The following is a 71,232-nucleotide window of genomic DNA, read 5'->3' as shown; positions in this document are numbered from 1 at the left end:
AGTGTTCCACACACTGCGCGGGGGCTGGGGTGGCCCTCCAGGCCGGTCCCGGCAACAAGGACGGTCTCTGATTCCTTGAGCACCCCCCCCCCAAAGTGCTCATGTGTCGAGGACGGAGAGCAGAGGAGGGGAGTGTCAGCTCTACGGGGACAGGGGCGTCTGTTTTGCTTTGTCACCCACAGTGCTCAGCATAGGGCTTGGCGCATGGTGGGTGCCCGACAGGTGTTTGTGGAATGAATGCTCGCACAGACGGGGTTTCTGCTGGCAAGGAAGGGTCTGCTGAGCGGGGGGGGGGGGGGGGGGTCCCAAAGTGAGTTCCCTGGACCTGCTGCATCAGCGTCACCTGGGAGCCTCGTAGAAGTGCTGGTTCTCGGGCCCCAGCCAGAGCTCTCGAGTTAGGCATCAGGTGGGCGGCAAGCTGTTGAAGCCCTTCAGGATTCAGAGCCCCCTCAGGTGTGAGACCTGCCATGAGGTGTGGTGGTATTCACCCCGGCTATGCATCAGAACCACCCGCGGAGCTTTGAGGGTAAAACCCAGCCCAACTTGACCCGTGCTCACCTCACACTGGATCTGAGTCCCTGAAGGGGCCAGGCATCTACCTGCTTCTGGTGATTCTCCTGGGCAGCTGGGCTGAGAACTGTGGTTTGGATGAAGGAGCACACTGGGCACGTGAAGTGACAGGTTGGGTTCAAATCCCGGCCCTGCCTCTTCATAGCTGGGAGAGTTTGGGCAAGTCACTTAAAAGCCCTGTGTCTCAGTTTCTTCGTCTGCAAACCGAGGATAGTAATCGCAGTAACTTCCTCACAGGTGTTGTGGGGATTAATGCGTTCATTTCTGTAAAGTGCCTACAACAGTGTTCAGGACACGGTGAATAATAAATAGGAGCTCTTATTGGTAACAGTAATATTACTATTACTATATATACTATTATATTACTACTACTACTATTACTACTATCTTTACTATTACTAATATCGTTACTACTACCACCACCATTACTACTATTGCTACCATCATTATACTGCTATTGCTATTATTATTACTGCTACAACTATTACTTCTATTAATACTATTACCATTATTACTATGATCACTATTGCTATTACTATTATTACCTCTCCTATTAATATTATTAGCATTATTACTATGGTTACTACTGCTGCTACTATTAATGCTACTATTATTACTACTACTATTAGTACTAATGCTATTATTGCTACTATTACTACTATATTACTATTACTACAATTTCTATTAGTATTACTATTATTGTTACTATTACTATCATTATCACTGTTAGTATTACTACTACTGTTACTACTACTACTATTTTGTCAAGGCAGAAGGACTCTGTCCCCCAAGTTTCTTCAAGGAGAGACAATCACCTCAGTGCCTGCTGACTAAGTTCTGGGCTACTGGAGCGGGAACTCAACTAAAGGTCCTACGCTTTGCAGAATGAAGACTCGAAGGGGTCAGAGTCTCCCCGCCCCCAGTGCTGCAGAACCCGGCTCAGAGGCAGAGGGAGGCCCGTTAGCAGTACTGGCTGGAGGCTGCAGTACTGGCGTGCCGCCCCCTTCCCCCACGGTTCAGGAGCAGCTGGTTTATCTCCCCTGGAAGGCAGCTGTGTCCTGCCTCGGATGGTTCCCGAATATCAGGGTACCACCATGCCACACCCCGTCTCCCAGGCTCACATTTTAAAAGGGTCTCAGCCAGGCTTTCGTCCTTCCCATGCAAACACACAGGATTTATGGCGGAGGTTCTTCCCTCCCCAAATCCTATCTTCTCGGGGCCAGAAGTGAAAAAAGCCAGAACACCTCTCCCGGCTGTCGAAGGCAGGGAAGGAACGCCTCTTGTTTTTGGAAAGGCCCAAGAGCTGCAGGAAGACGTCAGCCACGGCAAGCTGTGGTTTGCTGTGCACGTTTCTTTGGGAGAAAATATAATATTGAGTTTCAAAAAAGAAATGTGTAATGAACTTTTAAAATTAAGAACGGAATTCGCAAACCTGGATTTAATAATTGGAGCAAAAACCTCCTCCGGAGAGACGCCTGATGGTGAGGGCTGAGCCTCGCTGGCAACTCCTGGCACAAGCAAGCAATGTCAGGCAGAGGGCCATCGAGCCCCAGGACCAGTCCCTTGCCCTGCTCTGACCAGCCACAGTCACTCTTCAGAAAAACGGAAAAACAACCTCCAGGGGAGGCATGGATTTGATCAAACATACGTATATTTTCACATTTGGTTTTCCCTAATTATAGTATTAGTACATGACCATTAATGAACATGTGGGAAATGGAGAAAAGTAGAAAGAAGAAAATCCCCTGTTCAGAGAGAACTTCCTTTAACCTTTTGTGCATTTCCTTCCAGTCTTTCTTCTGTACATTTTAAAATGCAGAAAGTATTGCACTGTAGACTACATTTTGCATTTTTTTGACTTACTATGACAAAGATTTTTCTTTCTCTCTCCCTCCCCAACCTCAAGTTACCTGGACTGACAGAGACTGCTTGGGCCGGTTTCACTAAGCCAGACACCCGGGAGGCAACTTTGCCTTCTCCCTCTGCCCAAACCCCGTGTACCCCCGAGTCCTGTCAGTGTTGCCTCCTCAGTATCTTTCAACCCCTCTACTTCTCTGCAGGCCCACGGCCACTGCCCCAGCGGCCGCCCAGCTCAGAGAAGAGGGAAGTTCCTCAGAAATAACTGGCCACGGGCCTCTCACCAGGGCTGGACGGCGGCTTCCTACCTAGTTTCTGGCTTCCCTTCTGGACCCCTCCAAACCATTTTCCACGCTGTCACCAGAACACACTTTCAAAATGCACATCTGATCACATCCCCCCTCATTAAAACCGCCAGGGCTGTAGCCGTTGCTCCTGGGAGAGAGACCAGATTCCCCCTCCAGTGAGCCTCCTGATTGCACACGCGTGCCCAACCTCATGGCTCTACACGCCACGGACCTCCGTCCTCTCAGGCGTCTGCCCTCGTGGCTGAACATCCCACAAGAGCAGGAATCACGGCACCCCTGGGAACGCCTCTGTCCCCAGGACTCAACCGAGTTGCAGCCTGAAACCGTGTGTGTGGATGGAAGGAAGAGAAAGCTCTCACCGCCCGTCCATGAACAACACGTCAGAGCAGCATTATAATGCACATTGTGGAGGTGTCACCAGTTCTTAATCCTTGCCTTTTTGTTGGAATTTTGGATACATGGTCACCCAGCATGATGCGTAGCTATACACACACAAAATTTTGGCGTCCGCTGTCCTAAATGCTGAGGACGGCACAGTCACTCTGATTTTGTTATCAGGGAACCAGATCTGGTTCTTAGTCTAAAGAATTTCTGGGGAAATAGCTCAGCAAAAAGTGGACACTAGAAGGGTTGGCCTGGTGGTGCGGCGGTTAAGTGTGCACGCTCCACTTTGGCGGCCTGGGGTTCGCAGGTTCGGATCCCCTCGTGGACCTACACACTGCTTGTCAAGCCCTGCTGTGGCGGCGTCCCATATAAAGTAGAGGAACATGCGCACGGATGTTAGCCCAGGGCCAATCTTCCTCAGCAAAAAGAGGAGGATTGGCAACAGATGTTAGCTCAGGGCTAATCTTCTTCACAAAATAAAAAAAGTGGAGACTAGAGACAGTGGTCCCCTGAAATTCTGTTGGGTCGTCTGCACTCCTTGCTTCCTGGGAGTACTCGGAGGCTGTGCGGGCTGAGAAAGGCAGCCCGACCCCAGATGTTCTCTCCTTGCTCTCTGGAGTTTGGAGATGCAGTTGTCACATGGCCACTCTGACCACTGACTGCTGTTCTCAATGAGTGAGCCATCCGGGGCCGCTGACCAAGACAGCTGCGCCGTAAGCTGAGGCCACAGGTCCAGCCCAAATGAAGAAATTATTGGAATCTTCCAGGTACCAGCCTCTTAACTCCCTCTCCTCGACTATGCTTTGGGGATAGGTCACCGAGCCCCTGGGCCAATGCAGAAATGACACAGAAAGAGGCCACCAGGGCGTGAAACATGGAGAGTCTGAGGTCACCTCAAGCTGGGACCCGTTGCTGCTGACACCTCAGGGTTTTCCTGCTGCAATCTGTGTCCTTTTGGTTAAAATAATTCTCCTCTTACTAAGTGGCAGGTGGTGGGGTTTGTTACTCTTGCTTTTGGCAAAGCAACAAGAGGAAAAACAAACCCACACAGTCTGGAAGGAAAGGATTTGGCCAAATAGTAAGATTTGGACCCAGTTCCTTAGCATCTGGGCCACGAATGGAGAGAATGATGAAGTGTTTTAGCCTCGAAATGGTCGTCATTCGGATCAACGTCGCCGCCATCAGTGTAAAGTGAGTCCAGCCCCGAGCCAATGCTCTGGGCGCTGTTAGTGTCTGTGTTTAGGGACAAGAAGAAGGATGTTTAGACTCAGGATCCCAAAGCTTCTAAGCGGCAGAGCTGGGCCCGACCCACGCCTGGATTCCTTACCTGCGCGTTAACCCTGCAGTGCTCCCTGCTCCCGGGACATCAGACTGAGAAGCTGAGAGAGCAGGCTGAGTGCGGACCCTGGGCCCCACTCCCCCATTAGCACCCATGGGTTCCAGTCTCCCCATAGATGTTCCCCTCTTTCTCACAGGAGGGGTGTGGCTGCATTCCAGTGGGAGTCCCAGGGCTGCCATATCCTAACCACGGGACCACCGGTGTGCAGCCTGGCACCTCTCTTTCAGATTGACATTCCTCAACGTTGACACACACCTGTGCCCCTCAGCCCCCAGTGGCTGCTGGAGATGATCACACTCAGGTGGGCGGCCCCTCGCTCAGCTTGTCCGAGAGGCTACAGGTAGCCCGGACCTCCATTATGTGGAGCCTCTGTTTTCCCACCTATGGAATGGGCTGACAGTGCCCAACTCACAGATTGGCTGGAAAACATTTCCCCCTTTCCTCTTCCTCCAGCTTCCTTCTCTTCCTTCAGGCCTTGGCATAAACTATTTCTATCTGGAAGCCTTCCCCCTGCCCTAGACCGGGTGGGGTCCCTTACACCTTGCATCTCTCCTGAGGACCCTCCTCTGCTGTGATTCCTGTCCTATGTCTGTTGGTTCCCTGAGGGCAGGGGCGGGGTCTGGGTCTCATGACCATTGGGCCACTGGGGTCAGCTCCAGTGCCTGGCACACAGTAGGTGCTTTTGGTATAATGTCAAATGTACAGAAAAGTTGCAAAAGTAATATAAGGAGTTCCTGTACCCCCTTCCCCTAGACTCAGCAGTCATTCACATTTGCCCCATCCGCCCTGTCATTCTTTCTCTCTCTCTGTTTTCATATATATATGATGTATGTGTGTAAACTGCGGACAGCAGTCCCTGTCATCCCTGCGTATTTCTGTGTGTATTTCCTAAGAACAGGACTTTCTCTTTCTCTTTTTTTTTTTCAATTTTATTTATTTATTTATTTTCTCCCCAAAGCCCCAGTAGATAGTTGTATGTCATAGCTGCACATCTTTCTAGTTGCTGTATGTGGGATGCGGCCTCAGCATGACCGGAGAAGCGGTGCGTCGGTGCACGCCCGGGATCCAAATCCGGGCCGCCAGCATCAGAGTGCGACCGCTTAACCGATAAGCCACGGAGCCGGCCCAGAACAGGACTTTCTCTTACCTAGCTATAGGAGAATGATCCAAATCAGGAAATCTACCATCTCCCAGGGACGTACTACTACCCAAGTACAATGGCGCACCGTCACGCACTACGACGCACCGCCTCACCCACGTCTGTTCCGAGCTCCCTCCGTGCTCTGGGGAAGCGCTCTGGGGCTGCTCTCGCTCCTGGGCCTGGGATCCCGCTGCGCGTCGTGACCACGTGTTCCTGCATCTGTGTTCCTCAGCCTCTCTTGGTCTTTCTTGACTTGTTGTTTCTGAAGTGTGTGCTTCTTGTTTTGACCCAGGAATTGGGAACTATAAAGCCGTTCTGAGCCAAGTTGGGAGAATTAGGTGCGTTATGAAATTGATGCCCCCACATCTGATCACATCCTGTCACGTGGCCCCAAAGTGTGGCTGTGACCCACTCCAGGTCAGGGACTCCTCTGAGGGTGGCGTGGCCTGGCGGTCAGGACCGTGCAGTCTGACCCTCCTGCTTAGGCTCAAATCCCGGCTCTGTTCCTCCCAGCCTGTGTGACCTTGGGTAAGTTGCTTACTCTCTCTGAGCCGCAGCTTCTTCAACTGTGAAATGGGGTAATAATGGTACCTCCCTCATGGGGTTGTAATGAGGACTAACGAGCTAACATCGTAATGAGCTGAGAACAGTGTCTGGCACACGTCAAACAGGGAGCATATGGTGGCTGTCTGGTTTCGATCACACAATCTTAAAGACACAGATTGTGTCACACTCATTCTGGGTACAGTGGCTCAGTCACATGGAACTATTTGTGTTTCTGCCCCTGTTCCTTTCTCTTGGCCCGTGGGCGCTCCCTTCACACACACACACACACACACACACACACGTGTGCACACACACGGGAGGAAACACCAGAGCTCCTTTTCTCTGCTGATTTCTAAGCCCAGACACCAGGTAAGGGGGTCACCCAGGCAGGAAGGGCGTTTAAACTGTCGCCTGAGGCTCCTGGCCTCCCACGTCCTGTCACATGCCTTCCGAGACTCCGACCCGAAAGGGCTCGGTCCCCACTTCCCAGACACTCACCCCCATTTCCCTTCTCCCTATATTAGCCCCAACATTCAGCAAGTGGGGCGGGGGAGGGCAGGAAATCGGGGAGCGGGGAGTCTCAGAAATAAATCCTCTTCTTGCAGGGCTGAGAAAGCGGAGAGGCAGCCAGCTGCTCCGGCTCACCGGCGTCCTGCCCGGGGAGCTCAGTCCCCCTCCTCTGGTTTACAGCCCCACGCATCCCGCCCCGCCCCCGGAGCAGGCGTATGCACGAGTTTCTCCAGGGTTACTCTAGTCAGTCTTGTGTTCATTTGCTCACTCATGTACTCGTCAAGTGTGACTGGACGTAAGCATCATTGTTGCTCAGCTATTTTATAGCTATTCAGTTATTATTGCAATGTTAGCAAACACATTTGCAGGGCTTCCTTTGTTGCTACATTATTAATCAGTCTTTAGTAAACAGTCCAGGTGCTGTGTCAAGCACTTTACACCCACTGTCTCATTGACTCCTCATCACCTCTCTGTGAGATAGGTACTACTATCGTCCATCATGTACAGATAAGGAAGTGGGAGCACAGAAAGGTCGAGGAACTTGCCCAAGGTCACACAGCTAGAAGGGACCACACCAGGACTATAACCCGTGGACTCCTCACTCTTCCATTATATTCTCTGTCTAATGATGCTGGGGATGAAAAAGAGATTCTCGAGACGATGAGAGAAGCTGAGTCTCAAAGTGGTCACACTGTCTGAGGGTGAAGCCCGGCTGAGGTGCCTACCAGCCGTGTGATGAGTCTCCCAGTGGGGCTCTGAGAGGGAACTGGCGACTGAGGACACTTGGCAATCAGGGGGAGCTGGGAGGCAGCGCAGATTTTGGAGTTCTCGCTGTGCATCGGGATGTTGACCAAGCAGGGGCTGTGTCCCCGGCACATCGGCCAGGTTCACAAAGGGGCAGCTGGTCTGGGGGAAGCCTTGGCCAGGGTTTGGTTCTGCCTCTTGTCTACATGACCTTGGCCAAATGATTTCACTCAAGCCTCAGTTTCCTCATCTGACAAATGGGCATAATGATAGTTCTTAGGTCACGAGGCTGTTGTGAAGACAGGACACAGTGTTTCAGCAGACTTGACTCAACAAGGAGCAGCAAATAGGGCCTTCATTTTGACATCGCCCTGTCATCGTTACCTTCCCGAAACGAGCCAGGGGAAGGTCCAGAAAAGAGCGAGAGGAGGAGGGTGGCAGAGTGGTCTGAATTAAGCTGTTTATACGCATCCTCGTCCAGTGACAAATAGCTGTAGTGACGGGGAAGCATGGTTTCAATTTTCCATGTGGGATCAGACGTCTGGTGGCGCTGCCAGCCTCCTCCGGAAGCAGGCAGGCTGTCCCGGCAGCCTTGGGAGCCGGGGAAGGTGGTTCTCCACTGTCACGCCCGTTCCAGGCCTGGCCTGCTCGGGCCACCAGGCCAGCTGGGGAGGAAACAGTCCTCTCGGACCCCGGCCTGGGCCTCTCCGGGACATTCCCACTGTCCTCACACACTTGTGCCCTCACACCCAGCATGATGAGGCTACCTTAGTTTTTGGGTAAAACTGAGTTAACACATGTCCACTCCCATCAGCACAAGCTTCCATCTCAATCGACCCATTTGGCCAGAGTGGCTGTTTCTAGGCCAACCTGAACAGGGAGGGTGGGGCCGTGCAGGCAAATGGAAGGGCAGGCTGTGCTTCTGGTAATTTCCGGCTTGATTTTCAAAGTCCCACAGAATGCAAAGGCAAGCCAGAGGTGACTCAGGCTGGAGGGAAGCTCGCCGTGAAGGCGCTCCACGGGGAAGGCAGACCCGGGAGTCAGCTCAGGGCTCAGCCATGCCTGGGGGCGGCCGTGGCCGGCGGACCTGGGCAAGGTGCTCAGCCTCACTGGGCCTCAGTTTCCTCATCTGTAAATGGGGATAGGAATAAATAAGAGGATGCGTGTGAGGCCCCGGGAATTTTCAAGCCACATACTCAAGTGTGCAAGGAAAGGGCAACTTTATTTTTCTATAATGAAACTTGACTTTTAGATCTCAAGTCCTGCCCCAACCCCCTTCTCTAATGAACTTGGTAGAATAAAACTGGTCATTCAGGGGAGAGCATACTGGTTTTCCTTGTTATCTCAAGTTTAAATCAGTTAATTCAGAAGGCTCTCCTTCCCCGCTTCTCCTGGAGCTGGCATTTAATATCCTTTAAAGACGGAAGTCAGAGCCCAGCCCTCCTTGGCTCAGAACCCTCCTGTGGCTCCCCATTTCCCTGGAGTCGAAGCCCAAGTGCTTCACACAGCCTGATTGCTGTTCCTGACTTGCCCACCAGCTCTCTGCCCTCAGGTCTCCTCTCTCCCTCTGCTCCCCTCTCCCTCCATGCAGCCCTCCTGGAGTCCCTTGGGCCAGGCACATCCCCTTCTCAGCACCTTGGGGCTCACTGCTCCCTCTACCTGGAACTCTCCTCCCTCTGATACCCCCCCAGCTCCTTCCTCACCCCTGTCTCCCCCTTGTAAAACATCACCTTCTCAGTGACTTGTCCTCACCTTCCCTGACCACCCCCAGTTTAAAATACCAACAACGCCTGCCTCTGGCACTCCTCACCCCCTTTCCTGGTTCCTTTTCTCTCAAGAGCACTTCTCGCCACCTGATAATATGTGTAACTTGTTCTCTTGTTTACTGCCTGCCTCCCCCACACGAATGTAAGCTCCATGCGGGAGCAGACACATTTGTGTCTGTTTTTTTCATTTGTGGTATCTCTAGGACTTAGAACAGTGCCTAGCACACAGAAGGAGCTCAGTAAATGTCAGATGGGTGGATGGATGGGGGCTGGATGGGTGATGGAGGACTGGATGATTAGATGGGTGGATGGATGGGTGGATAGAGAATGAATGGATGGAGGATGAATGAGTGGATGAATGGAAGGATGGATGGGGATAGAGGACGGATGGATGGACAGATGGATGATGGATGGATGGATGGATGGATGACGGATGGATGGACGGATGGACGGATGGATGATGGATGGATGGATGGATGGATGGGCAGTTTGGTGGCTGGATGGATGGATGATGGATGGATGGATGGATGATGGATGGATGGATGGGCAGATGGGTGGATGGATGGATGCTTCAGTCTGCAGTCTGGGGAATTCTGCAAGTTCTGGAAGGAAGTGGGGAACAAGTCCATTCCACTCTCCAGTTTCCCAGAACTGATCTGGGGGCTTCCTCCCTTCATCCCCACCTGACTTCAGCTTGATGATAGGTGGGCACAGGCAGCCCTTCCCAGCACCCTATACTCATTTAGGCAGAAAAGGGATATGTTACAAGGACTTTGAAGAGCCCACAGAATCTCAGGGAGGGCTGGAGGACGAGGCGGAAAGATTCTACAGCAGAAACGACACCCAAGATCACACCACAGGATGGTCTGGTGGGACCCCCTGCTGGGTGGCTGAGCCCTGGGTGGTGCAGTCTGTGCCACACATCCCCGTGGGGTGGGAGTCTGGACTCTCCTGCTGGTCCCACACCCAGGGCTGCCAGGTAGAACGCAGGAGACCCAGTCCAATTTGAATTGCAGATAAACAATGAATAATATTTTAGTAAAAGTATGTTCCATACACTATTTTATTGTTATTATTATTATTTTATGTTGTCTAAATCTCACACCCCTACCCACTACCTCTGAAGCCCCCACTGCTCCCCTGAGAGAAGTATCTGGACACCAACCTCCTTTCGTCAGGGTCTCCCAATTCAAAGTCGTGGAAACATGTCCCATGTGTGCACCCTAGCTGCAAGGGAGTCTGAGAAAGTGAGCGTCAGACACTCGAAGCTTCACAGTGGAAGGGGGCTCCACCTCATGGACTGGGGAGCCCTCAGACTGCCGTCAGCACCTGGTTTTAGGCGTGTTCTCTTCATTATCTGGAGAGTCTGGGCAGGGTAGAGAACCAGACTCTCCCCAGATCTATTGTGTGTTCCAGGAGATTTGGCTTTTGAGATAGGAGCATCCTTTCCCTCAACCTATTTTCTCTGCCAGAGAGTTTTATGTCTATTTAGATGCAATCTCCCCTAAAAGGAACTAGGCCTCCCTGGAGACATGGCTGATTCCAGGACTGGGGCAAGGAAAGTACACGATGAGCCGGGAACATCTTGTTGTGCCGGAAAGTTGTGCCAAAACTGATGGGGCCACGTCAAACACACACAGAAGCCAGCTGGAAGGGGCTCCCCCATTCAAATCTGGGATGGGTTGAGCATCAAAATAAAAAATGATAGTAAAGCATTGTAATCCACTGCATAAAACAAGAATTAATGAACCCATACCAATAGGTGTGTGTGTATATATATATATAATATACACATATAAAAGTAATATATAATGTATATACAAATATATAATATGTATTTATGAAATATAACACGTGTGTATGTGAATAAATAAGTGAATAGAGGAGAAGGGAAACCTTTTCCTTACAGGACAGTGCCAACTAACAAATGTGGGCGGTGTGGTGGAATCAGAAAAGTCACCGTTGGCAGAGCCATCCTAAAATACTTATTTCAGGCAAGAATCATCAGTAATGGCTAAACCTCGTGAGCGAAGGTTTTATGGGGAATAGGATATTTACATAGTCTCAATATACCTCTCTACAAGATAATTAGTTATTACAAAAAAGTATAGGAACTTCCCAGTGGAGAAATCTAGCAGACGCCACCTTCACCAAGTGGTCAAGGTTGACGTCAACAGCAACAGAGCAAATCGACACGGGCCCCCCACTATGATGCACTGAGAAGGACACAACCTCACTTCTGTGAGATTCCTGCCCAAAACGTGTAGCCTGAATCTCACGACGAAGAAACACTGGACAAACCCAATGGGAGGGACCTTCTACAATATTTGGCCACTAATCTTTTAAAAATGTCAACATCACAAAAGGAGAAGATAAAGTGAGGAGCGTGTCCAGATTCAAGGACACTAATGAGACACGAAAACTGAATGTGATTCATGACCTGAGATTTTCTTTTGCCGTACGGACGTTCCTGGGACAATCGGTGAAATCTGAATCGGGTCCGTAGATTAGATCATATAATGCATCCATGTTGACTTCCTGATTTAGAGCATTATGCCAGCGTTGTGTAAGAAAATGTCTCCTTCTTAGTAAGAGAACGTCCTTGTTCTTGGGAAATAGAAGCTGAAGTATTTTGAGATGAAGGCGGTCTCGTGTCTGCCACTTCCTCTTAAATAACTCAGAACAGGAAAGAGAGAGGAAAAGGAAGTTATCAAGTACGTGAGGTAAAGGTTGATGACTGGGGAATCGGAATGAAGGGTGCGTGAGAATTCTGTGTCCTGTTCTTGCAACTTTTCTGCGTCTGAAATTACCTCAAAATTAAAAATTAAAAAACAAACAAAACAGTCTGTCTAGAAACGCAAAAGCTAAATTCTGCCTTGGCCTCCTCGCTCCCCTGAGCGAGAAGCCAGAAGAGCAGGGGCTGCTGCCTGAGGCCCAGGGCAGGGTTTTAGAGGAAAAAAGTCCTAGGAATGCAGAATACATTTGTTAAATGATAGTAATAGTAGCCTTAGTGAGTAACATGTATATAACATTTATTGTGTGCCAGGCTTCCAAATGCTTTAAAAAAAAAACTATATTAACTTGTTTGAGCCTCATAACAACCCTACGAAGTAGCTGCTATTATTATCCCCATTTTATATATGAGGAAACTGAGGCACAGAGAGGTTGAGTAACCTGTCCAATGTCTCCCAGATCCTAAGTGGTAGAGTCAGGATTTGAACCCAGACTCGCTGGCTCCAGGTTCCTCCCCTGCCCCTCAGAAGTGTCACACAGGGAAGACTTCAAAGGCTCAAACCATGAGGGGCTGAAAAGGAAAAATGGGGTAAGGCACAGGCTGGAAACTGAAGCTACACCATTCACCAATTCCCAGAGTGCTGCCATGATGCAGACAAACTGTGAGGGGACTGGAGCAAAGACCCCAAAGAGCGAAGAGTGCAAAGCCCCCAAGCTCAGCATCCACGGGGATAAGAGGTCGTGTGCACAATCAGCTACCATTGCCCAGCCTGCAGGAGAGGTGTCTACCTGTTGGATCGGGTTAAATAGTATTTCCCCCAAATTCACACCTTCCTGGAACCTCAGAATGTGACCTTATTTGGAAATAGGGTCTTTGTAGATGTAATTAGCTAAGTATCTTGAGATGAGAGATCATCCCAGATTTAGGGTGGCTCTAAATCCAGTGACTGGCGTCCTTATAAGAAGAGGAGAGGCCACAGAGAGGCACAGGGAGAAGGGCTTGTAAAGATGGGGCTGAGATTGAAGTGATGTGGCCACAAGCCAAGTACTGTCTGCTAGAAGCTGGAAGAGGCGGGAAGGACATTCTCCTGCAGCCTTCAGAGGGAGCACAGCCCCGCTGACACCTCAATTTCAGACTTTTGGCTTCCAGAATTGTGAAAGAATAAATTTCTCTTGTTTAAGTCACCGTATTTGTGATCATTTGTTACAACAGTTCTAAGAAGGTAACACACTTGTAGGAAGTTCCCAAATGAACTACAACTTGCCTACCTGAGGTGCCTTCTCTCATTCCTCCTCACCATAGGACCCCCTTTTCAGTTAGATCTGCCGTGTACTCAGTGAAAAATATGCATCACCCCAAACTCCTTTGCTGCTAGGAGTGGCTATGGGACTTAATTCTGACCAACCAGGTTTAAGTGGAAATTTACTGGCTGGGACTTCTGGGAAAGTTTTTGCTTCATTATTTTTCTGGTTAAGTCACAGACTCAGGGGTTCTGCTTCCAGTAATGGCAGAGCAGCAACAATCGGATCAAGCATTCTTGTTTATGGCAGCCGTAACCTCTGGACAAAATGTAAAATACAGCTAGCTGACGGATGTTGAGAGAAACAAAGGCAGGCAGAAACCGCAGGGGCGTCCACACTTGGAGAACAGAGATAGCACTGTGCGAGTCTCTCTTGTCTTTCAACATTTTGCCTGAAGACAGCTCCAGTCAACAGCACGCAGTGTCGGCTACAAGTCTAACAGGCACCTGCCATCTTGAAGAACCAGAGGACGCAGAAAGTGAGAGGGAAATCCCAGAGAGGAGAGAGCTACAGGAGGGGAGTGCCAAAGTCTGTCTGTAAGTTCTGCCCAAGTCTCTGGCTGACCCCTGAACTATGCACGCACAGAGCAGACCCCCAGTAGTGCAGCTAAGACTGACGGAACCAAGAGTGCTTTCAGCTGCAGGCCACTGCAGTAGAGTGAGGCTTGGCATTTGAGTCCAGACAAGTGAATTTCCTGCCCAAACAAAATGTAACAATCTAGAATCTCCACGATGCATTACTCACAATGTCCAAGATATAATCTAAAATTACTAGACATACGCAGAAACAACCACCACCAAAACATGTGTCCATATTCGAGAGAAGAGGTCAGCAAACTGCAGCCCGTGGGTGGCCATCTGCTTTTGAAAACGAAGTTTTATTGGAACACAGTCACGTTCATGCAGTTATATGTGGTCTACAGCTGCTTTCATGCTACAAACACCAAGTTGAGTTGTTGCAACAGAAATGCTATGGCTTGCAACTCTAAAATATTTACTAATTGGGTCCTCTAAGAAAAAGTTTGCCAACCCCTATTCAAGCGAAAAGACAGTCAATGGTGGCTGACCCCACGATGAGCCAAATATAGGAACTAGTTGATATATATGTATACTAAAGTCACAAAGGAAAATATCTTCAAAATAAATGAAAAAATGAGAAATTTTGTGGAGAATTAGAAAAAGAACCAAATGGACATTCTAGAATAGAAAAATCCAGTATATGGAATAAAAGGGACAGAATCAGCTGCCGTAGGGCTTTTGCCCTTCACAATGTCCCTCTTCCTTCCCAGAATGTCTACAACATGCTGGAGATGAAGCTGTCAGCTTTCCACCATGAGAACACCTCTCGTGCAGAGGATGGCAGGGCAGGAAGAGGGAAAGAACCTGGTCGCTGGGGACTTCCCAGGCCCTGGACCCCAGGACCTCCTACCTTCCACTGTTAGGAAGCCAAATGCACCCCTAACTGACACTCTGACAAATACAGTCATGTGCTGCATAACGACGTTTCAGTCAAGGATGGACCACATATCTGACCATGGTCCCATAAGGTTAGTACCGTGTGGCCTAGGCGTGTAGCAGGCTGCACCACCCAGGTTTGTGTAAGTGCACTCTATGATGTTTGCACAACAATGAAATCAGCTAATGGTGCATTTCTCAGAATGTAGCCTTGTCATTAAGCGACGTGTGACTATAACATTGAATTCGCACCTGAATTATACTTGACAAATATAATTCAATTCCCAAGTCATTGAAAGAGATGTGTGCTTATTAAATGAGAGCATATGCTTGGTGCCCAGCCAGTCCCTACCACACAGTAGGCACTTGGCACAGGTGAATTCCTTTGCTACCCTCCTGTGTCAGGAGAGGAGCAGTGGGCCTAGGCTGGTGACAGTGGGATGGAGAGGAAGCATCCTCAGGACCACAGCCATGATTGGTGTTAGAAAGTGAAAGCAGGTGAGCTTGCTGCTTGCTGACAAGCCGGCCCGCTCCTGTCCAGCATGGTGGCAGCCAGGGCACCCAGGGTGGCTTTCAGGGCCCAGTACTGAGAGAGGGAACCAGTCTAAGGCCCGTCTCCCTGGTGCCCGGGTGAAGGCTGCTACCAGTCCAGTTGGTTAGGACGAAAGAGCAAGAGGAATGTCACGACGTTTTCAAAACCTGCGTCTTCGGAACCAAAGTTATTTTTTGAAAAGGTCTAAAAGATTTTGTGAGCCCACAGTGGCAGTCTAGGACAGGTTTTGGTTTGGTGGGAAAAATTGGAAGGAAGGTGGATAAACAAACAAAAATCAACCCAATAAAACGTAACAGTTTCAGGACCACCTATGCAGCTGCAGGGTTTTTTGTTTTTTTTAGAACGAAGTTGTGGGGTTTGAGGATCTCGGATTCCGTAGCTTCATGTCACCCCTCTCTGGGTCCCCAGGGCCCGCTGGGCAGGGCAGAGGCGGGAACGGCAGGTCTCTGCTGGGAGTCAGAATCAGGGAAGCGACTTCAAGGCCATCTGGCCCAAACTTCTTCCAGCTCCTGCCTGTATGCCCCAGGGACAGGAGGCTCACGCCCGCTTCACCCGGGCCGTCCTATCTTCAGACACTTCTGCCAACGAGAACGTCCTATGTTGTATTTGGTAGAAACCCGTCTCCCCGTGACACGCACCCGCTGGTGTTACTTGCAGACTGCAAAGCAATGGAGTCACCATATGTGGTGCCGCGTGTGCATACCAAGTGCTGGGCACGTCTCAAGTTTGGTCTCATTTAATCTGTATAACCACCCCATGGCGTAGACACTGTTATTATCACGCTTTAAGGGAGGAGGCCCCTGATGCTCAGAGAGGTTCAGTATCTCGCCCAGCATCACACAGGTGGTAAAGAGCTGAGCTGGGATTCAAACTCAGGGTACGTCTGCGTCCCAGCTCTTAATTCTTCCACCACACCGCCTCCTACAAAAGCAGATCTTCATATATGTAAAGACAGCTCTCCTGGCCCTGGTCCTCCTCGCTCACTTGAAACCTTCCTGTTCTTTCAACAATTGCTTGGGGTAGATCTGGGAGTGGGCCTGTGGCCGTGTATGATAAAAGGGACTTAAAAACAGACCCACTGGGTGACACCAGGAAAGATTTTCCTCCCCAAGGAGAGAGAGAACACAGTGGGAAGAAGGTCCTTCCACTGCCACCCCATCTTCCTGTCTCAAACTCAGCGTGTGGGGACAGGCTGTGGCGTGGTGGCCGTCCCGACCGCAGAGGAGGGGCGAGAGGTTTGCAGAGGTGATGACCAGGCGTCCTGACGTCACTGAGCTGCGGCCCCCGGCACCATCTCCCTCATTATGTGAGACATTGAATGTCTTTGGAGTGATGCCTCTCCAGCTGGAGCAAGCCCCAGAATCACCCGGAGAATTACCTGAATCACGTAACACACGGGTGCTGCGTCCACCCCTAGAGGGTCTGGGCTGGGGCCCGAGAATCTGCATTTCTAACAAGTCCCAGGGCCATTAGATGAGATTTCTGTTATCTCAGAATAGCAGCCAAAAGCATTCCAACCGCTGCCAATGGTCAGCATTATTTGAGGACATTTCATCTACAGCTCACTGATTTTCATCTTTACTCTGCTGTGAGGAGTTTCCATTTTACAGATGAGCAGCCTGAGGCCCACAGAGGCGACATGACTTGTCTGAGGCCCCACAGCTGGTGGAGGACTCCCGGGTCCTGCTCTAGGTCCCTGGGTCACCTGGTGCGGGAGCAGCCTCTGTCAGTGGGTCCCCAAGCAACATGGCGTGGGCTTACAGCCCCACAACCTGAAGTCCCACCACCCTCGCAGGTCTTTGTCTCAGACGAGCTCTGCAAGGAGGCTGTGCCTGCTCCCCTCCACGTCGGCACCGCCTCCCCCAGCTGCCACTACAGCTTTTACCTGCGGGAGGTTTGCGGACCAAGAGTTGGGGCACGGGATTGTGGCGTCCTGGGATATCAGAACTGCCTGACGCAGGAGGAAAAGGCAGGCCGAGGAAGGCTGCAGAGTCTGGTGGAGGAGGGCCAGGAAGGGAGGCACCCCAACACCCCGGGGAGCTATATGGGGGGGCATTTCTGTGGAGTTGAAAGTGCATTTGTCAGAAACCAGCGTTTCCCAAACATCAGTCATTATTATCCAATCTCTGTGATTTGTGCAATATACCTGCACAACTGTTTACATTTTTTGTATGTGTGTGTGAGGAAGATTAGCCCTGAGCTAATATCCGATGCCAATCCTCTTCTTTTTGCTGAGGAAGACTGGCCCTGGGCTAACATCCGTGCCCATCTTCCTCCACTTTATATGGGACGCTGCCACAGCATGGGTTGATAAGCGGTGCATTGGTGCACACCTGTGATCCGAACTCGTGAACCTGGGCCGCTGAAGTGGAGCACATGAACTTAGCCACTACACCACCAGTCCGGCCCCCATAATATTTTTAAATCACTTAAAAAGGCTTAAATATATTTATTAAAGAGGAAAGCTATCCCAATCTTCAGTGGACAAGAGCATTTGTCATAAATAGAGAGACCGTGAAAGCAAAGGCAGAAGCATTGACAGTGAGATGAAACAGATCAGCCAAGTGCCCCCGAAATCCTTCGTGGGGTACGGTGCAGCGGAACACATAGGGACACATGACAGCAATCAGACAAAAAGGGGCTGACGTCTGGGAATAAGTTGACTCTTACGGACTGAATTGTGTCCCCCGCATCCCTAAATTCCTATCTTGAAGCCCTAACCCCCAATGTGACTGTATTTTCAGATGGGGCCTCTAAGGAGTTAATTAAGGTTAAATGAGGTCATAAGGGTGGGCCCTGATCCAACAGGACTAGTGTCCTTATAGGAAGAGGAAGAGACACCAGGGATGCATGCACAGAGAAAAGGCCACAGCAAGAAGGTGGCCGTCTGCAAGCGAAGGAGAGAGGCCTCAGGAGAAACCAGCCCTGCCGGCACCTTGATCTTGGACTGCCAGCCTCCAGAACCGGGAGAAAATAAATATCTGCTGTGTAAGCCGCCCAGGCTGTGGTATTTTGCTACGGCAGCCCGAACTAAGACAGGGACAGATGAGGCTGAGCCTGTTACCACTCGGTGTGCGATCTGGGGGCCACCTGGGGCACTCTGCGAGCTCCCGAGGAAACACAGACTCTCAGGCCCCACCCCAGACCTGCTGGACCTGACTGCATTGTGACAAGCCCCCCCCGCCCCACATGATTCCCAGACTTCAAGTGACATCTCTTTCTGCTTATCAGGCGGAGGTCTCCGCCAGGCTCCGGAAACGCGGCAGTAATTAGCATCTCCACGCCTACGTGTGACGTTACTGGTAGACTGGGGTAAACAAAATAGCTCTGAGCCTGTGAGGAGGTTTTAAACATTTTATTTCACAAACTGTTCAGATTTGTCCATAAAAGATACGTCACAGAAACGTCTTAGAAATCAAACCAGTTTTATTGAAACAACAGCAACGTGGTCCCTGTTCATGCAAAGCACACAAAAAAAATTTACAATAAACTTTTGTACATAGGAAGTAGTAAAATACATCATTTTTCATAGAAAAAAGCACACACGTAGGCTGCGGGCTGAGTAAGCCTACAGACGACAAGAAAAGTCAGAACACGGGGGGCAAAAGTCTGAAGGAAACTGAAACTTTTCATTTTAGGGGCAGGAGACCCAGAAACACTGTTGGCCTGATTTACGGTCTTTTTATGGGGTAAGTGCCGATGGTGCAATGGGCCTGTTAAACACACAAAATCAGAGGCCGTCCCTGATTACAGGGGCTTATACTTTGTAGCTTTGTTTCCATTTTCAGAAGAAAAATGGTTCCAGTTTCAAAATGTTCCCGAGGACGAAAAAGACAGCAAGATCTGGCTCTGGGCGAGTGCTCTCCATCCCGTTAGACGGGCCGGCTAAGGAGGCGTTCAGGAAGCCGGGAACTTTATTTTAAAATGATGGGGTCAACTCGCCCTGGAAGTTTCAGATTCTCGCTTGGGTAGGACGCTTCAAGAGCAAACCCACTGAAATACCCCTGGACTGTCACTAATTCTAAAAACCCAAACTCGCAGTTTCGACATAGCCATAGCCACAGAAGGCTGGTGACAAAGCACAGGTCCAATGGAGAAGAAGTCCAGCAGCACAAACACCTAGAATCCAGAAGTTTCCAAGTACTCAGATCTTTGGCTGTAACTAGACACAATATCTGACTGACTGACCAAATTCTTTCGCTCTGACATTTCGGGTTGAATAGTCAGAAGCTATGAATTACTACGAGCCCACAATGCACAAGAAAAAACTCAGCCTTGCTAACTTCAGCTCTGTCAAGCTAAGAGTTTCATTACTTTTACAGACACCCTCAAGGGGGGTGGGGCTATTTACCTTCAGTTTCTGCATTAATTAGAGATGCACTCAACGACGCACCCCCCTAGTTCCCAGATAGATTTCCTTGTCTAGACTAGTTTAGTTTTTTTTTTTTTTTACTTTCTGCTAGTTCCTTTGCTTTTGAAACATTTTGATGGAGAGTGAAATCAAATTTGAAACCGGCACTCACAAAAGTGATATATTGGCCAGCTTGGTGGTGGAGGGTGGAATTTTACCTTCTGCAGAGAAATGCTATTTACAAACGGGTATTTTATTTCACTGTGGGTTTTTGGTCTGGGCTTACGAAGAACTCTTATAAAATGATGGAAGCCAGAGAGCACCGCACTCCTCGGAGCCTCAGGAACATTTGGCAAGAGTTGTTCCACAAAAACAGGACGAGAAATCCTTCTAGAGTGTTCCCATCTCCTGTTGTCATTATGCCGCAGGACGGTTTCATAACCACAAACGATTCCTCTTCCCAGAGCTGTTAACCTCGGCGAGGAATGTACTAAGGAATCCATTCCTCCCACTGCTAAAAAATAGGTCATCTGACGGATGGGGAATCTGCACATTTAATTGTCGTTTTTTAAAAGCAGCAACAAAATAGCCCTTCTTTGGCTGTTTTTAGACACCTCAATGGAACCAACAGAGACTAGGAGTTTAAAAAAAAGTGGGTTTCAAACAGAATTGCTTGCAAAGCAAAGACCCTGGTGTGAAATATGACACATAAACTTGTCCGGGCTGGGGCGTGAGCCACAATGGGTAGGGGGTAAAGAAAGGATCCTAGTTCATTAGTCCCCATCGAGACCAAAGGTCATGGCAGCAAACAGATGGGCCACGTGGATGAAGGAAGAACAAAGACAAGATAAATCTCTGGAGTTACTGCTGAACTCTAAATAAACCAGCACTGCTGTATATAGAACCAGCCTGCACATGGCAGGATGCTCGAGAGGACAGGTGCCAGGGCAGAGCCTGAGTCTCCCCTCCCCCGGCCCCTTGTTCCGGCCCGTTTGTCTGACCAGCAAACATTAAACCCATTTTTCTCCATTGGTAGGGACGGACTGCGTTTTTCAATTTTTTAAATAACTACCTTCTACTCCATTCCTGAAACTCACCCTGAGCGCGCTCAATATGCCTCTTCCCACGCCCCTGAATGCCTTGCCGTCTAAGCTCCAAATCCTCTGTGCTCTTTGCGGGTTTGGAAACCCACAAGAGAACACGAAGGAAGGAACATCTGGGGTGACTGTGCAGAGAGGGCACCCAGGTGGAGACCCCCAGGTGTAGACAGGACTGCCCACCAGTTGTCTGGTCAGGACCCAAGGATGCTGTTTCTCCACGGCGTGGAGATGAGACAAAGGCACGAAGGATGTGACACTGAATGCCACTCAAGGAAGTTTCCTGACTCTCCTTATCCCCAGCCCACCCCCAAAATGACAAAATAAAAATAAAAAGCACACCCCCAAAGCCCTCCTGAAGATGCCCCCTTCTCCCCCGCACCGGAGGTTCACGGCCTGACAGCGAAGATCCGGAAGGCCTTCCCATCTCGAGGGGTCCTCAAGCTGAAAAAGGAGGAAGAAGGCACATTACCGAAAGATCTGGGGGGCCGTCTACAGGGGCTCGCGCAGGGAGGGGAGGGGCGCCCTCCACGTCCCCGCGGTGGAAGAACGCTGGCCAAGGGACACTTCCCGCAGCAGCTGGAAACAAAGCCGGCCGCAGCCAGGAGCAGCCGGCAAATTCCATTCTCTTTGCAAACGGGCCTAGGTCTGAATCTAGGTCAGGGTTGTTAAGTTATTTTCTTTGCACTCCGGGTTTTGCTGGCCCCAGTCGGTCTGAACTGAACTCACCCTCCAAGACGGCTGCCCGGTTTTTGCTCCTACCTGTCAGCCCAGATATTGGCCATCTGGTCGGCAGATTAACAGGATGGCATTGTGACCATGCCTGTGCTGCCGTTATTAAGACGGGGCACACCGGCTGGGCTCAGATTGTGTGCAAAGCACTTTGTACACCTTTTTACTTTCTTCCTGAGGTAGGTGCAGCTCGTATCCCTATTTTGCAGGCAAGGAAACGAGAAATTAAGTGACTTACCTGAGGCCACACAGCCAATAAAGCTACTCTCTCATGAGGAGTTAAATCCTTCAGCTAACTGAAGGCTTTTTAAAAAAACAGCTTTATTGAGGTATAACATGCCACAAAATTCACCCTTTTTAAGTGTACAATTTAATGATTTTTAGTAATTTTAGGGAGTTGTGCAATCATCTCCACCATCCAGTTTTAGATCGTTACAAACACCTCAAAAAGATCTTCTGTGCCCATTTACAATCAATTCTCCCTCCCCCCAGGCCCTGGCAACTTCTGCCTCTACAGATCGCCTATTCTGGACATTTCATGTGAATGGAATCATACAATATGTGGCCTTTTGTGACTGGCTTCTGTCACTTAGCATAATGTTTTTGAGGTTCACTCATGTTGTAGCGTGAATCAGTGCTTCATTCCTTTTTATTGCCAAATAATACTCCATGATACGGATAGACCACATTTAGTTGTCTATTCCTCAGTTGATGGACATTTAGATTCTTCCCACTTCTGGGCTATTATAAATAACGTTCTATGAACATTTGTACACAAGTGTTGCGTGGACATACATTTTCAATTATTTTAGGTATATACCTAGGAGCAGAATTGCTGGATTGTACATTAACCATAGGTTCAACCTTTTAAAAACTGCCAAACTGTTTTCCAAAGCAGATGCATCATTTCCCATCCCTCCCAGCAGTGCACGAGGGACTTCTAGTTTCCCCACATCCTTGTCAACACTTGTTATTGCCTGTCTGACAGCCAGCGTAGTGGCTTTCTGTACGCAAAGAGCTTCCTCATTCATTTACTCAACTGCATAGTATTCCATCATAATTAAGTATATAATACAGTTAACTGGGTCCCTATGAATGAATATTTAGTTTCTAATCTTTTGCTTTTGCAAACAATGCTACAGAGAACAACCTTGTCCATGGGACTGTCCGCGTACGTATGAGAGCACCTGTGGATAAGCTCCTCGGAGGGGAACTGCTGGATCAAAGGAATGCACCTTTGGAACTCGGATGGCTTGCCAAATTGCCCTCCATAAGGTTATGCCAAGTGACAACGCCCACCAGCAATGCACGAGGCAGCCCTCTAACCCGCACGCTGGCCACCACAGCGTGGTACCCAGCTTGTGTCCTCAGGCAACCTAAACCAGAGAATGGCATCTAGATATAGTTTTAAGTTGTATTTCATTCATTATGAATGAGTTTGAGCATAAGATTAACAGCCCAGCCATGATTTACGAGCATGGTTTTCCCCTCCAGACAAGAGGGGCCCAGATTGGAAACCGCCAGACTAGACAGACGGCCCCCGCCCTCTTGGACTCTTGGTGAGGTCAGCAGTCCTGGGGAGCAGGCTGCTCGGGATTCCTGGTTGTGTCCCCCTCTCCCCATGGCAGCTTCCTGCTTTGGGCTACCCTGGGATTGACCTTTTGAAGCGTGTAGCAGATGGGAGCCCTTGGCGAGATGGAGCTGTGAGGAGAAGCCCAGAGCCCAGACACAGCAGAGGCTCGGCCGCAGTGGCCTCCCTGTCAGCGGTTCCCCACTGGCCCACGAGGTGGGAGAGAGCGGCTGCGCAGGGGCTGGGTTACCCGGCTGCCCTGCTGGTTTCTGGAAAGCTCAGTTCCAGTCCCTCCTCAGGCCTCTGGGCTGCAAGACTTCCCTGATTCTCTGCCCAGATGAGTACTCTGCGAGAACCACCCAGAGCCATAAAGCACTCAGCTATCCCACACAGCGGGCAAGCCACGTTGCGGAAAATTACCAGAGTTTGTGTCTCTGACTTACTACGGGAAATCCTATGGATGGGCAGTGGGTTCACCCATTCGCAGGGCCCCAGACAGCCCAGGGACAAGGGGGCCCTTCAGGCTGTCATCCAGACAGGTACCCTAAGGTTCTGGGACGTCTTGCCTGGACCTAGCAAGCATCCCTGTCAAACAACCCATCCACCTTGGAGGCATGAGCAGGCCCTGCTGAACTGGGTGTGTATTTCTCAACACATCGAACAGCGTGCTGATGACGCCGAGTGTCGATGTGACAACACCAGATGTCGGTCCCATCTACCGACATCTCCCCCCCGGTTTGGGCTGCTCAAAAAGCCTTTGGTGAGTCCCTACTTGTTCACACCTCAAACATTTACTAAACTCCAGCTCTGCTAGGTAAGATGACAGTTGTGCATGTTTGATGAAAAACAAGCGTGATGTGATAAATTATAAGATAACCTCCTTTTCTAAATCTTGCCCTCTGATTCTCTTTTTGGATTAGTTTGTAACTCCCACACCTATACGAAGGGAGTGTAAATTGGCACAGAATTTCTGGGAAATTTTCATAAAGTGCATTAAAAATCCCTCAACCAGTTCTGAACAAACTGCTGAACTCAGCCATTTCTCCATCATTCGACCAGTGTTTACTGAGGACCTACTATGTGCCGGGCACTCAGTTGGGTGTGGGGGACCCGGGGTTAACAAAACTGATGGGGTTCTTGCCTTCATAGAGCTTACAGGCTGGGGGTGAGAGATAAACAGCTAAATATGGGTAAGAAATAATTTCAGAGAGTAGCAGTTCCTGGAGGAAAACAACACGGGGGGATGGGGTCAGATCAGATCAGATTGGGGAGCAGAAGGGTGACTGCAGACTCAATGGTAGGAGAATGCTTCCTCAGGGAGATGGCATCTGTGTGTAGATCTGAATGACAAGGGGGACCCAGCCATAGGAACATACAGGAGCTGGGAGGGTCCAGGGCTGGGTAACAGTAGGTGCAAAGGCCCTGAGGTGCGAGTGATGTTGGTGTGTTCAAGGATCAGAGAGAAGGCCAGCGAGGTGAAGCATTGTAATGAGGAGGAGCCATGCACCAGGAGGGTGGAGAACTGGGCCGGGGCGGCATCAGATGCAGCCTTGCGTGGTAAGGGGAGGGGATGTTATTCTTATCACAATGGAAAGCCCTTGGGGGCAGGGCTTAAACAGGACAGAGACAGCTGTGCATTACAGAAAGAGATCCACCTGGTGGCTGTGGCTGTTCTACTGAAAGGAAGTTACCTAATGAAATTGTGAGGAAGTACATGGGCTTGTGCAAAGATGTTCTGTGCAGTGTTGCTTATTACAGCAAAAGAAAAACACAAGACACCCTGGGTGTCCATCAACTGGGTAAACAAATGATGGTCTGGCCACACGACAGAACAGTACACAGCCACTGAAACCATGGTGTGGCTGCATCAGACACGACTTGGAAAGACAGTCACAACCTGTTGCTGGCTGAAAAAAACAATTCACAGAGCGATACAGACAGTCTGATCTCTTTTTTGTAAAACAAAAACAAAAAAATAAGAAATAAGGTATTTGTGTGTAAACAGGAAAACTCTGGAAGGAAATATACCAGATGTTTACAGTGGTTGTTTCTGGGTATGGGATTTTCTGTGATAGTAATTTCTTAAAATTATTTTCACTATTTCTTAAAGTTTCTCTAATCTTATTTTTAAAAGAAGAAAAAAAAGGAAGGAAGAGAGAGGGAGAGAGACTGAGAGGGAAAGAGAAAGAAAGAAGGAAAGAAGGAAAAGAAAGAAGGAAGGAAGGAAACAGGGAAGGAAGGAGGGAAGGAAGAAGATATTTGCAAATCATGTATCTGATAAGGGGCTAGTCTCCAAAATAGATAAAGAACTCATACAACTCAACAACAAAAAAACAAACAACCCAATTAAAAAATGGAAGAGGATCTGAACAGATATTTTTCCAAAGAAGATATACAGATGGCCAACGGGCACATGAAAAGATGTTCAACATCACTAATTATTAATGCAAATCAAAACCATAATGAGATATCACTTCACACCCATCAGAATGGCTATTACTATAAAGACAAAAAACAAGCGTTGGAGAGGATGTGGAGAAAAGGCAACCCTCAAACACTGCTGGTGGGAATGCAAAGTGGTGCCTCCACTATGGAAAACAGTATGGAGATTCCTCAAAAAATTAATAATACAACCACCATGAAACACTAATTTGAAAAGATATCTGCACCCCTGTGTTCATTGCAGCATTATTCACAATAGCCAAGACTTGGAAATAACCTAAGTGCCCATCAACAGACAAATGGATAAAGAAGATGCAGTGTATATATAAAAAATGGAATACTACTCAGCCATAAAAAAGATGAAATCTTGCCATTTGTGACAACATGGATGAACCTTGAAGGTACTATGCTAAGCAAAATAAGTCAGAGGGAGAAAGCCAAATACCATATGATATCACTCATATGTGGAAAATAAACAAACAAGCATGTAGATAAGGAGAACAGACTGGTGGTTACCAGAGGGGAAGGGCGTAGGTGGGGGCAGAAGGGGTAAAGGAGCACATATATATGGTGATAGAAGGAAGCTAGACTTTTTGGTGGTGAATACGATGCAGTCTATACAGAAGGTGAAATATAATGATGTACACCTGAAATCTATATAACACTATAAACCAATGTGACCTCAATAAAAAATAAATGAAAGAAAGAGAGAAGGGGAGGGAGGAAGGAAGGAAGAAAACCAACACAAAAATTCCCTTGTGGAACTGGAAAGAACCTGAAATGGCCTGGAAACTTCTGGGAAGTTCCCTTCAGCTGACCTATTTGAGCCGAGCTGTGACAAGGGCCCTCTTGGAAATGTCAAGTGTCTGTAGCCTCAGGTGGTGCCACCCCCAGCCCTGGTTAGTGGCTCCCGGTCTTCTGATGGCCACTCGCCTCTCCAGGCCAGCAGCTCTGCCCGGCACCAGAGTACACACGACAGACGCCATCCCCTCCTTACGCATCTCACCCCACCCATTCCTCGCAGCTACCCCACAAGGTCGCTATGGTTCTCCCCGCTTACAGAAAGGGAACCAAGGCTCTAAGAGGTGACACAATTGGTCCCAAATCGAACACCTGTTCCAGGTGCAGCTGGGACATGGACCCAGGTCTGTGGAGGCTGTGGGACCCTTTCCTAACCATTGTCCTGAATGGACGGGCTGCGGCCACAACACCCGAGGACGACATGGGCCAACGGCAGGTCGCAGTGCCAGGCTCAGATGTGGGGAGCCCCTCGGGAGGCGGGAGGGTGCAGGCCCACGAGGGGCCGCAAACGTCAGGCTCATCCCGGCCAGGAGAATCCCTCAGGGAGGGACCGATCGCCATGTGGCACCTCACGACACAGACTGGGTCAAAGAGGGAGGGCAGTTGGCAGCTCTGGGGCAGGGTGACCGTCCTGGGAGGGCCAAGGAGTTGTCCATGAGTTGGCAGCTCACCCCATGGAGCCATGGAACCCAGTGTGACCAGGACAGCAGAAGAGGAACACTTGGTCGCTCGTCTGGCTTTTTAAATGTATTTTATTATTAAGGAACATCATTTATACGTATACATGTATAGGTATGTTCTTATGTGTATATATGTGTGTGCGTGCGTGCGTGCGTGCATGCGTGTGTGTGTATATATATATATTTTTTAAGGATTCTAACCCTATTCTCCCAGAGTCTCACTCCTCTACTGATCTTTCAGGAAAACTCAAGAGTCAGGCAGACACAGTCTCAGATGTTATGTGTAGGACCTGGGGTGGTTAATCCACTTCTCTGAGCCTCAGTTTCCACACCTGTAAAGCAGGGCCCATCAAGTACCCAGTCCTCGGGGACACTGTGAACGTGACTGTGCTCATCCAGGGGCGGCACTGGGGTCAGCGCCGCGCAGCGGGCCGTGAGCTGTGGATGCCATCACGCCTACTAGATTCAAACCCCGTTCTCCCATCAGGAAAACTCGGACGGGACTGGAGCGCAGTGGGGACATACAGAGCGATGAATGAAGTATCCGCACAAAAGCCCAAACCCCAGCAAACCGACAAACCTCTTTATCTTATTTCATACAACATAAAATATATTTTAGGGAAAAAAAGTTTCAGAACAGTGTGCATAATGTGACCTCTATTTTTATTTTTATGCATGTTTTATGTGCACAGGGTGAAAAAGGCCAGGAAAAGCTAAAAATGAGCAAGTAACAGAGGTTAACAGGGTGCCTGAGGGGACCCTTACTTTCTACTCCCTAGACTTATTATTAAAAATAAGTATGTATTTTTTTCCTAATAAGTTTTTTTTTTTTTTTTGGTGAGGAAGATTGTCCCTGAGCTAACATCTGTGCCCATCTTCCTCTACTTTGTATGTGGGACGCTGCCAGAGCATGGCTTGATGAGTGGTGTAGGTCCACGCCTGGGATCCGAACCTGCAAACTTGGGCCATTGAAGCAGAGCATGCAGAACTTTAACCACTCGACCATGGGGCCAGCCCCTCTAATAAGTATTTTTTAAGTTAGACACAAGTGTACCTTAGCACTGCAAGGCTTGCCCTGGCCCCTTCTGGGAAGGGCCTGTGCCCCAAGCTCAGCGACTTGTCTGCAGTGAGGAGTCATGTGTGTTGGTTAAGAGCATGGATGCTGGAGCAGGCAGCCTGGGTTCAAGTCTGGGCTCTGCTGCTTGTTGGCTGGGTGACCTTGAGCAAGTTGATTAACCTCTCTGTGCCTCCCTTTCCTTACTGACAAAATGGGGAAAGCTGAAGACCCCGCCTCATGGGACTGCTGGGGGAATTAGATGAGCTAATGTGTGTACAGACCTTAGAACACTGGGAAATGGGTGGCTGGAGGGAAACCCACCTGTTTGCACAGCAAAGGGAACCTAACACCCCCAGCCTTGGTCCAGCCCAGCCTGGACCTTGAACAACTGAAACATGGCTCATCCAAACTTAGATGTGTTATGTGTGTAAACTACACATTAGGTCTTCAAAATCTTATTTAAAAAAAAGAATGCAAATTTCTCAATATTTTCTCTATTTATACACATTGAAATGATAATTTTTTGATACATTGGATTATATAAAATATATCCTAAATTTTCCCTTCTGTTTCTTTTTACCATGGCTATTATAAACTTTAGAATCCCATATGTGGCTCACAGTCCACATCTGCTGGACGTGCCACAGTAGACAGAAGGCCCTGAGAACAGGGAGTTTTGTCTCTTCTGTCCCTGCTGTGGCCCCAGCCCCTAGCACAGTGCCCAGCACACAGGAGCTGCCCATAAACGCTAGTCAACTGATCCACTATTTGGATGAAAGTCCATCTGCATATATACCACCTACCTCTCTCTATAGGTTATGTTTGTTAAAACCAAGTGACCAAGAATGTTACATCATTGTTGGTATATTTCCCAATCTCCTTGTGAAATCTGTCTTGAAAAATGTTCCTGGTCTAAGAAAAAATTCTGAACTGATATTCATCTAGATGTCTAGCTTCTTCCTGAGAATATTCAGACAAACCCCAGTCCCAACATCAAAAGCTCTTCCGGACACCTTTTCCCTCCTCTGCTGTCCTTCCTGGGCGTGTGTCTGAGAGAAGGCACCTGTTCTCTTATGTTGTCCCAATTCTGCACCATCATCTTTCAAAACTTTCAGGAAATCCCCTTCTAGAAAACACTATTGCTAAACTGAAGCAGAACCAACTTTTGGCCGGTGTGCTGAGAACTCTGTTCAGGAGGTTTTTGTCTGTTGTTTGATTGATTGAAGGAGTCCCTATATTTAGAACACAGTTTGCCGTGAATGGGTCGCAGTGTGTCCAGTGTCCACATCTCCCTTGGGACTAACTGTAACCACTCCAGGGTCCCAACAGACGTTGGGAACAGAGCCACCCTCTGGCCCCAGGCTTGGTTCCCACAGTCCCTAATGGGAACAGGCTCCAAGGAAATTTCTCAGCCCTGGTCTCTGTGCAGAGGGTTACTGAGGTCCGAACTAAACAAGAGGAGGATGGGGCATGGCATGCCCAAGGCGTCCAGATGTCTCTGCTGGAGCCACGTCACCAAGGAAGAGCCTCCAGACAGTAAGACAGAGCCTTGCTTGCAACGCTCTGCTCCCTGTCCCCCTCCATCACAGTGGTGCCCTGTGCCCTGCTACTGAAATCGTTATTTCTGCATCAGCTGTCCCCCCACTAGACAACAAGTCCCACAGGGGCAGAGACCAGGCTGTGTGCTCCCTGCTGGGTCCCGGTGCCCAGGACATCATAGGGACTCACCAGTGTATGACGCCTGATAGGCGAGTGCATGTTGGAAGGATGGATGCGAGGAAGAAAGAAGGAATTCCTATAAAATGCTTTCTCCCTTGTCCTGAAAGATGATCCATGTAGGCTATTCCTTATAGTTGAGTCACTTGCCCCCACGTGAAAAGAGCCACAGCGTCTTGAGGTTTGCAACAGATCTCAGAAGTTACGTCACAGCAGCGAGGGCCCCCGGACTTATTGGACACTTACTATGAGCCACCAGGTAAGTGCTTTGCGCATGCTATCTCATTTAACCCTTGCAGTGACCATTTGACACAGGAGGCAGTGAGGCTGGGGACACTGCCTGCCCAAGGACACCCAGTGGAGCAGGGTCCCAAACGCCATTGGAGCCCGCGTGCCCTCCTGGCCTGGCCTCTCCCCTCTGTGTGTGCAGGGTAGACTCTGTCATCTCGGTGCCCGTGGACCCTGGCCGGTCCTGGCTCACCGTGAATATGTGGGAAAGGAATGGCCCTCAATCGCAAACTATCAGAAACGTGCGGTGTCACTACGTGCCAGGGACACGGTGGCCCTCACGTCGTCCTTCCAGCAGCGGTTGTCATCCTCCAGCGTGGGTCAGGGCCCTGGAGGGCGTGTTCCCACACACACTGCAGCCCACTCCCGGAGTTTCTGTTTCAGCAGGTCTGCGATGGCCCGAGAATCTGCATTTCTAGCAAGCTCCCAGGGGTTTGGACGCTGCTGGTCTAGGGAGCCCACTTTGAGACCCACTGTCTTCCCACCACCCCACGGGGTGGGTACTATCATTTTCCCCTTTGTAAGTGAGGACACTGAGGCACAGAAGGGCTGAGTAACCCGCTCAAACATCATCGCAGACTCCAGCCCGCAGGTCACAGGGGAAAGAATCGGAGAGGGGAGGGAAGCAGAGCCTCCACTCTGGGGCTAAAATCACTCACTGAGATCTTTCTGGTAGTGCAGAGGGCGTCTGCCACTTTTGGGCCTGGGAAAGCCGCCTGCAGGACACTTACAATGGCAGCGGCAATTCAGGTGGGTCCCTCGGGAAGAAAGACCAATGGGCTTCCCCGGGAGCGGGGGTGACAGTGTGAAAGAAGCCACTTCGGGGACCCACTCTCAGTCCCCTGCCCTCCCCAGACACCCTCCTGCGGGCGCCGCACAATCAGCGGTGTGGGCAGCCCTGAGGGAGCTGTGTGATGTCCTCAGGGATGAGACTGGCCGAGGAACAAGGGCCAACCCACCCCGCTTCACCCCGCTGCTCACGAGGACCGTTGTCTCTTACGGCGGTACAGAGAGCCCAAGAGATGGGTGTCCTGGGATTTCTTTCCAGCCCAGCCAGGAAATTCCACCTAATCAGCTGCTTCATTTCCCTCCCATCAAATCAATGGAATTTCCCTTCATTAAGCTTTTCCCAAACAAAGCTTGCAAACTTCCAAGGAGAAAAGGCAGAACTGTTAACTCGAGCTGTTCAGGGCTGAGGCAGTCCCCGTGCAGGGCCCCCAGGAAGCAACACGTGCAACTCGGTGCCGCTGGAATCGGCAGTGTCCTCACATACAGGGCTCTCTGGAGGAGGACGGAGGGGCGGGGACGGGCGCCAAGCTCCACGGGGCCCAGCACCTTCTGTCTTCCTGATTTTATATCCCCTCTCTAAGGAGGGCCCCTCAAACAGAAAACCTTCAGCACTCCCCTCCGTTATGGGCTGAACTGGGTCCCTCAAATTCATATATTGAGGTCCCAACCCCCAGGACCTCAGAACATGACTGTAGTTGGAGATCAGGCCTTTAAAGAGGTGATTCAGTTAAAATGAGGTCATGAGGGTGGGCCCGAGTCCACTATGACTGGCATCCTTAGAAGAAGAGCCAGACAGCATCTCAGTGAATCCTCCCAACACCCCTAGGAGGCAGAGACGACTGTCATCCCCACATCAGAGGTGAGAAGACTGAGGCTCATAGAAATCGGGTGGCTTGCTCAAGGTCACAGACCTGGTCAGAACCTAGATGTGCCGGACTCCATGCTGTCTGCTCTTTTTTGTGTAACAATATGTATCTACGTTATTATATAGCTATATATAACCATTATGTAACTACGATTTGACCTCACTGTTTTGTGGGGGAACAAATGCAGGCACACACACGGGAAAAGGAGCAGAGGGACACACACCAAAAATCTAACCAAACTCCCCCAGGTGACAGGTCACGGATGACTGTTTTGCTTTGGGCATATCTGATGTTTCTCAATTTTCTACAAAAACATGCATTGGTAAGAGAAAGAAAAAAGTTCTTATTTTGAAGAAAGAAAGGAAGAGAAGAGAACAGGTTTGTCCTGGGTGTTCTGGTAAGAATTCATGCAGGTGTATGCAAGTTGTATCTTAAAGGGCACCATCTCTGGCCTCCTCCCAGGCCCCCAGGGGCCACCCCTGCAGGCCTTGGGTGTCCAGAGTCAGAGAACACCGCCCTACCTTTCAGACTGAACGCCGTTCCTGAGCGAGCCCACGTAGGTCTTCTTCTTATCCACGGGCATCACGTCCACGTAGCCCCCGCTCTCGTTCTCGATGACTCCCGCGTGCACGGCGGTCTTACAGATGCTCGAGGTCTGGAAGCGCAGGAAGAGCTGCGATCAGTGTCAAGGGGGTCGGGCTCCCGGGTGAAGCCCTGCTGGGGCGTCAACCACTACTTGGCCGCCTGGTTGGTGGGACGTTGACCATGCCAACCCCTAGGAAATGACCATCACCACCCTGATTCCTCAGTGGTCTTTCCAGAGAGACAGCCATCGTTCATGCATTCATTTGTTCAACAAATGCTTTCTGAGAACCTGCGACGTGCCAGACATTGTACTAGATGCAGGGGAATTCAGCAGGGAACAAAATAGAGACCCTGCCTTCGCGGAGTTGAGGGAGACAGACAGGTTAACAAACACACAAACAAGCAACTCTGGCTAAGAAGAAAACAAAACCAGACCACAAGATAAGATAAAGTGACGGGGTGGAGGGGGCTCTTCTAGAACAGTTAATCAGGGAAGACTGTTCTTGATGTGACATTTGAGCTTAGATCTGAATGACAAAAAGGAACCAGCCACGGCCACGGGAATATGTCTGGGCAGAGCATGCCAGGCAGAGGGAGCAACTCATGCAAAGGCCCTAGGGTAGGAGCAAACTTGTGATGTCCAGGAGACAGAAAGAGGGCTAGGCGGCTGGAACATAGTGAGTCAGGCAGAATGTGGTGGGAGAGGTGGGAGAGGTGAGCAGGGGCCAATCACGTGGGGCTGTGAGGGCCACAGGGAGTTTAGGTTTATTCCAGGTGCCAAGGGAGCTGCTGGGCTCAAGGAGGGGCAGGATGTGCTGTTTTCTAAAGTCATCAAGTAATCCAGTTCCTGGGGAATAAAACCCTGGAGTTAAACTTTCATTAGGGCCTTAACTTACCCAGTAGAAAAATGATCCTCAGGATGGATTGTCTGAGAGTAATTAATCAACATTTCTCAAAGTTGGGGAAATTCATTCAGGGGTGGGGTGGCTGGTGCTGGCTAAAGATGCAGGCTCCTGGGCCTCACCCTGCCCTACTGATTCAGAATGGCCCCAGAGGAGGGCCAGGTGATTCTGACGCACATTCAAGGTTAAGGACCAGGCGGGTTGGCCTCCTGCCACTCCTATGATCCTTTTGCCTGGCCTGTGCTAAAACCTGATCCTGGCCTTGGCAGGGGTCTCAATCTTGACTGCACCTCAGAGCCCCCTGCGGCATCTTTACTCACTGACAATACCCAGGTCCCCCAACCTCTCCCACCCCCACTGGACTCAGTTGCTCTGGGGCAAAGTTCAAGACTCAGTACTTTAAACACTCATCAGGTGATTCTCAGGCGCAGCCAAGGCTGCAGACATGGGCTGAGCTAATCCACTTGTGGGGTGAACAGCCTCCTTCACGGGAAGCAGAGCTAACACTGACTCTGAGCTGATTAAATACCAGGCCCTGGGCTGACTGCCTTCCACTTATTATCTCATTTAATTTTCCAATGAGATGGGTGACTTCCCATCTTACAGGTCAGAAAGCATGAGCTCAGCAAGATTCAATAACTTTGCCAAGGCCGTGCGGACAGTTAATTGTTCAGGAGAAATTCCAGCTGAGGCCTGGCTGAGTGCAAAGTCTATGCTTCTATGGTCAGCAGAATGATAGCCCCCAAAGATGTCCACATCCTCATCCCCAGAACCCATGAACATGTGACCTGCCATAGCAAAAGGACTTTGCAGATGTGATTAAGTTAAGAAGAACTTGAGATGGGGAGATTATCCTGGATTATCCAGGTGGGACCAGTGGAATCACAAGGGTCCTTACAAGGAGACAGGAGGGTCTGAGTCAGAGTGAAGCAGCATGAGAAATAGCACTGGCCATTGCTGGCTTCGCAGATGGAGGAAGGGGCCACAAGCCAAAGGATGTGGGCTGTCTCTAGAAATTGAAAAAGGCAAGAAAACAGATTCTCCTCTAGAACCTCTAGAAGGAATGAAGGTCTGCTGACACCTTGATTTTAGCCTGGTGAGACCTGTGTTGGACTCTGACCTCCAGAACTGTGAGAGAATAAATTTGTATTGTTTTAGCTACAAAGTTTGTGGTCCTTCATTACAGCAGCTGTGGGATCCTCATACAGCTTCTAACCACTGTCTTATAACAAAAGTGTCCTAGTTATTACGTGTCTTATGTTTGATGACTTCTAATTATATGGAAGATAGAGTCACAGGAGAATCACCCCAGTGACATCTGACTCCATGCTCAACTGGGGCTGATGGAGTCAGCTGCCCAGTCTAGCTCAGCGACTCGCCAACTTAAAGACAAACCATCAGACCCAGTGTCTACAAGCCATGAAGACTGCCTCCAGCGCTGCTTCATTCACGACCTAGCGGCTTGTGTCTGTGTCTGCGTCCATCCTAGGGGCTTAGCCTGCGGACACTGTGGGTTGAGGGTGGACAGGGTGGAGGGTGGGTTATCTGTGCTTTAAGCCACCCCTGTGTGGTGCAGGGAGTGGAGGACAGAGGCCCCTGCTGACCACGTCCCGAGTTTGAAAACTTAAACACCACCAAGGCCATGGGTCACTCAGCAGGAGGGCGGGTCTGGGCTTCGTTGTCTCTCAATGGCACCCCTGTGCACAATACCCAGGACCCAGTGATCACCTGCAGAGTGACTAAGGTCCTGACCCCGGCTTAACAAAGCCGGCACCTCCTTCATGAAAAGAGCAAGGGAGTGAAGAAGACAAATTCCACTTAACACGAGGGATAAAAGAAGTCCAATTCAGAGAAACAGAAAGCAGAAAGGTGGTTACCAGGGGCTGGGGGGAGGAGGAATGGAGAGTTGCTGTTCAATGGGTGCAGAGTTTCAGATGTGCAAGATGAAAAACTGGAGATCTGTCGCACAACAATGTGAATATACGCAACACTACCGAACTGTACAATTAAAAATGGTTAAGAGGGAACTTTTATGTTGTGTGTATTTTACCAGAACGAGAGAGAGAGGAGAGTTACACCCCAGCCCTGGGGAGGATGTTTTCCAGAAGCACTCAGTGCACCCTGGAGAGTGGTCAGCACAGCTTCTGTCCCTGGCACCGCCCTCTGAGTCTCTTTGTTTTCCTGTCCTTACTACTGTCCCTGGTCCGTCTGAGTCTGGAAGATGTACCCTGAACTGCCCTTTGAATGGAACAAGCAACCCATCCAGCGGGTTCTGACACCAGACTGAAGTGGGCTCTCGGATAACACCCATTTGAAATATCAGCTGGAATCAGTGCTCGCTACTGCTCAGAAGCTGCGGTCCGCTCAGAACCCACAGCGTTCCTCCCTGAGGGAGCTGCCCTTCGGACGGTCAGCTACTGCCGTCCCTCAAACCCAGGTCATTCCAGAGAAGTGGCTGGTTTCCTATGAGAAGAAAAAATCACTTCACAGCAGAAGACCCCGCCCTGTCTGTTCCCTGGGAAGTGAATATTGCTGTTGAAAAGGTGGAGAGTCTTAGAGCCAATACACACATACTAAAGACTTGAGAACTGGATGTCTTGCTCTCCAAGACTGATTCACCTTGACTAACTTGAGGCCAGTTTCTACCCCGCACTAACACACCTTGTCTTCTTCAATAAATAAGTCACACAGGTGAGGGCAGGGCTCCTCAGCCCGCAGCAGCTCTAAAGGGTCTGTGAGGCCCTGAGCTTGCAGGCTGACCTCTGTGAGCCTATGGGGCCTGCACGAACTGTCCTGGTCTTAGCACTGAGCACAGGAAACCCCTCGGTCCCAGGCCAACCAGCACAGTCGTCACCCTGTCTGCACAAGGAAGCCCTTGTTTTTTCCCTCGAGGAAGGATCCACAACTTTCCAGTTCTCAAAGGGGTTTGTGCCCCCAAAAGATTAAGCAGCAATAAATTTGCAGCCTTCTCCAAGAGAAGCAAGGAGACTTCTGAATTGAAATGATCATTTTAGAATTCCTCTAGTTTCACTGTAAGCGGCGGTGAGCTTTGTAACGAGCACAAACATGCTTATTGTTTTCACTGGCAGGCGGAACTGGCGTGTTTTCTGTCTCTCTGGATGTTGCTCACTCTGCCGGCCGAGTTTCCAGAAGTGAGGCCCCAGGCATGTTTCCGCTGGAGCACCAGGAGGGACTGATCCTGAACTCGCCCTCCTGCAGGCCCTGCCCAGGGAGGCGCGTCCTCCTGACTGAATGCCACCCAGAGGCAACACACTGGCCTCGTGCCCTCTGTGACAGTCCTTTGCCTCCTGTCCCTGGAGGATTTCTGGATGCCAGTGGCATGGAAGTTTTCTGTGATAACATCAAGCCATGGGCCATGAATGTGAAAACCTCACCCACGGCCAGATCTTTCTCACGTGATAGGCCTGGTTCTCGTCCGTTATCAATACACACATCTTCAACCGCTGATGTCCAGGAAACACTTTCTTCCAGGTCCTCTCTCTTCCTCCCACACCTCTCCTCTCAACAAGCTTCCTTCCATCAAGGTACAAGCTATCTGCCTTCTCTTCTCAGGGCCCGAAGCAACACGAATATCTGAATATTTATTAATAACTGTTACCAGCAGAGAGGTGGTCTCAGAGATGCTGCAAACCAATCCTGCCTTCACTACTTGTTGGTTGTGTGGCCTTGGATGACCTATTTTAACCCCCAGAGCCTCTATTTTCTCAATATAAAGTAGAGATCATCATAGGTAACATTTTTGATTATTTACCATAGATGGCCCTGTTCTAAGTGTTTCTCATGCTTTGATATAGTAATCTCTCAATCACCCTACAAGGCAAATACTATTATTATTACTATTATTCCCTCCTAACAGATGGCAGACTGAGGCTCAGGGTGGTTAAATGACTTGCCCCAAATCACTCAGCTGGCAAACAGCAGAGCCAGGACTGCCCCCCAGAGCCAGCAAGCTGTACACTGTTCTGCATGGGACAGGAAGAGCTTCAAAGGGCTATCGTGAAGGTTAAATAAGGTCAACGGCTGAATGCAGGCTTGCACACAGTAAGTGCTAAATAGATGTTAGTTAATAAGACAAATACCACCACCATAATCATCACTGTCACCATCACCATTATCAAAAATTCTCAAGGGACTGTCATCTCTAACCCAGTGGTCTTCGAAGTCTGGTCCCCAGACCAGCAGCATCAGTGTCGCCTGGGAACTTGTTAAAGATGCAGATTCTGTGGCCCCACCCCAGACCCTCTGAGTCAGAAACACCAGGGGTGGGACCCGGAAATCTGTTTGAACAAGGCCTTGGGGGATTCTGATGCACACGCAAGTGTGAGAACTTATCCAACCACCCGGGGAGACAGGAAGGACAGATAAGAAAGGGGAGGAAAGGCTTGCCCACCATCCCACAACTGGTAAACATCAGGGCTGGGGCTTCAACCTGCGTCTTCTGGCCCAGCCTTTGCTCTTCGGGCTCCACCCTGATGCTCCTCCTGCCTGCAGCTCACCACAAAGTGCGGGGTCTGCCAAGTAATTCACCCTGGGTGAGCAGGCGGGAACTGCCGGCACTATTAGGCCCTTCGAAGGTCTGGAGACAACTCTCCCAAAATAAATCTCTTAGCTAAACAGACATTTTCCAAAAGGCATCGTCATTTCCCAGAATACAGAGTGACCTAGAAACCAAGGCCAGAAAAGAACCTCTGAAACGGAGGTAGCTTTCTTCCTTCCCTCCTTCCTTCCCACTCTCCCTCTCTCTTTTTCTCTTTCTTTCTTCCTTCCCTCTTATATTTTCTGGAGAGCTGTTTAAGCACTGACCACTATAGTATCTCCATGTATTTATTCCTTCAACAAACATTCATTGAACAATTACTGTGTACCGAGCCCTGTCATGAGCACTGTGGTTCCAAAATCTTAAAACTCGGGTGAACGAGTCAGTCAAAGACTGCATATAGGTTTTCACCCACATGCCTGTTCACATCAGTGTAATTATGAGTGAAGGTACACTAAACTAGGCAGAATAGAGTAGGAAAAGAACAGAGCCCAAGGCAAGACACACCCTCATTTGTGTCTCACCTTTGTCATGTGATAGCTGTGTGATTTGGGGCAGATTATTCCGAGCCTCATTTTCCTTGTCTGTAAGATTGGGAAAACAATATCTAGAGATGGTGTTTTTAAAGAACCTAAAACACAGTAAAAGGTAGCTTTATATTAATACTAAATTTTCATCTAGTTCTCCTTGCATTTCTAACCTTTTTTTCTCTTTTGCTTTATATGTTTAGCTGCTGTGTTGTTTGGTGCATACAGATTTGATTTTCACATCTTCATAAATTATACCTTTTGTGCCACTGCATAATGAATTGCATTGTCCCATTCAGCATGTTTAACCTTAAATTTCACTTTATCAGATAGCAATATTGCCACTCCTGCTTTATTTCTTTGTTTCTTTGTATTTGGTTAGAATCACTTGGCCTATCCCTTTATTTTTAAATTATTTAAAAATAAAAGTCTCTGTCTTTTAATAGCAGACTTTGGCTCAGATATTTAGTGTAATAACTGATATACATTATTTTACTCCTTCATTACACTTTTAAAACTTGATTTTGTCTGAACAGCTTTTAAGAAGAAAGAAGACTCATTTAAAGAGGAAAGAAAAGTCATGGGGAAAAAAGGTTAGCCATGAAGGTTGTTTTGACCTTACAGAACTCAGTGACCTCACATTTACAGGAAACTGGAACAAATGAAGGCAGATGGAGGCAAAGATGGCAGTGGTGGATGGGGGAGAACCATAAAAATGAAGATGAGAAAAGGCTGAGTAAAAATAGAAATGAGTGATGCTGATCTAATCACGGAATTTTAGATCTTGAAGATTCCCTGGACTAGAAAATCCCAGCTGGCTCATTCTACAGAGAGGTAAAAGACTTGGCAAGAAGATCACACAGCATGTTGGGCAGAGCTGTGACCACATTCACATCTTCTGGGTCACCATGTCCTTAAACCCTGGGTAACTGGAGGGAACAGACTACGTTCTGGAGGATTCACTTAAGAAAAATCTGGCTAAAGCTTCTTTGCTCAAGTTAGGAGGGAGATACAGAAGAAGAGACTCCAATGTAATAAGAGTGGTTATTAACAAGTAGTAAATTAGCGTGATTTGCATTCTGTGTGCTTCCAGGTAAGTTTGTACACAGCCAAAAAGAAATGCAGTGAGTAGAGTGGGCCAGTATCTATAAAATGCATCATTAGAGCTGGAAAGATTATTAACTATCCAGGGAAATGAAGTGTATGATGCATGAACGCTTACACATTAAAAATGCACGTCGTTGGGGAAGCAGGATTCAACTTACCAAACTACAAGAACATCTGTGTAAGATGAGGTATACCTGCGTACATAGGTGGAAGTACTAATATCTCTATAGATGGGGAACTAGGGCAATGGTTGCAGAAATGAGTGGTCTAAATTTAGCTAGAGGCACAGGAATGAGATCTCCGGTTTCTGGAATCCAGACCTTGGAACATGGTTTCTGAGGTCTTAATGGGCTTTGAGAGGTGGTTACTGAAAATGCCAGCATACTCACATCTGCATAGATGTTGGACCCATACACGGGAGCCCAGTAGGACGGCTCTTCTTTGCAGTACGCCGGACAATGAACTCTGGAAAACAAGAAGCATTTGTGTGATGGTTAAGATAGCAGAAAACAAAACTTCTTGAGAAACAGCTGGCCCTCTATTTGAATTTCAAGATTTGAGTACTTAGATGAAAGGAAACTACCATATAGTTTACTCTTTAAGAAAAAAAATATACTTCTCCCACCCTAGCAGTGGTGAAGATATTTTCCCTCGTCTTAAACAGTGCATATAGAATTTAAAAAACCCATACAAAAAGATACACACAAACAACAAGGTGAGAGGGAATAACTATCTAAGAGGGGTGACTATGGGATTGTAAGTGGTTTTACCTCCCATTCTTGGGTGTTAGCCAGTTCATACTGTGGGTACATTATGGAGATTATAATCAATAGACTTTTTTAAAGGCCACTTCCCTGTGTGGGGGAGGAAAGGGTGGAGGGCCCTCACCTCAGTGAGTCACAGAACTTTCCAGGGAGGGGGCGTTGATAACCTGAGGCAGAAAGGGTTAGATCACCGCTGTGTCAGCTGCCATACCGCCCCCCACTGTGGGCACAGGGGAGGAAGACAGCGCCTCAAATTGGAAATGGGTGGACCCTCGGTGGTTTGAGAGATCCAAACCAGGAAAAAGCATGAGTTTAATTCAGAAAAGGTCTTTTGTCTTTATCTGGAACAGCACAAATGGCCTGGAGCCCAGGGACCAAGAAACCAAAATGGCAGCCAGAAGCCATCTGGCCCCAAGACAGGCAGGATTCTGGGAGGGGAGACAGCCAGGCGAAGAGACCGGGAAGCTGACACAGTCCCGTGTGGGGAGAGGGTAGGGGTGGGTGGAGAGACGGGATGTGTGTGTGAGATTTAAAAATAGAGGGAAAAAATTGGGATAAGAAAGTTCTTTCTTCTTTTAGAATGGCAAGTCAAAAACTTATACTTTGTATACTTGCACTATGTCAAGTTTTCCTTTTCATTTGTTTGTATTTTCTGAAATTATTTCCTTCTGCTTCTCTTTAATATGTGGGGAAATCTATTAAAAGGTTGTTATCCCCTCTTGAATGTTCGCGGGAGACGGGCAGTGGGAGCCGGTGAGAAAGCTCACGGGCAATGCGAGAGCAAAGGGGAGGAGTCAGGGCCCCACTCCCGCCCTCACCGCACTCTCTGGGGGCTTTTCCCGCTCCCACCTCGGGGGGCTCCACCTACTAGTTTTAGAGTCAGTCTTTCCCTTCGAGAACCCACAGGCCTCCAGGCCCAGGATGAGGGTTCCCAGGACGCTACGTCACTCAGCTTCTGAGAGAATCTAACAGGTACTTCAGAGACAAATGTTACCAGGACACCCTTCACATTTTGTTATGATGAATCATCCTCCAAAAATCAGCTAATTAAGGTTTTGGCAGATGCACCTGAAACCTACTCCTTAGACAAATTGTGGTACATCCACAGGATGGAACGCCACACGGCGACATGAAAGAATAAACCACTGATGTGCTCAAGAAGACAGACGCATCTCAAAAGCATCACGCAGAGTGAAAGCAGCCAGACGCAGAAGTCTACACACTGTGACGGCTCCGTTTTTAGGAAATTCTAGAAAAGGCAAAATTACAGTGACAGAAAGGAAATCAGTGGTTGGCAGGGATACGGTGGGAGGTGGAGGCAGGGGGACTGACAACAAGCGAACTTTCTGGGATGATGAGAACGTTCTCTATCTTGATTGTGGTGGTGCCGGCATGACTGTGTACATTTGTCAAAACATGTTGAATCGTATACTTATATTGGGTGGATTTTATTGTGTGCAAATTATACCTCAGAAAAGCTGCGTTTTAATAGGCTGGTTCTAAAGTGATCTACAGAAAATATCACAGATCAAGTAGAAGAATCAACGAGTTGACTGAAAGGGACAGGCAGCAGCAGCTTCCAGAGTTCTAGATTGATTTAAGAGACTGGGAATGACAAATCTTGAGGTCTGTCTGAGGGGACCTGGGAAATGAAGCTTAGAGGCAAATGAAGTCATTTCTACACGTGCAAGCGCTCTCTCCCACAAGTCGAGGTAACATCCAGAGGAACAAAGCCATCTTCTCAGTTAAGCTCCCTAGAGCAGGGCTTGGGGCCTAGCTGCACACGGGCTCACCCAGAAGCTTCTAAAGATGTCGATGCCCTGCTGGGCCACTCCCAGAGATTCGGACTTCTGTGGTGAGGGCAGGGGCCCCAGGAATTTGTTCTTTTAATGCCCCTCAGGCAATTCCAACATGCAGCCAAGCTGGAGAACCAGCCATCTCAGGGAAGGTCTAGTGGGCCCTTGACTTTGAGCATGAAGCGACTGGTTTCCTGGGTGGACACATATGAGGCCCACCTCTAGAACTCAGTTGTGCTTCACTGCCCTGAGACGGTCCCCAACCCAGCATGGCGCCTTCTTCTCTCAGGCCCCGTGTGTGCAACACCAGGCGCCAGCGGGCCTTACCTTGGGCAATGGGTCCCCGTCTTCACAAATGGGCAGAGCTGAGCGACGGTGGTGTAGCAGTCCAGGTCCTGCACTGTGGACAGGAACACGTCGGGAAAGGGTCAGGTTGGGGCAAGCCCGGGCCTCAGACTACCGACCTATGAAATGGGCTGCTGGACAACCAGGCCCTGGGGCTTCACTGGGCCCTCTAACAGAGCTGGCGTGAGAAGCCAGCAGGGGCCAAGCCCCAGTGCCCCGGCCCCTCACCTGGGGCCACTCAGGGACAAGACAGACCCACAGCCTGAGTGTCTTTACAGTTCAAGGGTGTTCCCACCCTCATTCGCTCCTCCGCGGGGCCAGCGATACTTCTCACTTGCACAGGCTCTTTGACTGTGAAACCTTCCCTCTACTTTATCACGTTGGATCCTCGTGCAGGTATTGCTCTAATTACACAGATGGGAAACTGAGGTCCAGAAAAGCTAAGAGACCCCCCGAGAGACACAGGTGAGGGCGCAGGTTTCAGGTTCCGAGTCTAGAGCCCTTCTTCAGGGTCACAGGTTGTGTCCAAACAACGGAGGGAAGAGAGCGGTTCTGTACTGGCCACCGCGGTCTCTGACAGTGTGTCCTCCTCTAGTCCAGGCTCCGCAAACTCTTTCTTACAGGGCCAGAGAGTAAATATTTCCGGCTTTGTTGTAAATACGTGGCTTGTGTTGTAACTACTCAACTTTGCTGTTGTCGCAGACACCAGCCATGTGTACGTGAATGGGCGTGGCTGTGTGCCAATAAAACTTTGTTTACAAAAACAGATGGTAGGCAAGATTTGGCCCTGAGGGCGGTCTTTTGCAGACTCCTGGTCCAGTCTCTCGCTTGGCAGGGCCGGGGATCTATGTAGCAACCCAACAAAGGGGATTGGTCTAGGCACCAAGGGACTGCTATACAATGAAATCACTAAAATTAGGTTTAGAAGACCACTTAAAGGCACAGAATTATCTTCCTGACGCATTATTATTTAAAAAAAAAAATCAGGTTACCAAACTTATGTAATTCCATTTCGCTTTTTAAAAGTATATCAATGTATCTATTACCAACGTATATACTCTTAATACATAGGGAAAATAAACTGTAAAAATATCCACCAAAATGTTCAGAGTGGTTATCTCTGGGTGGTGGAATTTAGGTCAAGTCTTTTGTTCATATGTGCCACATACTTCCCCACGTTTCCCTCTCTGGTCCATGGCAGACATTTCTAATCTATCAAGCTCTGTTTTCTGCCAAACCCAGAATGAGGCCTCAGAATCCTTCTCAACACAATGCTCCAGGGAGCCACTATTAATCAATAGAAATTGATGCTCCCAATGCAACTTATGAGCTACTCTAAACCCAGGCGTTAGTATTTCTGCAACATTTGGCTGGGAACCCCAGGCCTGTGTTTCTGGTTTAGCAATCTAGGGCCAATGCCAAGTTCAGATATGTTTAGAAACCAGTTCAAGAATCTCTTGAAAGAACCTCTTAAAAAAGTGTCTACAGTGCTGAGAACAGCAACGTTAGCCAGCTTGATAACCATGAAATCAATAACTAAGGGGAACGCAATTTCCACGGACACTGAAGAAACCCGGGTACTACGGTCACATAAGAAAAGACCAGCCAGCTTACCTTTCACTTTTGACACCGTGAAGGAGCTGGAAGACTTGTATTTGCTGCAAAAGAAAACAGTAGGTAAATGCAGACAGAACTGCTTCCAGTGCACGCTGGCTCCTTACGTACAACCTCAACTGTACATTTTCCCACTCGTTTCCCATCAGCCTGAAAGTTCTTAGAACATTCTAGAGGAAGATCTGGAATGAGAACATTCTAGAGCAGGGCTTGTTAACCTTCTTAGTGCCAAGGACCCCTCAGGCAGCCTGGTGAAGACTGAGGACCCCTTCTCAGAATAATGATTTTAAAATGCACACAAATTTAAAAGATTAAAAGGAAATCGTTATTTAGTAATATCACTATCAAAACATTACAACAAATTTGCGTTAGAGGACAGAGGTACTTGTTCGTTAACGCATTAAAACCGAATCCAGAGGCGGGTCTTCTCACTACTGTCACTTCAGAGTAATGACAGTGGAGACGGTGTGTCGAGACGTCAGCAGTGAGTGGATTTCCACCAGTGAGAGAGTCACCAGCCCTACTAACGCCACTCGGCTTTGGGGCCAACGTCCATAACAGAAGGAAATACTACACGTCAACTAGAGGCTAGTGAAAATAAAGCTTTAATTTGCCTTGCATTGATGTTCAGAGACTCCTTGGGTGCTAAAAGGTGAAGAACCCCACTATAGAGGCAAAGTTGGCCATTGGAAGGGACTAGAAATGGCTCCAGGACAAGCGTCCCAGGTAATGCAGGATCTGAACCCAGCCAAGCCCCCAGTGCCGGCAAGGCCGGGGTCGAGGTTGCCCCAGTGACATCTCCACGCACACTTTCTGTGCTTTCACTTAGATTTCCTTGCTCTTGGTTTGTTTACGTAACCCCTTGTCCCGAGCTGAGACAGAGGAGGCGACACTGCAGCACCACCTGGAGAACGAGACCTCTCAAAGGGCAGTGACTCAGCGGTTTCTGAAATGTTCTTAGCGGCCCCACGATTCGGACGGGACATGCTACTTTGTAACAGTCGCAGAAGCATTTGCTTGGTGCTTCCCTTGTCACAGACCCTGGGGTGGGCACCTGACACGGGGATCCTGACACGCTGTCCCACTGTCGATTAGCTGGGTGTCAGCCCTGGTCCTACTGTGGCCTTCATTTACCAACGAGGGCACTGCCACTCAGAAGAGGTAAAGGAACTGGCCGGAGGTCATGCACAAGGAAGAGGTGGAGCCATGTCTGTTTGACCCCACGGTCCCCATTGGGGTCCGTGCTCCCAGGTCACCTTATGCCTCTGATTCCACGGACAGATCAAGACATGGCCTCCTGCCGCTCTTCAAGGCCTCCCCCACCGCTCCCCAAAAAGTCAGAATGGCGAGGACGGTCTGCCCCATCATCCATCCACATACCTTACATGAAAAGCATATCTTGCCAAAAAAAAGTAGTGTATTTTAAAAACGAAAAGCCTCATTCTCAGGAAGTAAGAAAAAGTGCTAATGGAGAATTAGCCTACAAACTTAAGGACATCATCAACCATTAACGATGATGTGTCTGAAGAGCTCTCGGTGACTAGGAAGGGAGAAAGAGCAAGAATCAGAACTCAACCAAATGAAACACACATACGCACACACACGCGTGTGCACACACACGCATGCGCACACACACGCATGCGCACACACTGGAATGAAATATGCTAAATTGCCTATAGGGGCGATTTCTGGGTTATGGGATGAAAGTCATCTCTATTTTTTTCTGCTTCACATCGTTCAGTACTTTTCAAAGTTTTGACAATACTTTCATAACCAGAAACAAACATTTTAAGGAACGCTGATCACAGAATAGTTACCTCAAAGACTCCACACCGTTCCTCTCAGACTTGACAAAAAAGGGGACCTTCCCGTTCCTGGTGATGTCCACCAGGCCCCCTTTGTCATCTAGGATGCCATAGTGAATGGCTGCCCGGCAGATGCTGGACGCCTGGGGAAGGCGGGGTAAGATGTAAGTACATCGGAATTCATCTTTGCGACAACCTCTCTCAGAAATATGGAGACGTTTGTCCTCAACCCACAGGAAGCCAACGAGTCAGGCCAAAGCCCACCCCACTTCTGACCCTGACCACTCTCTGGAACACGTCTTTGTTCCTGGGCTCGCTTACCTTAAAAAACCCATCCGAGGTGCTTTACCAACTGAGAACGGTGACAAACAGCCCTTTCTCCCCATCCAATGGAGCATGTTAGCGCTCCGGCTAAGGGGAGACTGGTCTCCCTGAGGGTCAGCCCTGGATCCCAAAAGCGGCTTCACAAGTTTGTGAGCCCATCACTACGCACGGAGAAGCTCTAGGAACGTAGGCTTGGACGCAGGAGTGGAAAGGAAATCTTTGCACGTGAAAACCACCAGCCTTCTTTAAAAACGCACGTCGGGGGTCCCACAAGCCATTTAAAGAAATAGTGGTCACACTTACACTTTCGTAAAAGAGAGTCCCAAAACTTACACTTTCGTAAAAGAGAGTCCCAAAGATCTTCGCCTTGTTGTTCAGGCAGCCTGCTGGGCACTGGTACCTGATGGAGAAGAGAGAGCGATTTTCAGAGGCAAACATGTTGATTAAATCTCACCACGAATTTTTTCTTCAATAGCTCTATTATTACATATAGAATTTTTTCTTCAATAGCTCTATTATTACATGTAGAAAAGCTTCAGTGATGTAGAATCCATTGTTTTTGAGCAAGACACAACTTACCCAGGCTGAAGTTTATAGTCCCATGAACATAATTAAAGATTCTATTTGACCTTCTTAGAGACTATTTTCACGTGTTTAAGATTCGAGTTGAAGGCAGAGATATGAATAGACAGACAATTCACAGAAGAAAGACAAGTGGCCTCAAAGGCACCAAAAAAAAAATCCTCATATGTCAGTCATCGAAGAAGTGTAAACTGAAAGGAGATGCCATTTTCTAGGTGGCAAATTGTAAGGATTTTTCAATAGAATCAAACCCAATAATGGTGTTCACGTTCATGAAAAAGTATAAATTACTCTTTCCAGAAAGCCTTAAAAATTCATAACCTTTGATTCTTCAGCCTCCCTTATTAGTGCATATTCCAAACAGAAAGTCAGAATGTCAGCCTACGTTATTCCAACTGTTTATAATTATGAAAAACTGGAAATATGCCAGCAGGGGTCAAAGGAATGGCCAAACGTTCTCGTGCAGCCATACGTCAGAGGCCTGTACAGCCACCGGAGATGAAGTTTTTGAGGAATACTTACTGACTTCAGGAAATCTTAAGTGAAAACAATAACACACAGGATCTCATAAGCAGTGTCGGCCTAATTGGTGCACAGAAAAAAGACTGGAGGGAACTATACCAAATTGCTGCCCATATTGAGGAGATTCTGGGACACTTATTTTTTTTATGCTTTTTTGTTGTTGTTGTTTTCCTGAATTACTTACAATGAACAAAAATACCTTTAAAGTCAGGAAAAAAAAAGCCCAGTGAATGTTATTTTTGCAAAAGCACTGTGTGCAAAAAACTGATGGCCTGGGTGGTGGAAAGCTTTTAGGAGAGAGCCTGGGGGTGTTCTTGTGTTTGCAGGTCAGGTGGGTTACATTTCTTTTTCTTTCTTTTTTTTTCTTGCTGAGGAAGATTCCCCCTGAGCTACCTTCTGTTGCCAATCTTCCTCTTTTCTTGCTTGAAGAAGATTAGCCCTGAGCTAACATCTAAGCCAATCTTCCTCTATTTTGTATGTGGGTCACCACCACAGCATGGCTGATGAATGGTGTAGGTCCACGCCCAGGATCTGAACCCACAAACCCGGGCTCCTGAAGTGCAGCACGCAGAACTTAACCACTATGCCACGGGGCCAGCCCCTACATTTCTTGATTGGAGGCCTCTAACAGTCTTCGTGTGGCCGACCCCTGCCCTCTCCCTGCTTGGGGAGCGTCCCATCCACCCTCAACTCTGGAACTCTCTTGATGCTATCTAACAAAGGATGTTCTCCAAACTGTAATTTTTTCCCACTGAGAGCTCAGCAGGGGTGATACTCTCATGACAACCTTGCGGTTCAGAGACCCATCCTCACAAAGGACAAGCCCAGAGCACTCCGAAAATTTCAGACCCGTGAGTTTGCAGAGCAGATACCCCTTCCAGAAGATGGTGCACACGACAGCTACTCCACCACCCATCATTCCCATATCTTGCTCATCTCACCAACAGATCGACTGGTTTTATTTTTGCAGGACCTGCTGGCCCATCGCCAGCGGCTCATGGGACGATGTGTGAACCCCATCCTGGGTTGCTCAGTCTACTTCTTCCCACTCCTGCAAAGTCCGAGCGAAGCGTTCTTGTGGCAGACCGAATTCCAAATCCCCACGGGATAAACTAGGACCCACTCTCTCTTCTTTTCAGCATGTGCTTTAAAGCACACCATCCGGCTTTAGACGAGCAGATGCCAGAATCCACAGGAGGACGAGGAAGGCCTCTGCACTGACGGCACGGCTGTACTGCTGTGACCCTGAGGCTCTCTCTGCACGAGGCCCCTGCACCTGTTGGCCGTCCGCTGCCAGAAAGAGCAACCCAGCAGCTGCCCTGTAAAACCCAACTCGCTCCTCTTGGCAGACATTCCTCACCATCTGAATGGACAATACTAAATGACTCCATCCACTAGATGAATTCATTCAACTGCGGAGGAGACACTGGCAGCTCTTCCTCCGGTGGGGCCCATGGGGAAGCTGGCCTGCTCAGAGTCTACGGAAGTCCTGCTGGCTCTGTCAACAATGCGGCTCACACACGCCCCACTCTGCCCCCACCCTCATCCTCCCTGCACGGCACTCTGGGCCACCCTGTGCCCACCTTCACACACAAAGGTGGAATGGAGCCCCCAACCACATAAAAACATTGGTCAAGATCTTCACGTCTCTGGCACATCTGGCACTCCTACACCTTGGGAATTCCTTTTGAACCAATAACCCAGAGCATCTGTAGTTCAGGCACCTCCTCCCCACTAGGGATGAAACACTTCACTGGAATATATGCCCAGGCAAGAGACCCAGAGCTTAGGCCAACTCTCTAGGTCAAAGGTTATCAACTGGGGGCAATTTTACCCCTCAGGGGACATTGGGCAATGTCTGGAGATATTTTGGGTCGTCACAACTAGTGGGGAGGGCGCTCCTGGCATCTAGTGGGCAGAGGCCAAGGATGCTGCTCAACATCCTAGAGTGCACAGAACAGCCCTACAGCAAAGGGTCGCCTGGCCCTAAATGTCGGCGGAGGCAAGGTGGGGAATCCCTGGTCTAGGTTGACAGAAATGGATCATCTTTGATCCATTAATTATAATGGATGGTGGCGGTCAGAGGAAACTCTGAGGTGTTGTGGTCAGTCTCATTCATGACACAAAGCAAGCTGAGCTACCTTCCTGCCCAACCTGGCACAACTTTTGTGTTAAAAGTAGAGGACACCATTTTTCCACGAGTTTCTACCTCGCTTGGTTTGGGTGGCCATCAACTGACTCATCACGACATGACCATATGGCACCGCAGGAGCTGCAGAGGGCTCGGCAGCGGCGAGGGAGGGATTCGGCCCAGACCTTACCTGTTGCACGTGGACCCTTTGCACTTGTCTTTCATCTTGGTGTCACACTTGACAACTTGGGCTAGGAGAGAAATGCAGAAATATACATCACAGCAAGAAGCAGGAGGATGAGTCTGAGTTAGAAGACCCCACCCCCACTCTGAGGAACTTTCTGGAACATTCTGGAATCCATGCCACCACGAGAGCAGGAGCATTGCCCAATGGCTGCAGGCTTCAGTTGTGAGGTTCAAATGCCAGATCCACCACTTTACAGTACCCATGTGACCCTGGACATGTTACTTCCCCTCTCCAAGGTTCAATTTCAGCATATGAATAACGGGATAAGTATGGTGGGTACTGTTTCTGTGAGCACTAAATGAGAAAGTAAATGTTGCCTTGGAAGGGAGCGTGGCACACACCAAGTGCCCCGTAGCCCCATAGGGTTCTGGAGGGCGGGACTTACAAGCCTTATCCAGCCTGTGAGGCAGGGACCTGGTCATTCTCACCTGTCTCCCCTCCCCCAGAGCCAAGATGACCTTGCCAAGCCTTATTTTTTTGTTTATTTGATAGGGACATATGAGAATCTTGGAGCAGTGTTATAGTTTGACAAAAGGACATATTATTTTGTAATTTTACATTATTTAAAAAAACCAATGGAACCGTTTCGAACTTCTAGACAGACAAGAGCAGCAGCATATTTCCTGGTCAAAGAAGGCTACAGAATGATCAAACAGGTGGAGATTCTGGGCGAAAGACACTCGAAGGTCCAAGAGGACAGAGAGACTGGTGGGGGTGGGGGAGAGAGCAGTCGAAAAACCAGGAGAAGGTTTCTGAGAAAGATGGGCAGGAGCTGGGCCCCTACATAGGAGTGAGGCCAGTTTGATGCTGTTTGAGGCTGAGGGGGAAAACAGGGACCCACGGGTAAACAGCCATGCCTGTTGCCGTGTCTGTGAGACGACGCCCCTCCAGAGCCCCCAACCATCAGTAAAGTCGCTGCATACACAGGTGCCCGTGAGCAGCATGGGGCAAATCGGATGCTGCGTCCCAGCCGGGCAGGTGAGGGCAGAGAGAAGGAAGCAGTGGGAGGGAGGTGCACTAGGAGACCAGGGAATGGGAGAGGGGCCAAGAGGCCAGCATGAGAGCATTCAGCCTCTGGGGACTTCCTGCTGAGGTGGCTGTGGGAGGCAACTTGGCATCGATCTCACAGTACAGGGAGATCTCAGTGACACAGGTGGCCAACATTACTGCAAAGAATCCTCATAGCAAGCCCGTACAGGCATTACTGCCCTCACTCTGTGGATGAGCAAATGGAGTCTCAAATTGTCGAGTGCCGGTCCAGTCACAGGGCCGGCACGTGGGGAAGAAGCCCTCCGCGCTCTCCCTCGGGGAGGCCGGCGCTTCAAAAAGGAACCCAGTTTCAGCCCAGGTCCCCTTTGAAAGGACAAGGTCTAACCTTAAAATACTGGCCTGGGGGGAAAAAACGCCACCCAAACACAGCTCCCAGAATACTTGCTTTTAAAATGACTTAAAAATACCATTTTTAAAAAATGTCTTAGGGTTGTGCTTTTGCAAACTCCACCCCACCCTGTTGCCCACTGTTTGGAGACCTCTCAACCCACCAGCTGCCCTCCTCCCCACCCCAAAGCAAACGGCCCCCTTGCAGAGGCGGCCCGAGGGCAGGCCGGGACAGAGGCGGGAGCCCACTCACTCATGTAGTTCACGGCAGGGGTCTTCTTGGGCTTCGAGGGTCTGACGACCCTCGGCTGGACCCAAACGTGCTTCTCTTCAGGGATGGGGGCCACTTCCACCTCGTTCATCTCGTCCGTTTCAGGCTTTTGGTCATAAGTCTCTTCTTAATAGTGGAAAGGGAGAAAAAAATAACATGCTGGGATTCAACAAAATGCACTTTGGGGAAAAAAAAGCAATTTGGAAACTAAAGCTGTTTGAGGTTTGGTTTCACAAAGAGTCATTTCAGCGGCAGAGAGAGAAAGTTACATTTCAGAGCAGAGCTGGCCAGGTGGGACTCCCCCAGCCGAGGAGATGGATGGGCGCTCGGCTGACTCTGTTTGCTCTGGACCCGAGAGCAGCTGGGCTGACCGGAGGTCAGAAGGCCCCGCGCCCACTCCTGGATCATCATAACAGTTCCTTGTCCACCTCCTCCTGTACACCCACCCTCTGCCTCATCCTCTGAGCCCAGCCTGGAGCTTCTCCCTGGAGGTCCTTCTGGACCTAGGTTTTCACTGGGGGAGGGGTCTTTCCTGTTGACGTGCTCCTCATGGGGCACGGAGACCCAACCCTCTGTGCTCAATGCTCCTGGACCCCACCTAACCTCGCCACCAGCACTTTCTGCTGCCTTCTCCACTCCCACGAGCCACATCACTGAACCAGCTCAACTCCTTTCTCGGCACTGAAGTTTGCTGCCCAATAACGTCGGGTCCATCAGGGAGCAGCAAAGACCCAACTCCTGGTTTAAAAAAAGTTAGTTCATCGGGTCCCAATCTTTTCCCCACTCAAATGTTATTGTTTCTCCATCCGTGACCAGGACCCCCAAGTTTGAAAATATTTTAATTAACCAAGCAAATTGCATTTATTCAGTTGATTTATCTTCCAGTTTTCATCATGAAAGACAACTATTAACTGCCCACCAGAATCTGTAATCAGGCCCCCCCCCCCGCCAGGATACCAACTGTAAATTCCAGCCAAAACAAAGAAACTATTGCTATTTTCATTTGCTTGAGTGGCCTTATCAAACACGAACTGATGTGCGTCTCCGCTGGGGCCCCTTTGCATCTTCACAGCTTCCCCCGAAGATGTCTGCGGACCAGAGTTGGAAGCCCCAGCCTTCTGAGCTCCTCCAGTGAGAGAGACGGTAAGTGTGTATGGGTGAGAACAACGTCAAGGGGGAGGAAGGGAGCCCCCTCGCAGGCCTCTCTGTGTCACTGGATTCAAATTCAAATCCCATCAGGTGGTCGTCAACCCCCCAGCCTTATTCCCACATCCCCTTCAGAGCAGTGACCTTTCTTCTCTAGGGGCAGACCAGGTGTGTCGTGTCTACACTACATTAGCATCCAAACGAAGGGCAAATGAGTGGTTGTCGGATGCCTTTTGAGGCTGGGATACTCGGAAGCTGACTCTCTGGCAGATCCACTGCCCCACAACCACTCCTCAGGCTAACCCAGTCCCAGAGGAGCATGGATGGGATTGAGGTGGGGAGGTGAACAGCAACCCCGAGCCCCAACTCCACTCTCAGGAGGGCTCGCGGACGACTACGTTCTGCTCTCGGGCAGCACGCCCCGGTGACTTCACCACCACCTGCCTCTTCCAGCAGCTGCAAACTCCCCGAGGCCGGGAGCCAGCCCGCGTCACAGCTCCCGGGACACCCAGCTCTCAGCACACGGTAGTTGCTCAACAAAATTCACTGAAGGAAGGATAATCAAAACCCCCAAAGAATTCTGTCTTTAAATTCTTTTGGAAAAAAAAAAGTCCCAGCGAAGTTTAAAGACATTCAAGAAAGGAATTCTGAAAGCACCATTTGTAGCCAAATGCTATAGGTGAAATCTTTACGAAGACACTGGGTTTGCATGGCTGGTTGGCACCCGGCGGCGGTCTCTGGTCTGCTCTGCCCGTCAATGCGGCTATTCAGGTTCGCCCTTCACTGAAAGCCAGAGCTGTCTCTGGAATAAGCTGGGTTTTCTTCCACTGCCCTTTAGGCTTTTTATACCTCATAATCGAGGCTTTATTTAGCCGAATATAGTTCGGTGAAGCATTCTACAGCACTTGAGGGTTCGCTATTTGAGAAAACGGGCAGACAGTCCTCGCCCTCAGACGCACACGTGAAAACGGGGCTGCTCACCTGGAGGACGGGCATATTAGAGCACATCCTAATGGACAGCCCCCGTGCGGACCAGCGCAGGCCTGGGGAAATTTCGTGCCCGAGGTCACTGTGAGGTGACTATCCAGCTGTGCACCGGGGGTCCCGGGGCACACTGCATTGCTTACGCCGCTCTGCAGATTCCCAGCTGGTTCTCTAAGTGGTAACAAAGCTCAGAGCTGTTGACTGAACAGGGACCAAATGATCACCTGCTGGCTCGGCCCTTCCCTGGCATGCTCTCGTGTCATCCTCTCATTGCCCTAGGAGGCATGGTCAGCCCCATTTCACAGATGAGGAAACTGAGGCTCAGAGAGGCTAAGCGACCTGCCCAAGCTCACATAGCTGAGAGTGAAACTGCCTTTCCCCGAAGCCACGCCCTTCACCGCCACACAGTGAAAGGCTGGATGGACGGTGACGGCTCTTACGGTCTGTCCTTAGCCCTGCTCCATCTCTGTTATAGGTCAAGGCCTTGCCAAGCACCCTCAATAGCACTTAAGGAGCTTATGCGGATAAGTTGCTTCACAGGAGACCTTCTGCATGGTTAGCTAAGAAAATCGGGATGCCGGCCAAGTGAAGTTGGGCATTTTCCACGAAAAATAAAGAAACAAGTACAGAGGCTTCATTGGGTGCGTAAACCAGCATCTAAGGTATCTTTGAGGGTATTTGTTCTTTTAAAATAACCCTCTGTGGGTATTGGGGGTCTATGTATTCAGACGACATGCAGAACACACCTGCGACGTGCCCCTGGAGGCCCCACAGGGAACCGGCAGTTGTAACAACAGGTGATCAGGGTTCGAGGAGAGTCTAGGTGCAGTAAGAGCATGGAGGCGGGTGCGCTGCCTGTCTGTGTAGTCAGGGAAGGCTCCCTGGAGGAGGTGTGATGCCAGAGCTGTGTTTCCAAGGAGGAGAAGGAGTCTGCCGGGTTCCTGAGATGGATGAGGGCCCCAGGCTGGGCGAAGGCCAACGGCCCCCACTAGGCGATAAAGGATCCCGGGCAAGGTGGTAAGTGCAGTCCTACCTCTCCGCCCCCACTTCTCCAAGGAGCTAATGAGCTGTGTTGATAAAGCACTGATTATGTGCAGGTTGCTGTGCTAGCAACTCACATCCTTCTCCTTGCGTCCTCCCAGCAAACGTTCTGTGGGAGGACCATTGTTGTCTCTGTTACAGATGGGGAAACTGAGGCTGAAGAAAGCAAGCAGTATGCCCGAGCACACACAGCAGGAAGGGTAGAGACGACCCTGCTCTGCCTGCCCTCCACCTGGACAGCTCTAGCTGTGCTCACAGAGCCCCACCTCCTGGAGGGGCCGATGTGCTTTGAAAGCAGCACTGCGACGTGTTAGGTTTGAGCAAAGAACAATGGGAGACCCAAGGAGAAGCCCGACAGTATCCCTCCCTCACGGTCCCCAAATCGCCACTCAGGACCTGACCCTTCTGACCCTTCTGGGCGACTGGACAGCAGCCACAGGACCTGCCTGAATAGGAACACGGGGAGGGGACCTGACGGGCCTGAGTGTCAACCTCAACCTGTGGTCTTCTCTTAGTCCTCCCAAGATCCTGGGGGTTGACACAATTACCCCCATTCTCAGATGGGAAGGCTGAGGCCAGGGGACGAAGTCACCCGCCCAGGGTCCCACCCCTGGAACGTGGCAAGTTGATATTCTTAAAGCAGGTGTGCCGAACTCAAAACCCATGCTTGTCTCAGGGATCCAGGCATCAGAGGGGGGAGAGCCAGGAAGATTTCACTAAAGACGGGCGTGGGGAGCCCCCTCTCGAAGACAAGGAAGAGGTGCTGCCTGAGAGGGTCTGGGACCCCTGCTCCAGCTCACCTTCGGCCCCACCCCGGAGCCTGCAGCACTGAGCCCACGACCCCACTGGCAGGGAAGGCCCGGTACCGGGGGCTGCTCTCTCCTGCCCGGCCGGCCCTCCTGAAAGGGGCCTCTCAGCCCTCACACGGCCTGTTGACAGAGCCCCGTGAGAAAACACACCTCAGCCACAAAAACATGGTCAGCCCCTCTGGCCCAGCTGCGCCCCTTCTGGGACGGCCCGAGGAAATGTTCCAAAAGGTGAGAAACGCTTCAGGCACGAAAAACGTGCATTATTTATAGCAGCGGGGAAAGTGGAAACGTCCTGAGTGGCCGACAGCAGATCAGCGGTGGAGCGGGTGGAAACCAGGCGCAAAGCCTGACCGCGCCAGGCCTGTCTGAGCCGTGGCAGGAAGGCATTGCCGACGTTTGCCACAAATCGGGCGAAGGAGGAGCAAGATGCAAAGGTGGGTGGTGGCGGCAGGGGGACAGGCCGGGCAGAAAGGCGCCTAACCACGAGGGACAGCCCTGCCCGGCCTGGAGCTCGCCTGGCCCAGTCACAGGCATGTCATTCATTTTTATTCCTTGCGCATCGTCTGTTTTCTACCAAACCACGAGCACCCACAAGGGCAGGGCCCTGTCTGAGTCCACGCCGCCCAGGGCAGATGCCCACCAGGGGGACATCCTAGGGGCAGTGCGGGTCCCCAGGGAGCCTGGGTCTGAGCCCCCCATCTGGAGATGCAGCCCCACTCATCAGGAGCACGAGGCCGAAGGCGGGGCCTGCAGGGCTGCCCAGGTGCTGCAGGGGTGGGGGGTAGGGGGCCGGACTCTCGGCCCATTCTCCCGTGTTCTGTGACTCACAGACCTGGGGGAGACCCGTCCCACACGGTTCTGAAGTCATCTCCTACCTCGGTAGCACAGGTTGTTCTTGCAGCCGCCGCCGTAGCTGGGCGGGCACTCGGAGCAGGGCCGGCCGTTTTTGTAGGGGGCTTCTCCAATCCAGTTCCCCCTGAAGACAGACCAGAGACACCATCAGAGGGGCCGCGACCCCGGGGCCCAGGGGCCGCTGCTCTCTCCATTCCGGGCCCTCTCCAACACTGTCGGAGAGGAAGGAAGGTGTGCGCGCTGTGTAAAGGCGGAAAGGCGGCTGCCCTGGGCCCCTCCTGTGCACAGTCTAGAGAATTCTAGAAGAATCCCAGTCAGGAGCTACGACACATCCTTGTCCCTGGCACCTTTGTCCTGTTGTGTTAGTGCGTGTGCCTACACCCCACTGGCCCCACATCTACCCATGCTGCCCCCCTCACACAACTCTGAACACTGTCAGGCACCCCCGACCCCAGCCCTAGAAAGCTGCTGGGACCCCATTTTAAGCCATTTCTCAAATGAGTAAAAGTCAGCGTGTTCCAGGGAGCACCTCGTGTTTCCTGAGCTCTAACCACATACCCGGCCTGGTCACTCCATTCTTCCAGCACCCCAGGAGGGACGTGCTGGAATTCAATCCTTGTGCAGAGGAAGAAACTGAGGCTCAGAGAGGTTAAGTGACTTGTCCAAGGTCACACAGAGAGTGAGTGGAGGGGGTGGGATTTGAACCCAGGCTCTGGGGCTCAGAGCCTTTGACCACACTCTGCTCTCAGGGCTGGGACCAAGGTCCCTGGGGGCACCCCGGGCACCATTCACCTCCCTCTGAAGTTCCGAGGCCAGGAAAACCGGAGGCCTTTGGGTGAGATTTCTCCAGGGGCCAGGCAGCAGGTGGTGAGCGGATTCCCAAGCCCTTCTCACAGTGCCTGGGCCTTTGGCAGCACAAGCTGGAACAGTGAGTGACTGGGACCAGTCTCCGTGATTTGTTCTAGAAGCTTCCTTTGTGGTCAGCCCAGTCATCCATTTGTTCACTCAGGAGAGAGATTTGGGGCCTCGCTGGTAGGCCAGGCTTGGCCCCAGCCTCCTCCAGCCAGGCAGTATGGAGCAGACTCCCTGGGTGGGACTCTGGCCCTGCCAGCTGTGTGACCCCCCGCCAACTCCCCTCAGCCCTGAGCTTCTGTCCCCTCGTCTGTGATGGGGTCATGCGGGAGCTGTTGTGAGCACAAAGGGAGTGACTGTGGATGCCCGCAGCCCGGAGCCCGGGCCTGGTGCAGGCCCCACGCTCTGAGCGTTTGCTAAATCAACAGGCCTGTCCCGGTGACTTTTCTGACGGCTCTCCAGGGAGGCCAGGGAGGGGTCCTGCTGGTGTTGGCCGGAAGACAAACGCAGAAAACATGCTCTCTGTTTGCCCTCCGACGACTCAAAATAGCAGAGTGGCATCACCGAGGGCCACGTGGGCCTCAGGCCCAGGGAGGGCAGGCGGGGGGCCCATCACATCACATCATGATGGTGCCACAGACCCTACTCAGCTGACCACCTCTGCTCGGACGTTCAGGCTGTGGGGACTCTCCCCACATAGACCATGGCCAGGGGTCCAAGAGTGCCTCACTGCCTATCCTGTGCCGGGCAAGCTTCAGTGGGTTTCTTCAGACTTGGGCCCCCAGATGGCTTGGACCCTCTCCCTCAGCATGTCTAGGGTTCCGTATTTCCTCAAAGACAAACCACACTCGGTCACGCCTGGGGCACTAACGCTCGGGTTAGCGTCTACTGAGTGCTGGCTGGTGCCGGGCCTGTGCCAACATCCTGCCCACGGACACTCTCCCTACTCTCCCAGCAGCCCCATGAAGTAAGAGACCCCTCACACACAAGGACGCCACAGTACGAGACCCCTCATCCCCCGAGGCTGCCCACAGGGATCTGAGCCCAGACACCGCCGCCGAGCCCTCCCTCTCAGCCACTGCCCACATGCCCGGTGCCTGCGACTGTGCACTGCACGGCCAGGGGCTTGGACCTTTGAAGAAGAGGCCGTGGACATGGTGGATACCACGGAGAAATCAAAAGGAAAGGCCCACCAAACGTGAGATACATGGACGAGACTTGCAGACACGGTGTTGAGAAGAAGACTGGGGCACAGGAGGGTATGTCTCTCCTGTCCATTCACAGGAGGGTACAAACCAGACGGACAGACAATGGGGAGAGATGTCAGAATGGTGGCCACTCGGGGGCTACCAGGGAGCCTCCTGGGGCACTGGAAATAGTCACGAACTTGACGTGGTGGGAGTTACACAGGTCTATATGTATTCTGTGGAATGAACTGCATCCCCCAAATGTTGCAGCCCTAACCTCCAGGCAGCTGTATTTGGGGATGGGGCCTCTAAGGAGGTAATTAAGGTTAAATGAGGTCAGAAGGGCGGGGCCCTGATGTGATGGGATTAATGTCCTAAGAAGAGACACCAGAGAGCTCTCCCTCCCTCCCTCTCTCTCTGTGCATGCCCCGAGGAAAGACCATGCAAGGACACAGGGAGAAGGCAAGCCAGGAAGAGAATCCTCACCAGGAACCGACGCTGCTGGACCTTCCCAGCCTCCAGAACCGTGAGAACATAAATGTCTGTTCTTGAAGCCCCCGGTCTGTGGTGTTTTGTTACGGCAGCCCAAGCAGACTAACACATGCACATGTGTGTGAAAATTTATCAAGCTGTGCACTTAAGATTAGTGATTTACTGTACATTGATTATCCTTTTGTCAAGAAAAGGGCCGGGGGCTAAAGAAAGGAAGAATTGCATTTCTGATAGGACTTCAAGTGCATTTTTTATATAAAGAGCAAATCGAATGACTCCTCACCCCCCACCTGCCACTCTGGCAGGAATCCCCAACCCTGGACCAGTTTATTGTTCCTCCACAGGGCCTGCGTCCCTCCCCAGCGATGACACAACCCCCTGCTCTTATCCCTGTGGGCCGCTGAGACACGGCCACCACGGGCACACACAGGGCTTATGGGCTCCTATTCCTCCCAACCTCAGCACCCCCCCCTTCATCCCACCTTCTCTCGGCCACTCCTGATCCAAGCCAAACAAACGAGCTCATTCCCGTTTCATTCAGTCACCGAGCAAATATGCCTCAAGGGCCCACCGTGTGCAGGGCACGGCGCGAGGACCGCAGCCAGGCCAGCAGCCAGCGTGCAAATCGCAGGCTGTAAACTGGGTGAGAGTTCTCCGAGAATCAGCACATACTTGTCTGGTGAGCAATGGAGGTGAACGAGTAAAGGAATAAATGACACACTGATGACATCAGGACGCTGTTAAGGAGGAAGTGCCATCTGCTGCATACTTTCAGAGAAAAAAAATTTCACTATGGCAGACCCTACTGGTTGCCCAGCCAACAGCTATTCCTGCTTCTGACTTGTTCAGGGAGTCCCAGAGGATGACTTGTGAAACCAACTGGGACAGTTTCATTGGTTGAAGCCAATTAAGGTAATGTCATTGGTCAAAGTTAATTGGGGCAATCTTGTTTCCTCTGGTCCATGAGTGTCTAGTCCTGGCCAATGACACAAAGAGAAAGTAAGCCAGGGGTGAGAAAGGCCTAAGAGAAAACCCTTTTCTACCATTCTCCTCTCTTCTGCTTGGGAAGATGTGATGGCTGGTGCTCTGCAGCCATCTTGGGACCATGAGGAGAGGATAGTACAGCAGGAAGACAGAAAGAGACTGAGTCTTTGTTGACACTGCTGAGCTATTAAGCTAACCTGGATGTACCAACCTCTAGACACCTTGTTACATGAAATAATGAAGAGACTCCATCATTTAAGCCACATTTAGTTGGGTTCTCCATGGCAGGCCAACCCATCCCCACCCATAAAACCATGTTAGTTGTTCTTACTTTGGAGAGTAATTGCAGACGAGGTAGATCGCATTCTCCCAAACTTCTCCCCAGACAGTTATCTTCTGGCAGGTGTTCACAGCACAGCCGACCTTGTTGGTGGTGGCCCAGACTATCTGAAAAGACAACATCCATGCGTCAGAGCTCAAGGGGTGGCACACAGAGCAACACAATGTGGTCTGGATCTACAGGGTGCCGGTGTGAAAGGCGTGAGTGGGGAAAGAGCAAAGGACAAGATTTCTTCCCTAACCCACCAAAGATCCATACATTTGTTTAAAAAACAAGACAAAATTAAAACCAAAACATGAACAAACAGAACCAAACCACACACCGGGAAAATGCCCCAGCAGTGTAAAATTGCCCTAGAAGTTTCTAGTGCTTATTCTCAGTTTCTACCCTTGTGAACGGACGAGTCACAAACAGCTCGGCCCACCAGCTATACTTTGAATAGCACCAAATTAAAGGAAAGAATTAAAGCAAAGACAGCACAGATTGGGTTTGTTTCCGATTGGGCAACGACCTGGCGGGGGCTCAGGCGCTGGGCTGAGGTCCCATGCGGCCGTTCCTCCAGTGTTACCTGAGTGTAGTGGGTGCACATGGGCCCCGAGCACCTCTCGGGGCACCAGGGCTTGCACTCGTGGGGGTAGGGGTAGGTGTAGTCCTTCACCTCGTCGTACCAGGACTGCACGTGGAAGCCAGGGGAGCGATACCTGCAGGGGCAGATCAGCCTGTTACGTCTGGGCCGCCACACACCCAACAAAAGAGACCACAGCCGGCAGCACTGCCACCCACGGGGCAGCCTGGAGGAGGGGCTCCTTCGGGGCTGAGAGCCCCGAATCCCACCCAGCACCTGTTAAAAGTGCTTAAAACACGAGGAATTGGTGAGGAGCTCACCTGGGCATCCCTGGAGACCCTCTGGGTTCCAGGAGTGTCCCTGGGTGGCCCACACGCCGCCCATGAACCCTGTATTTCACAGGTATTATTGCTTGAGACAAAACCTGATTTAAGATGTGAGTCCACTTAAAGTCAACGTAGAGAAAAACAGTCAGGAAACAATGGAACGGGCAGTGCACAGACGGGACACCCACGAGGGTGGGGAGGGTCTGAGAGCTGGGAAATAGCTGGCTATGGGGGACAGGGAGACAGGTCCCTTTCACTCCCCAAAGAGGGACCTAGAGGCTCACGTCTCTGTGTCGTCATGACCGGCTCCATTCCTCGGCCGGGGGACCCAAGGAGTCAGACACAAGGCAGAAAACTCACCGAGGGCGCGGAAACCTGGAGGGACGTGGAGCTCCACAGTCCAGGGAGCAGAACCTTTAGAAAACTTCCGATCTGCGATTTGTGTGTGTGTGTGTGTGTGTGTGAGGAAGGTCGGCCCTGAGCTACCATCCGTGCCCGTCTTCCTCTACTGTATATGGGACGCCGCCACAGCATGGCCTGACAAGCAGTACGTCGTCCGCGCCCGGGATGCGAACCTGCGAACCCTGGGCCGCCGCAGCGGGGCGCACGCACTTAACCACTACGCCACCGGGCCGGCCCCCCATTCAGGATTTTATCAGCTGAGCCCCCTCTCGCCCCCAGCAATGAGGAGACTCCCGGTCATCATGGGTGGCCACTGCCCCCTCCCTTCGGCCCGGTCCGCCAGGTTGCCTCCAGTTATTTTCTTACCAGGAAAGAAAATAAACTGGATTCAAGTCCCCGGTGGCCGTCACCAGCAAGTGTAAACAAAGCGGTTTCAGTAAAGAGAAAAGACACAGGGGGACCGGCGGTTTCTAAGAGCGCTGTAGGGGCGAGGCAGTTAGAGGTCCTGTAACAATCACCGCCAGACCCGGAGCGAACGGTGGCGGTCAGTGACATGGCCCGGACATGGCCTCGCTTCCTGGGCCAGCTTGGGGAAAGACACGCACACAGCAAGGGAGCCACGGGCGAAAGGACACCCACGGCCCTGACCCGTCCGCGTCCCTGAAGACCCAGTGGGCGGTCGTGGGCGGAGAGCACTTGGCTGGCAAGGGGCCTTTGAATGAGGGGCTCTCTTGGAAGGTGAGTTAACAGGATTCATCCAGACAGGGGAGATCTTCGTGCCCTTTGACCCAATAATCCTAGTCCTCAGAGTTATTCTAATGAAAGAATTCAAATGAGCCAACGAAAAAAAACAAGCTACAGGAATGGAATGGCTCAATGTCGGTCTGTCAACTTGATGGTACACAGGCAGCCTTTACGAGACGATAACCATGACAACTATGTAAGAGAAACCTTGTTTGATCTCGTATGAGAAGGGAAGAAAAAGAAAAGAATTAAAAGCTGTTCTGGCCACAGTTACAACTACGTAAAAATATGCCGGCCCATGGCCAGACGCTACACAGGAGCCAGAAAAAGGAAAGGAGCTAACCAGGGCGGTGGAACGGTGGATTTTTTCCCCTTTAGACATTTTCTTTTAATGCTATCGTTAAGACTGATTTTGCAAAAAGCAGAATTCACCAGAGGAAGAATATGTGTTGACTCGCTTCCGTGAAGCCACGTCTCTAGACCCCTGGTGACGCCTGCCCGGGGTGCTGGAGAGGCACTGACCTGGGGGAAAGGGTAGCTGTTTGTGGTCAGATTCCAGTCCGGAGCTGAGAGAGCTGGGAAATGCTGGGTTTGAAGTCAAGCAAACCCCGACCTGTATTGTGAGGGGATGTTTCCTATACCAGCAGCGTCACCCATGGTGGACAGGTGTCAGCGGAGCCTCCAGACCAGACAGACTAGGAAGAAGGACCTGGCTGCCCACTTCCGAAAAAGTTGGCCACGGAAACCCTATGAATACAGCAGAGCACTGTCTGATACAGCACTGGCAGGTGAGAGGATGGTGCAAAAACACCGGGCAGGGCTCCGCTCCGCTGTGCACAGGGTCACTAGGAGTCAGAATCGACTCCATGGCACTAAGAAGAAATTGGTCAGTAAGTCTTAATTGGTCAAAAGACCTTTTCTCCACTTCCTCTGATGAAACCAGCCCTCGGCCCGGAGGGGACTCTCAGCCGGCTTGGGTGCTTGGGTATAGGGCCCAGAGGACTTTGGGGAAGGGCAGTGGGCGACATTTAACAGACCACTGGTGAGCGCTGCCTACGAGCAGGAGGGCAAAGGTGCTGCCAGGCCAGGAGGCCTCGAGGTTCAGCGCTGTGAGCGAGGAGTGGGCCCCAACCCCAGGGCCGGATGAGGAGGGGAAGGTGAGGGACACCCGCCCACAAGGGGAAGGACCCTGGCTGGGCCTTACAGAGCGAGCAGAACCCAGACGCGCCGGGGCGGAGACGGAGCACCGACCGCCCCTGCGAGGGCAACATTCCCACTCTCCAGCTCACCCAGCCAGCTCCCTGCCAGCCAGACGCAGCTGGCTCAAGAGCCCTTTCCAGGAGACGGAGTGGAAAAGCCAAGCTACCGACACCCAAGTCCAGTGCCCGGGGTCAGCGACTCGAGTCAGCAGCCAGGCTCGCATCTGTTCTGCCAGGCACTCGGAAGTGCCCCTGGGTGCTGAGCCTCAGTTTCCCCACACATATACGGCAGGGGTGGTCTCTCTCTCGGTGGGTGATCGTGAGGGCTAAATGCGACCATGGATAGCGAGCACGGAGCCCAAAGGCAGCAGGTGCTCAGCAGCGGTGCTCAGTTCACAAGTGAGGGGCCACGGCGGCTCTTACCTGCCCCAGTGTACGCCCAGGTTCTGCCCGATGGACACCAGCAGACCGGTAGGCCCGTGCTCCCAGATGCACTCCTGGGCCCACGCCGCCGCCGACCTCTCCAGCTCTTCATCCCAGGTCTGCAGCGGGAGGAGAAACGGGCAGTAGGAGGTCAGAGTCAGGGATGGGTGTGGGAACCCAAAACGCAGTGATGCACCAGCTTGGGCCCCGGGGGGTCCCGTGGGCGGGGTATTGGCTTCTGCAGCACTGGGTTCCATGCGCGTCTCAGTTGGGTCCTAACTCAGCAAGTGGGAGGTGGCAGGTGAGCAGAGAACTCAGAGGAGCCAGATCCAAGGCTGTCCTTGGAGCTCCTGCCCTGCCTCTGACTTGCCAGGGATGCTGGGTAAGTCCCTTCTCCTCTCTGCCTCAGTCTCCCCATCTGAGAAATGGGAAGATGAATAAGTCCTGGAGATGGATGGTGGGGATGGTCAGACAACAATGTGAATGTGCTTAATGCCACTGAACTATACACTTAAAAATGGATGAAACAGTAAATTTTATGTTACGTATATTTTACCATTATAAAAAAGAAGTAGCAAGAAATGCCTTCAACCCACCCAGCCCCGCTTCCCACCGGCACAGCCCACCCCGAATCAGGGGCGTGGGCAGCGGTCTGGGCCAGAGAATCTGAAGTCAGGCCCTGCAGCCTGTCCTGCCTCCCAGCTGGCCCAGGAACACACAGAACTCAGGAAAGAACACCGTGCACAAAGCAGGAAGGGCCATTTCTCTTCTGCGAAGGAACAGACACCGAGCGGCCCTCTCAGCGGCCATGAGCCAACTGCTGCGCCTGCCCCCAGAGTCACAGGGCAGACGCTGCAGCCCGCGGTAGGTAGGGGCGGGCCCTTGCTCTGGGCAGCCCCAGCCCCTGGCACCAGAGGGAACTCCCTGAGACACCGTCCGGGCAGAGCCCTGAACCTGCCCAAGATCAGGAGACCGGTTAAACCAACTGCGGGACCCCAGTCTGGAACGTCACGCAGCCGCCGGCTCCCTCTCCTCCTCCCGTCCTGCCGTCTCTTTCCAGCCAAGACAAGGGACACGCCTCAACATTCGGGGGCAAGTCTTGCCCTAGGGCAGATGCCTCAGGGGACCTGGGTCACACCCCTTGACCCACCTCCCATTTCAGCTGCAGTGGACATTCTGGGTACGCTCGGACTCATCTCTCACCGACAGTGCCCCACCTTTAGTGTCCACCACGCACTATGCCACTTCTGCCTCGGATCTTCTCCAGTGCCCAGGCACAGCCTAAAATGGGGGGTTAACAGGCCAGGGGCCACACCCAGACAATGGGGGACAGACCTGTGGATAGACACACCCCCTCCTGCCTTCGGGTGGGTGATCCGCCTGCCACTCCCTTTACTCAGCAGATCCCGGCAGACCCAAGCCCCGGCTCCCACCAGGAGATCCCCGTAGTGCACCCTGATGTTGGACCTCCTCCTTGCTGTCTTTTGGACTCATGGATCACCCCCCAAAAAACCACCTGCACCAAGTCGGGGAGCCCATCCTCAAACAGGGGATCTCCAGATGCTCCATGAAGGGACAGACACTGTCCGCCAGACGTGGGCGGTGGGGACGGGGGCAGCTGGCACACGCACCAAGATCCCTCTGGAAGTGGCCAGCTAAGGCCCTTCCTCGCGTCGCCAACCCCAGCCTGAGGTCACTGGCTTCTCAGCAGCTCACTCTTTATTCTGTGCCGTGGCTCACAATCACCGTGAACCGTGCTTGCCATTGGTCTGAGTCCATGACGTTTCTACAGCTCGGTGGGGAGGGGAGCAGGAGGGCAAAGGTCGAGTCAGGGAAGAAAGACAGGCCTGGCGGGATCTCTAGGGGTCAAAGGCTTTTGAAATTCTGGTGAGAGACGTGCAGACTTGGCATCTGGGCTGCAACAGGACACAGCCCCATGAGAACCCAGCTCTCCCTCCCTCCACGGGAGGCTGAGCATCCCCATCCTGGCCCGCCCCTCACCTCCCACCCTCCTCTTGGCTCCAGCCATGCCCGGCACATAGTAGGACCTCAAAACAATGTTTCCCAAACAAAGGGGTGCAGGGCTGGCAGTCATGGGTGTGGCTGTGGGGTGAGTTGTTTACAGCCTACACACACCCTGTGGATCGTGCCCTTTCCACGCAGTGGTAAATGTCTTCACTGTCACCCCTGAATCACGCATGCACGAATGAATGAATGCATGAATGCATGAATGAATGAATGCATGAATGCATGATGAGGCCTGGTTCCCCCAGCTCACTCCAGCCCTCACTGACCTCCTGCAGTCCCCACCCGCCCCCACCTCCCACTCAGCCTGTGCTTTCCCAGAGGAAGACTTGCCCCCACAACTAGCCCACGTCCCTCTGAAGGGAAGGCACAGGTGGACACTCTTTACCCCTCGAAGGTACAACTCAAGGAAGGAGAAGGGAAGGAACAGGGCACTGAGGTGCATTGGCGAGAGTGTTTGTGTTAGGCCAGGCTCTGCCCTTGCTGGCTGTGTGCCTTTGAGCAAGTGGCTTCACCTCTCTGTGCCTCCGTTTCCCTATCTCTAAATGGGTTAATGGTACATGCTGGATTTTGGGGAAGGCTGACTGAGGGCAGGAATCGAGCCCCCAGGGGAGAGCAAAGTAGCTCTCAGTACTCAGATATTAAGTGCCAGGGGCAGTGCCGGGCCGGCACCTCTTGAGCTACCATCTTCTGAGCACCTGCCACTTGCCAGGGAACACTAGCACATGTTCTTATTTAATTCCCACAACAAGCCCTTGAGGTGCTTTATCTTTCCATTGTTGCAGACAAAAAACCTTGAGGCTAAGAGAGGTTAAGTTACTTGCCTAAGGTCACACAGCCAGGAAGTTAGAACTTGAACAACCCAGCCTTGTCTGGCTTCCAAGGGGGCGCCTCCCGACTCACTGCATGCTGTCACCAAGTGCTGGCCCCACCCCACTAAAACAATAATAATTACTAAAATAATAATAGCAACAGTGTAGTTAACATTTATTGAGTGCTTATCGTGCATTATCTACTGACTCCTCCAAACAACCCTATGAGAAAGGTGCTTTTATTGTCTCCATTGTGCTGGTGAGGAAACACAAGCACAGAGAGGCTAAGTAACCTGCCCGAAGTCACACAGCCAGCAAGCAGGCACTACCTATACCCAGGCAGGCTGGCTCCATAGCCTGTCCACTTATAAAACCTCAAATGGGGTGTCTTAACTCCTTGGAGTTTTAAAATCCACCTTTGGGTGCTGAGGCGATTTCAGGGACTGTGGCGTGGAGCCCAGCAGGCAGGGCTGAGCAGGAAGCCACGTTTCCAAGACACTTTCTCAAATCGGTGCCGCCCGTTTGGGTGGGAACAGGAGCAGCGGGGCAGCGCTGGGCTGAGGATGCTGGGGTGGAGGGGCTGCGCCTCAGAGGCCTTCCCTGCCTCACGGCCCCCTGCCTGGAGGCGCCCCGGGAACACCCCTGACGCGCAGCTCCCCCGACGGGCGGGCCGTTTAGACCCGAGGACCCAGAGCCAACTCCAACTCTGAAATAGCACAAAGCAAGTAAATAGGAAGACACGACAGGCTCCTTCCAGGCTGTCCGGCGCTGGGCCCCCTGCGGCATACCTGACCCTTCTCACTGGCACCGAGTCCTCCCTACACCCGCCAGCCCAGCGCGGGGCTGTGAGGAGAAGACAGCATACACCCAGCCACTCCCCCCGAGGAGGCAGGGAACAGCCGGGATCCCCGGGGCTGGGGCTCCATCAAGCTCCAGGCTGAGAAAAATGCCTGCTCCCTGGTGGCACCACGCAGGGCCTGGGTGGGAAGGGGCACAGGATGTAGGGTGACCTGGCCAGAGAGACATGGAGACGGTCCTTTTCCCTCGGGGACTGAGGCCAAACCACCAGGTCCCAGGAGGTGTGGGCGAGGAGCCTGCACCCCAAGCTCCAAAGAAATCTACCCTCATTTCCTGCATCCTTAACTCTGAAAAGTCCATACAAGCTGCCCCACACACGAGTATTTTGAAAGGGTGCCCGCTCTCCTTCCTAAAATTAGCACAGTCCCTTTGGGATAAACGCCTGGGACATTTTCTGGAGGGAAAAAAGAAATGGTTTCGTAACGAGTTCCCAAAGGACAGCCTCGCTCGGGGGGCTCTGCCCAGACGGGCAACCCACCCACCGCCAGAGATGGTGATGGGCCACCTCTCGTGGGCAGACTGCGGCAGGGAGGGGCTCGCAGGCACATCGGACAGTCCCCGACCACGAGCACTGCTGATGTCAAAGGGACAGCTGAGTCCAGAGGGAGGAGGGGAGCAGAGGCCCGGGATGAGGGTTGCCAGGAGCGGGACAAGGCAGTGATGGGGGAAAGGACTCCTGGGGAGGGACAGCATAAGCCCGGCTGCGGTGGCTATGCCACACACAGCATCAGGCAGACTTCTCTGATGGGAAGGAAGGAAATAAGGTATCGAGACAGACAAGAGCTCCTGAGAGAAGGTCTCGAATGCCAGGCAAGAAGCATCTGGGCTCCACCCTGGGCACAGAGGGCCCTGGAGTTTCCTGAGGAGGAGACAGGCTGGAAGAAAGTGAAGATTTAGGAAGTATGATATGATGGCAGGATTCAGATTGGGCTGGGGGAGGGCAAGAGGGGAGGTGATAACCCCCAGGCTGAGGCTGCCCCGATAATCAAGGTGACGGGAACGGGATGGGAAGAGAGGCTGGAAAATGCTGGAGAAAGAGTCCGTGGTACCCGGCAGGGGGCGTGGTAGGTGTGGGGTTTAAATTGAGTCTAGAAGGTGGCTGAGGGCGTGGGTCCTGGAGTCAGCTGGACTCAGGTTGGAATCTGGCTCTGTCACTGCCAGCTGTGTGACCTTGGGCCTCGGTTTCTCAATCTATAAAATGGGAGAATGACAGCACCTCTTCCATGGGGTGGGAGAACGGGCAATGGTGTTGACAGAAATGGAGACATGAGGGTGAAGCGGGGCTGGGGAGCTGGGGCCCCTCCTGCTCCTAACTGCAGGATTTCTCCAGATTCCCAGGGACCTCCACTGTCCCCTGTCCCCCCCTCCTCCCACAGGCTCCCCGTCGCTGGCGGACTCAGCCGGCGCTCGGCACTCAGAGAAGACGCAGTTAAAGGGCGGGATGACCACCCAGTTGGCATCACAACTGCGGTAACCCCACAGCCCCAGGCGCGGGCGCCTGTGCCGGGCATTTTACCACATTCTCTCGTCGAACTGTCACGGGAAGCCCGTGAGGTGGGATCCTCAGAGTGGAAACCAAGGCTCAGACTGGCTCAGGAGGCATCCGGGCACACGGCCAGGGCTGGCAGAGCTGGCACTGGGCTCGCCGAGGCCCAGCCCCCAGCCCGTGCTCCACCCTCAGGCGGCCTGGCGGAAGGAGTCGAGGGCGGTGCTGGCGCTGAGCGACAGGGAGCCGACACGGAGGGGCTGGCCAGGAGGCGGCCTCTGCACGGGGAACGCACGGGTCTGTCTGGGGGCTGTCCAGGCCAGAGGCAGGGGACCCTCTCTGCCAGGAGCCCCCGCGCCTGCCACACACCCAGTGCCTGGGGACGACGAAACAAGAGGGCGGCCCCGGCCCTCGGGGGCGTGCGCGCGCTCACCATGTACTCCATGTTGGAGGCCGGGGGGTACACCTGGCCCCGCAGCTTGTTGTGCAGCGAGAGGATCTCCTCCTTGTCCGACCTGGGGATGGCCCTCCGGCCCCGGGAGTGCGGCCCGTCCTGCTGGTACTTGCCGAGCAGCTTCTCTAGGTGTGTGACGTTGGGCAGGAAGAAGCCCTGGGCTCCGCAGACCAGCAACACCAGCCCCAGGGGGACGACGCTGTTCAGGACGCAGCTCATGGCTCCACGCGGGCAGCGAGAACGGGGGGACAGGGCAGCCTGGGCTCCTGAGGCAGAGCTGGCCGCTCGAGGGCTCTGAAAGGAAGCAGAGGGTGGCATTAACCCAGCGACAGCACTGGCCTGAGCAGCCAGTGCAACAGGAGCTTCTCTCCCCACTTTGCAGACGTGGACACTGAGGATCCCAGAAGCGGAGGCAGCGAGGCCCCGCAGACGGCAGTGGTGGAGCTGGGGTTCCAGCCGGGCAAGCCACCCGGGCTCCACAGAGGAGGTCCTGGCACAGTCTCTCCTGGACGCCACTTCTCCCGTCACCATCCTTTCTCATTTTGAGTCAGCATTTCTACTCATTCAGGACTCCGGTGGTTCTACAGCCTGAATTAAATTCCCTCTCCTGCCCCAAAAGAGATGGATAAAGTCATTTCACGTCACCGAAGGATTCGCCATGCACCAACATTATCAGCAACCTTTCCAGTCCCTGTGAAGTAAGACTCAGTTTACCAAAAGTGGTTGACAGGCAAACTCAGAGCCATCGCTGCAGAAGGCTCCTTGTATCACAGCCCTCCCCCCGGGCACCACCACATACTCATCACACCCCCTGTGACACAGTCACCCAGAACCCAGCCAGGGACCCAGCCACATGCTCTGCCGAGCAACAGTCACCTGCTGATCTGATCCTCGGAGAAAGTGCCAGAGGAAGGAGGGGCCCTCCGGGGGGAGCCTGTGCCCCACGCTCACCCCAGAACCTGCCCTGCAAACCCGCCCAACAGCCAAGCAGGTGGCCTCTCTCTGGCAGCTCCTGACTGCGCACCTGGTACAGACACTGCCAGGTGTTACCCTTCTGGCTGCTAAGTTAGTGGTTCACACAGGTAGTTAGCACCCGACGACCGCACCGGGATGGTTATCCATTGTTGGTTGACAAAACCAAGAGCAGCGCCCGGGGGACAGAAGATGGTGGCCGGGACTCCCGGGCCTTCGTGGCCCCGTCTTGGAGCCACACTTCCCAGAGAGCATTCCTGGAACCCTCACCTGACCGGTGCCGGGGCTGGCGGCCGTGGGGCAGGGTCTCGCGGCCACATCAGTTGGGACTCACCCTCTGGGGACGCACGGGGCCGACTGCAGTAAACTCTCTCACTTTTATTACCTACCTATCAAGGATCTCGATGGTCCTTCCTTGCCTTTTGGGTTACAGGCCCTGTTCCCAATTAACACCTCTTACTGACCTTTCTTCCCTGGCATGCATCTTAGGAAGAGTGGTCCTAGTCTTAGAACACACTTACTAACTTAAAAACTCCAAGGTCCGAATTTTATTAGGTGCACTTTTGCTGTGCCTTTTGTCCTTCCGAGAACCCTTCTGAGCATCCACGTGGGCCGGTCACTTCACCACGTCGTTTCCAGTCCTCACAACCCAGGAGGTGGGTCTGTTATCGCTCCCACTTTACAGATGAGCAAGCTGAGGCTTAGAGTGGAGACACGACGCACCCAAGGCCATGCTGCTGGCAAGTGGAGATGCCGAGACTCGAGCCAGGTGAGACGCCTATAAGGCTCGGATTTCCCGTCACGCTACCACGGCTCCTCTCTCCCAGGGGGCCGGGGTCTCACCCCCACTGAAGGGTCGCAACTGTGGTCCTCCTCTTGGCTCCTGGTCCGGTCCAAGAACAAGGCAGGGCTCGAGTAAGTGTGTTCATTTACACCTCTCACCTCTGCTTGACTCCCAAGGGAGAGTCAGTCAGTCACCCCATGACCTTTATTGGGCACCTATTTTGTGCTGGACCATGGGTCATGAAGATGAAGAGGACACTGTCCCTGGCTTCAAGGAGCTCCCAGTTGGGCTGGGGACACAGGTGAGGAAACCCACCACCCCCACCCAGAGAGACAGGGCTGACTAAAGACAGCGCAGGGAGCTGGAGGCAGGGGCTCCAGGATCCCGCCTGGGTGGGGAGGGCGGCAGCCGTGCCTCAGTGCTGACCCATCCAGAACCCCAG

The 71,232-nt window shown here is 51.4% G+C and overlaps 1 protein-coding gene across 1 annotated transcript; it reads right to left on the bottom strand.

Moving 5' to 3' along the window:
- Positions 1 to 18,547: 18,547 nt before the first annotated feature.
- CRISPLD2 (cysteine rich secretory protein LCCL domain containing 2) lies at positions 18,548 to 69,319 on the bottom strand. Its single transcript, XM_058528400.1, has 14 exons — positions 69,014 to 69,319; positions 63,400 to 63,518; positions 60,309 to 60,441; positions 59,732 to 59,847; positions 55,909 to 56,009; positions 51,036 to 51,179; positions 49,349 to 49,409; positions 46,257 to 46,323; positions 45,612 to 45,742; positions 43,795 to 43,838; positions 42,163 to 42,235; positions 39,665 to 39,740; positions 32,118 to 32,251; positions 18,548 to 21,099 (listed from the first exon to the last, which is right to left on the bottom strand). The coding sequence occupies exons 1-14, from the start codon at positions 69,251 to 69,253 to the stop codon at positions 21,045 to 21,047; spliced, it is 1,494 nt and encodes a 497-aa protein (XP_058384383.1). The 5' UTR covers positions 69,254 to 69,319; the 3' UTR covers positions 18,548 to 21,044.
- Between the last annotated feature and the right edge of the window lie 1,913 nt (positions 69,320 to 71,232).

The sequence above is a fragment of the Diceros bicornis genome, chromosome 32 (genome assembly GCF_020826845.1).
Source record: "Diceros bicornis minor isolate mBicDic1 chromosome 32, mDicBic1.mat.cur, whole genome shotgun sequence".
Lineage (NCBI taxonomy): Eukaryota > Metazoa > Chordata > Mammalia > Perissodactyla > Rhinocerotidae > Diceros > Diceros bicornis.
This window is presented reverse-complemented; position numbering and strand designations above follow the sequence as displayed.

What these genes read in the sequence shown, in the direction of transcription:
- CRISPLD2 (XM_058528400.1), bottom strand. Translation starts at nt 69,253, where the DNA reads ATGAGCTGCGTCCTGAACAGCGTCGTCCCCCTGGGGCTGGTGTTGCTG. An exon ending in CCCTGCCGTGAACTACATGA is followed by an intron (nt 49,410 to 51,035) that starts GTGAGTGGGCTC and finishes TTTCTCTCCTAG; the next exon opens with CCCAAGTTGTCAAGTGTGAC. An exon ending in CACGGTGTCAAAAGTGAAAG is followed by an intron (nt 42,236 to 43,794) that starts GTAAGCTGGCTG and finishes TCCTGTCCACAG; the next exon opens with TGCAGGACCTGGACTGCTAC.